The sequence below is a fragment of the Diabrotica virgifera genome, chromosome 4 (assembly GCF_917563875.1).
Source record: "Diabrotica virgifera virgifera chromosome 4, PGI_DIABVI_V3a".
Taxonomy (NCBI): domain Eukaryota; kingdom Metazoa; phylum Arthropoda; class Insecta; order Coleoptera; family Chrysomelidae; genus Diabrotica; species Diabrotica virgifera.
Window position 1 is genome coordinate 91,488,970 of NC_065446.1, and position 72,089 is coordinate 91,561,058.

The 72,089-nt window shown below is 33.4% G+C and overlaps 1 protein-coding gene across 1 annotated transcript; it reads right to left on the minus strand.

Moving 5' to 3' along the window:
* Positions 1-2,624: 2,624 nt before the first annotated feature.
* On the minus strand, positions 2,625-54,557 carry LOC114327236 (uncharacterized). The gene is made up of 7 exons (XM_028275781.2): positions 54,342-54,557; positions 53,213-54,005; positions 45,126-45,378; positions 42,108-42,220; positions 36,179-36,362; positions 26,151-26,428; positions 2,625-2,818 (listed from the first exon to the last, which is right to left on the minus strand). The coding sequence occupies exons 2-7, from the start codon at positions 54,002-54,004 to the stop codon at positions 2,672-2,674; spliced, it is 1,767 nt and encodes a 588-aa protein (XP_028131582.1). The 5' UTR covers position 54,005; positions 54,342-54,557; the 3' UTR covers positions 2,625-2,671.
* Positions 54,558-72,089: the final 17,532 nt, after the last annotated feature.

Below are 72,089 nucleotides of genomic sequence, written 5' to 3' on the forward strand. Positions count from 1 at the left end.
TTTAAGGTTAGGTCGAATGCATACTCGTACAACATGTCTAAAATAAATATATAATTCTCTAAATAAATAACACTACAGACTAAAAAATTAAGCAGCTACAAAAAGGTATACATACTATAAATAATTATAAATAAGTAGTAATCAATATTCAGTAGATATAAACATCAAAACAACACAAAATGCGCTTGCGTCAAGCACTATTCCGATATCGAAATCTCATCTCGACAGGGTAAATGCTGTCGAAGTGATTTCTATTCACTATTACGATTGTAGAGATTCCGATGTAGTTATGGAATACCGATTTGGGCTATTTCTATTCGACTTGGCCCCTTCTATTCGATTTTACTTACTTCTATCATCGAAATGAGTTACAGAATAGGCATGATTGGGTATAATAGTTCTCTCCTAAAAATGTTCACCACCGCACATACATATATATTCACTTGGTTAACGCGTTCGGTGCCCATTTTGAACAACCGCCACTTGGCTGGTACCACATACTTAAATCGTTCATTTAGCAACACAGTATGTACTATTGACGCCACTTATGCGTCATCGGTACCTTTGATAAAACCTTCGTGACGCTACTCGTGCGTCATGGGCACCGAACGTGTTGAAACCGAAATGTATACATCGCGAGTTTCTTAACAGGTTTGTGAATGTTTAGGTAAAATGCTTTGGATAGACTTCATGGAACTCGATAAATAAAGACATGCAAAAATTCTTAATATTGGGTATAAAGTTCTCCTCTCCTAAATATGTTCACCACAGCACATAAATATTCGTGTGCAGTGAAACACTTCACTTGCTTAAAGTGCGTTGAAACCAAAATGTATATACCGTGAGTTTCTTGACAGGTTTGTGAATGTTTAGGTAAAATTAGGCTGGATCCAGCTGTATGGTCGGAGAGATAGAAGCGGATTTTGTGCGTGATAAGTAATATGGAAAAACTATACGGGGATATGTTGAATTAGTTGTGTATATGACTTTCCCCAACTACCGGAAACCAGAGTGGGGGACGAGGGTAGTTATGAGGGGTCAAAGTCGCGGTTTTTATTATTTTTTTTGTAACGCTCATGATCGAGATAGTGCACCAAAATTTGGGTATAAGTGGGTCATGATGTAACTAAGTAAAATCTCTAGGGGCGCAACGCTGCTTGGCCGACAAAGGGGTGGGGGTAGGGGTGAATATAAAAAATATAAAGGGTTTTTTGCGACGTTCGTGATTGAGATAGTGCACCATAGACCACGACATAACTAAGTAAAATCCCCAGAGCCGAAAACCAGAGTGGGGGCCGAGGGTAGTTATAAGGGGTCAAATTCACGGTTATTATTTTTTTTGTGACGCTCATGATCGAGATAGTGCACCAAAATTTGGGAATAAGTGGGTCATGATGTAACTAAGTAAAATCTCTAGGGGCGGAACGCTGCTTGGCCGACAAAGGGGTGGGGGTAGGGGTGAATATAAAAAATATAAAGGGTTTTTTGCGACGTTCGTGATTGAGATAGTGCACCATAGACCATGACATAACTAAGTAAAATCCCCAGAGCCGAAAACCAGAGTGGGGGCCGAGGGTAGTTATAAGGGGTCAAATTCACGGTTTTTATTATTTTTTTTGTGACGCTCATGATCGAGATAATGCACTAAAATTTGGGAATAAGTAGGTCATGGCGTAACTAAGTAAAAAGGAGTTTTTGCGACGTTCGTGATTGAGATAGTGCACCAAAATTTGGGAATAAGTAGACCATGCCATAACTAAGTGAAATCCCCAGAGCCGGAAACCAAAGTGGGGGACGAGGATAGTTATAAGGGGTCAAAGTCGCCGATTTTATTATTTTTTTGTGACGCTCATGATCGAGATAGTACACTAAAATTTGGGAATAAGTAGGTCATGACATAACTAAGTAAAATCTTCAGGGGTGGAACGTTGCGTGGCCGACAAAGGGGTGGGGGTAGGGGTGAATATAAAAAATATAAGGGGTTTTTTTGCGACGTTCGTGATTGAGATTAGATCATGAGCGTCACAAAAAAAATAATAAAAACCGCGATTTTTACCCCTTATAACTACCCTCGTCCCCCACTCTGGTTTCCGCCTCTGGGGATTTTACTTAGTTATGTCGTAGTCTACTTATTCCCAAATTTTGGTGCACTGTCTCAATCACGAACGTTGCAAAAAATCCCTTATATTTTTTATATTCACCCCTGCCCCACCCCTTTGTCTACCACGCAGCGTGCCACCCCTAGAGATTTTACTTAGTTACGAAATGGCCTACTTATTCCCAAATTTTGGTGCACTATCTCGATCATGAGCGTCACAAAAAAATAATAAAAACCGCGACTTTGACTCCTTATAACTACCCTCGTCCCCCACTCTGGTTTCCGGCCGTTGGGGAAAGTTATGTATAAAACTAGTTCAACATATCCCCGAATAGTTTTTCCATATTACTTATCACGCACAAAATCCGCCCCCAGCTCTTAGACTAGTATTGCTTGTGGTATCGTGAGGTTGAGAGTCACAGGATCTATACCTGAGACAGTGAGACGACTCCATAAAGAAACTAAAAGCTTGACCCAGCCAAAAACCGAGGCGGTTCAGCCCGAGAGACAATTAAGTGTCACAATATTTTTAAACGGTAACATTTTTATATTGATATAAGATTTTATAGGAATTTACAACCAATACAGTTTGGGATCATCTCTTCTCACTTGTAATTTGACAACATGTCTATAAATTTTCAGTGCTGGACCTAACCTTAAGTTGAGAGTTGTTAATACGTCAATTCTTCTTAACAGTAGGAGTGATCTACCGTCAATTTCCTGAAAATAAACAAAACATGTAAGAACGTCTGTTTTAACATTTAAATATAACAATATGTAAATATCAAGATAAATCAATCGTTTATCAACACCCTCCGATCCAGTTCTATAATCCCTTAACACATTGCGTGCCATGTCGCTCATATATGAGAGACACAGATATTTTGCTAGGGGCCACGTCGCTCATTTTTGATACACACATATGACTAACTTTCATGGCCGTGGATACCAATGGCCCCTGAGAGTAGTATCCCGATTAAAGCGTGGCACGCAATGTTAATAATTTTAAATACGGAATATACCATGTCTAACCAATCATTCAATGAACTGTTCAAAGATAACAGAATAGAGCAGATGGAAATAGAAATAGAAGTAGAAGAGGATATGGTTTTAAAGATATTAAAAGAGGAAATTAAAATGGCATTAAAAACAGCAAAAATGGTAAAGCTGTAGGTCCAGACCTAATCCCAGTATGAGTCTTTTTTTGGCTTTAAGGTAAAACCGGTAAAACCAGTAAAACCCACACAGCCAGATACAAATTTTGTAAAAGAGAGTACAAGGATTTAACACAAGGATTACACTCTTCTCGCCCAGGGGCCGATCAGGGCATTTTATAAACGATGAAGGATAGGCCTCGGATAGATAAGGTATATATACATTAAGGAAAGACATAAGGTAGCAGCAAAAGGTATTGTTAAATTTGTATTTTTGTTATTCTGACGAAATATAACAAACAATCGAAAATCTCTTTTCTGTTTAAAGCAAGAAGATACATTATGTTATAAGGGCTTTCAATGTTCAATTGTAGAAGTTTTCTGAACAGCTCATTGGATTGAGCCCTATATTTTTGGCAATCAAAAAAGACGTGGTCCAGGACACCAATTTTATTACAAACTTCACAAAGATCACTCTCAAGTATTTTGATTTTATGTAAGTGTGCTGGATAACATGCGTGACCAAACTTCATTCTACTAATAGTGGTTATGCTCTTGCGATTGTAATCGTACTGATTGTCCCAAGGCTTTTTCCTCATTTTGGTTTATAGTCTGGTGTAACGTGTTGGATTTGTAAAGGTGTATTCTTGCCACAAGTAGGACCATTTTCTCATCATTTTATGTTTTGATATGTTTATTTGTTCATCCGTAGTTAATTCGCAATTTATCTGTTCCCCCATTTCTATGCTTTCTTTGGCAATTTTATCTGCAACTTCATTGTTTGTTATTCCTACGTGTGCCTTAACCCAGAAGAATTTTATAAATTTATTTTTATCATGTAATTTTTTAATAATTGTTTGGATGTTAAAGATTTTTCTACGGCCGTGCTAAAAGAGCCACTTTCACGCACGCATTTCGTTTCCGAAAGTTGCACTTTCCCGCACGGCGTGCCTGAAAGTAAATTTTCCCGCACGGCGTGCGGGAAAGTAAAATACCTTGTAATATGGCATTATAATATATTATAATACATGCAATAAATTAATATTTAGATATTATTTACTAATTAATTTCAAATTTATCTTATTGTGTTCATGTTTTAATGAAATTAGCTCGACTATTTCATTCATAGGAGATTCTGACCAATAGAAAGCTACAGAAATCTGAATTAAATCGATAATTTTTGATAATCTCCCGTCGTTAAGTATATTACGTCAGATGCCCTTCGTTGCTACGAAAAAATACATTCAGTGACATTAATGACAATTAATGTTTTAAAAATTATAAAAGTGATGACTTTCAATCGTCAAATATTTATAAAAACTGTGTGTTTAATGGTACTTACATAAATAAATTACAATAAAATTTTGGTTTTGAACAGTTTTATTCATGAAATAATCGCAACAAATTGCACTCGACCTCTGAAATTAATATAGAATTTTTGCTCTCGTGACACTTTGACATAATTTGACTCGCCTTCGGCTCGTGAAATTAAAACTGTCAAAGTGTCACTCGGGAAAAATTCAATAATTTCAGAGCTCTTATGCAATTATTACTGATAATTCGATGAAATAAAATTATTTTGACATAATATTTAAAAGTCATATCAGTAGACAATTACAATGGTTTTGAATCGTCGTCATGGAAACCATATCGTCGTCGTGGTAACCCATTATATTGAAAGTTCGGTTTTGACAACCTTGTCAAAGAATTAATTTGTGTATTTTCACTTCTAAATAAAAATTGATATATTTTGGGGCTTTTTTCCAAACGTACGGCCCTAGAAAAAATATTGTTCCTAACTCATGCGGAAAGTGTCTTCCCCGCACTCGACTGCTTGCCCGAACTCCGCTATCGCGTCGTTCGGGCCAACGGTAGTCTCGTGCGTGAAAGTATCACTTTCCGCACTAGTTAGGAAAATAACTATTGTTGTGTTTGAGTTGGATTTTAAATTTTTTAGAACTGAAAGTGAATCGGAGAAGATAATGGCATTCTGTTCCTCTTCCTGTTGAACACATTCTAGTGCTTTTTGAATTGCTATTGCCTCAGCTGTGAAGATAGATGTGTTTTTATGTAGCTTATAGTGATTTTGTATACCTACGTTTAGGTATTACGAAGGCACAACCTGTGCCGTCAATGTTTTTTGATCCATCAGTGTATATTGTGACATAGTTTGGATGTTGGTCTAAAATTTTGAAGTATGAGTCTTAAAATGCATAAATGATGAAACCTTAGACATTCTAGTAGACTTATTTAATACAGTGTACAAAACAGGACACATACCCAAACAGTGGTTACTCTCCACCTTTTGTGCTATCCCTAAAAACACAAACGCTAAAGATTGCAGTGAATACAGAATATCATTAATAAGTCACATTCTCAAATTGTTTTTGACAATAATACATGGTCGTATAAATAAAAAACTGGAAGAAGGAATAGATGATAGTCAGTTTGGGTTCAGAAACGGACTAAGAACCAGAGAGGCGGTATTTGCTTTTAATGTGTTAGCTCAAAGATGCATGTATATGAATGTAGATGTGCATGTTTGTTACATTGATTTTGAAAAAGCATTTCACAAAACAATATAAGATATGGAGGTAACACCGTGATTATGGCAAGCTCCGCTGAACAACTCCAATTACTGCTAAACAAAACAAACAGTTTCTGTGAAAAATATGGACTAAAAATGGATATAAAAAAGACCAAATGCATGATTATAACAATGAAAACAAATATACAAACAAACATACATTTGGGAAATGTACCGATCGAAAGGGTTGATAAATACAAATAGGTATCTAGGAACCTGGATTTCAGACAATAATGATCAAACAACAGAAATAAGGGCTAGGATAGAAATAGCAAGAAAAGCATTTTTGTAAAAATGAAAACAATTCTCTGCAACAAAGATCTTAGATTAGAACTGAGAGTAACAGCTTTGAGATGCTACGTGTTTTCAATACTGAAATATGGACTTGAAAGCTGGACATTGAAGCAAGAACACATAAATAAGCTACAGTCCTTTGAAATGTGGTGTTACAGGAGGATGCTGAGAATAGCATGGACACAGAAAAAAAACTAACACGGAAGTATTGCGAGAAATAGACAAAGAATACGAAATAATAAACACAATAAAAATAAGAAAGTTACAATATCTGGGACACGTAGTGAGGGGATATTCGCGGTGTGCAAGTACTTGGAAAGGGAAACGAGAAACGATCCTGCGCGAGTCGCGGAGAAATATTGCAACTATCTTAAATAATTCATATTGTCAATTGAAATTGTCAAATTGACGTATATTTCATACCTTCTGTCAATGAAGCAGAAAAGTTATATATTGCTCCACAATATTGATATGATATGCAATTATTATATAAAGGTAAATTTAATTAATTGTATTTTGCTTGCAGTACTGCATTTTAATAACTAATTTTATTTACTACATACAATTGTTGATGTTTTCATAACATAACCTGAATCTTATTTTTTCTTATTATTTTTTTGGACTATGGCCTTGACAATTATCCAGTAACCAGGACTAATATAATTGGCCAATATAATTAAAAGTGCGAATAATAGTACAGAGCGTAGAAATAGGGGTCGCTTTGCCGAACTTGCACGGTCCCAATAGATATGAACTGCTAAGACTGAGATAAGATGAGGAAGGAATATAGGAAGAAGGAGAGTGTCACTGTTGAAGAATTTAAGGGTCTAGTTTAAATGCAGTTCTATAGAACTGTTCAGAGCAGCGGTAGGTAGAGTGAAGATAGTGAGGATGATATCCAACCTCCGATTGGGAGGGATTTAAAGAAGAAGAACCAATAAGTATAGAATGTTGTTCTGAAGCTATTTTCTTGTGGCATTTTTACAATTTTAACTATTTAGAATGGGAAATAAGCCACAATATTATTAAAAAATGATTTTTATTAACGTTTCGACGCCCAAATCGGGTGCCGTTGTCAAAATACAAAATACTATTAATATAAACAAAAATGTTGTTGCTTAGTAAAAAAATTCTTCTAATAATTTATTTAATTTGACTCATTTATATCGGCAATTCAGATACATATGATACATTTTAAAGTAGAAGACTTTAAAATGATATTGCCAATATTTATGAGTTGCGTTCCTGGGACGACTTTACTGAAAGATAGTTCATTCGATTACATGAAATCAACCCCAACTCAAGAATATCCGTCACAAAAAAAAAAAAAAAAAAATCATAACATGTGATCTGTCTTTAAAACAACCACATGCAACGGTGACATTAAAATTCTCGCGTTAGAGATCTCATAGTAAATCACGAGGGAAAACCAGGAAAAACCTCGTGATACTATCCCGACATTAATATCCTCGAAACGTTAATAAAAATCATTTTTTAATAATATTGTGGCTTATTTCCCATTCTAAATAGTTAAAAAAGTATAGAATGTTATTGATCTTGAGAATGCGTGCGACACAGTTCCTAAACAAGAGAGAGAAATGAGAAAGAAATGGATTGCTGAGAAGGATGTAAGGTTCGTGAAGGATATGTATGAAGAAGCGTACACCAAAGTAAGACTGACAGAAAGTTTTCCAGTGACGGTTGGTTTACATCAAGTTTCTTACTGTGTCCCTATAGTATGATATAGTTAGACCCAAACCCAGACATCCAAAGTGAAAGTTATCCTCCAACACCAAATTGTTCTATATGGTCCACATAATGTTCAGAAAAAAGTCACACCATTTTGAGCGTCGGGTTTGGGGGGAGAGGGGGGAGAAATCTGTAAATTCGTAGTTTTTTACGTTTTTCGTCAATATTTCTAAAACTATGCGGTTTAGCATGAACAACCCTCTATACAAAATTGTTCTACATTAAATTTGAAATAAAAAAGGCCCTATGCATAACCCTTCTAAAATGAACGGTTCCAAAGTTACGGAGGTATTCTTGTTCTCATGATCATTTTTCAGTGCGTCACAGTTTTTCGATTTCTCTCTAATGCATTAAGTTAGATGAAACGGAAAAAGCGGTAGCTCCGTGATTAAACACAAAAATAATGCAGCATTGCAATGGTTATATACATAAGATGTCTATTCCTAACCTACGTTTGATTCGTTGATATTTAGAATGCGCGTTTTTTCTAGCCAATCAAATACTCGTATTACGAACATTTGACGAAAACTTCGTCCATTTTGGCCATTTTTTAGAAGTGTCAAAGAGTCAAGTGACGGTTATTATTCAGGTCAGTATTTTGTGTACCTGTCATTTTGAAATTCGAATTCGACTTCCCTTGTGTTTCACAACGTTTTTGTGCATTATTTTGTGTTTTGGTTTAGAATTTAGTTCGTTAAAAGTTAGTCATTGGCGTGAGGAGACTAGAGACATTCGAGATGTACCGAAGAGTGCTAAAAATCTCATGAGTAGATAGAATAGCCAACGTGGAGGTAATGAGACACTACGCATAGGGAACGAGAAGAACTAACAAATAAGAAGAAAACTGAGATATATGGGACATGTGGTGAGAGATGTATATCTAATACTCCAGGTCATTATGCAAAAAAAAGATCCATAGTAAGGAGACGTAACTCATGGCTGAAGAACCTTAGGAACTGGTTTGGATGTAATATCAATGAATTATTTAGAGCCGCGGTTTCAGAAATAAAGATCTCTCTGATAATTGCCAACTTTTGAAGCGGAGACAGCACCTAGAGAAGAAGATAATAACACAGTTTATGGATAGTTTTGTGTCATTTTTTAATGTTTCCATATTTATAAATTTAATTAACAATATTGTTTACTTTTTAATTTTATTCCCCTTTATAAAAATACCTACACGTTAACATATTGTGTAAAAATCAAATCTACTAAATTACTAATTAGTTTAATTCCAGAAGCTTTTCACCTATGGCGAAGTACGATTCTGGCATCTGCCAGATTCGTCAATAATTACATGAAATAAGTCTCGACACACCCAATACAGTATGTGACGTCATAATTAATTACGCACTGAAAAATGATCATGAGAAAAAGAATAGTATAGTATAATTGGTCCAAAAAAGGCCTAACCCAGACATCCAAAGTAAAAGTTTTCCTTCAACACCAAATTGTTCTATATGGTCCACATATTGTTTAGTAAAAAGTTACACCATTTTGAGCGTCCGGTTTGGGGGGGGGGGGGGGAGAAGTCAGTAAATTAGTAGTTTTTTTACGTTTTTCGTCAATATTTCTAAAACTATGCTTTAGCGTAAAGAATGTTCTATAGAAAAAGGTTCTACATAAAATTTAAAACAAAAAAGATTCTATACATAATTGTTATAAAATCAACGGTTCCAAAGTTACGGAGGGTGAAAAGTGGAGGTTTTCGATACTTTTTATATTCACCGATTTCTCCCCCCTCTCCCCCCCAAACCCGACGCTCAAAATGGTGTGACTTTTTTCTGAACATTATGTGGACCATATAGAACAATTTGGTGTTGGAGGATAACTTTCACTTTGGATGTCTGGGTTTTTGGTATAGTTATACCATACATTGCCCAAAAAATATAAAAAGTATCGAAAACCTCGACTTTTCACCCTCCGTAACTCTGGAACCGTTGATGTTATAACAATTATGTATACAAGATTTTTTGTTTTAAATTTCATGTAGAATATTTTTGTATATAACATTGTTTACGCTAAAGCATAGTTTTAGAAATATTGACGAAAAACGTAAAAAAACTACTAATTTACCGACTTCTCCCCCATCTGCCCCCCAAACCGGACGCTCAAAATGGTGTAACTTTTTACTGAACAATATGTGGACCATACAGAACAATTTGGTGTTGGAGGAAAACTTTTACTCTTAATGTTTGGGTTAGGCCTTTTTTGGACCAGTTATACTACCTCCGTAACTTTGGAACCGTGCATTTTAGAAAGATTATGCATAGGGCCTTTTTTATTTCAAATTTAATGTAGAACAATTTTGTATAGAGGGTTGTTCATGCTAAACCGCATAGTTTTAGAAATATTGACGAAAAACTTAAACTACGAATTTACCGATTTCTCCCCCCTCTCCCCCCAAACCCGACGCTCAGTTGGGCATCCCTGTAGTAATCCTTTTGTTGTTTTGAAGTTAGCAGCTACCTTGATTCCGATTTTTATATTTACTTCATTTCCACTGTACATGTTTTTGATTGCTTGTGTTAGGTTAGGTGGTATCCCTATTTTAGTCATTGCTTTGTACAGTTCTTTCCTTGGCACGGTGTCGTATGCCTTCCTAAGGTCTATAAACGCCATGTGTACATCTTTGTTCTTAGCTCTTTTTTTCTGTATTGTCTGTTGTATTGTATGGATATGATCTAGACATGATTTCCCTGCTGTAAAACCTGCTTGTTCTTCTCCGATTTTACCTTCTATTCATCTTACTGCACAAAATTCCTAGGTTTTGGGCTTTTTAGTGCTTCGTTTCTTTCCCTAGTTTGTAGACCGTCTACCCGTTCGATTTTAAATGAGAGATGCATTGAAAACATCACTCAAGCACTATGTGCTTAGTCCATGTGGTGAGACCGCTCCCGTCTGGAAAAATTTCTGATTCGGTTTCTTTGTGGATTCCTATTTAAAAATGTCCCCTTTAAACAAATCTAAAGGGTGACGGGCGGAATTTTTGGGCAGAAATTGTTTAAACAATTTTTTTAAACAAATACAAAAGATCACGTTTTGTTGCTCCGGAACATATATTTTTAAGTTTTAAGGGGCATTCTAAACAAGAAAGGTATCTTGTAAATTTTTTCAAAAATTGATAGTTTTCGGGTTATAGGAGATTTAAAATCTGAAAAATGCGAAAATACGCATTTTCGAGGCCTAAAAACTCATTTAAATTAGTATTTTTGAGGTTGTCAAGTACTTAAATTGAAGTACATATAAACATTCAGCTTCAAGATTCTGAAGAGTGATTGCATCTACCTTAATTTAAACCGTTGTTTTTAATTGTTAAATATGCATGTTCATCCGATTTTTTTGCCGGTGCGGCGCGCTCAATTTCAAAAATCTTCAATTTTCCTCCGAAAGATATTTTTTCTAGATTCTTTGGGATATTCTAAATAAAATAAGTTTCTTGACATTTGTCTCAAAAATTAACAGTTTTAAAGTTATCATCGATTTAAAATTTTAAAAATTTAAAATTTGATTATAAAATACAAAAATAATCTACCATTTATTGTCTCAAAAAACCTGTAGTATCATCCACTGGATCACCGAAAAATAATGACAACCTTTTTGTATACTATCAAAACTGTCGCGGTCTAAATTCGAAAACAACTATATTTTTTCAAAATGTCCTAATATCACAATATCACATTATTGCAATCACAGAATCTTGGCTTCGGGATGGAGTACGCAGTAGTGAACTATTTCCTGAAGACACCTACACAGTTTATCGTAAAGATCGAAGTTTTGGCAAGTTTGGAGGAGGAGTGATTTTTGCTGTAAATAATAACGTGTGTCATTCAGAACAACATAGTGTAGTGTTTCCTATAGAAAAAATTGATGTTTTATGTGTTAAAGTTTTCAAAACCAATATCAAACCAATCTTCTTTATAACAGTTTATATTCCACCTAACGTGACATTTAGTGAGTATTCTGATTTTTTTGACTATATTGAAACTTTCCATGAAACTCATGAGGTCGTTTTGATTGGAGATTTTAATTTAACAGATCTTGCGGCATATTATGTTAATAATAGTCAAATAACTCCTTTAATTAATAGATTTGTTCAACTATTAAACTATACAGATTCTGTACAATGTAACAAAATAAAAAATATACATGGAAAGATATTAGATTTGATTGTAACACCGTCAGTTTTTAGTTGCGAAGTTACACCTGAAGTCAATGCCTTAGTTCCTATTGATTATCATCATCCTGCTTTAACTTGTTATTTTCCGTATGAAGTCAAAGAAGATGAATATTTTGTTCCGAATCAGAAACGTCTTAATTTTAGAAAATATAACGTAAATAAATTTAACAAACTTTTAACCGAAACGGACTGGAGTCATTTAAAACATTTTTCAGATGTAGATTCTGCTGTAGATTCGTTTAGTTTGTCTCTCCAAGAAATTATAGATAAATGTGTTCCACTTAGTTCAACTAGATCTCAAAAATATCCAGCATGGTTTACATCTGAAATAATCGCCAAAGTTAAACGTAAACATCATTATCTGAGAATGTATAGACGAAGTAAATATTGTTTTTACCTCCAACGAGCTAAAGATCTCAGGAGAACTATTAAATTAGAAATACAACTAGAATATAAAAAATTTATTGAAAGATCCCAAAATTCTTTTAAGTCAGATGCGAGACAATTTTGGAACTTTGTTAATGCCAAAAATAATAAATCACGGATACCTGGTCTGATGAAATACGGTAGTGATAAGTTTACCACGAGTCAAGATATAGTAAACGCATTTGCAAACTTCTTTAAGAGTGTTTATATTTCTGATAGTAATAGCTCTCCTTCTGTTACATCTTATTTTAATTATAATCCAAGTTCTTACTTTAATATCGGTAAAATTACCAGTAACGATATTATAGAAGGTGCAAAGAAATTAAAAAATAAATTTTCCTGCGGTCCTGATAATTTTCCTGTTTCGATACTTAAATGTCACGTCGAGTCATTCATAGAACCACTTGTTGTAATTTTTAACCTCATTCTTAAGACAACAGCATTTCCAGCTGCGTGGAAAAATACAAGAGTTTGTCCTATTTTTAAATCAGGTTCAAACTCTGATATATCTAACTATCGACCTATCGCTCTTATATCAGCATTCTCTAAATTGTTCGAAATTATCTTGACAGATTACTTGTATGCTCATGTGCGTTGTTTGATTACCAGCAGTCAACATGGTTTTGTGAAAGCTCGGAGTACGGCAACAAATCTTTGTATATTTACAGAATATGTTTCGTCAGCTTTAGATTCAAGACAACAGGTGGACGTCATATACACTGATTTCAGTAAAGCATTTGACCGAGTCTCACACAATAAATTGCTAACAAAATTAGATCAGTTTGGAATTTCCAATAACTTTCAAATATTACTGAAATCATATTTAACTGATAGGAGTTTGTTCGTAGAATATCAAGGCTTTCGATCTTTTCGTTTTGTTGCCACGTCTGGAGTACCTCAGGGGTCAAATCTGGGTCCCTTATTATTTCTCCTTTTTGTTAATGATATCTGCTCCATCGTAGACTCTGAAACACTGTTGTACGCGGACGATATGAAAATATTTCGCAAAATTAACCATATTTCCGACTGCGTTAAACTTCAACAGGATATCTCTGCCATTAATGAATGGTGTTTCGATAATCAACTATCCTTAAATATAAAGAAATGTAAAGTAATGTCCTATACCCGAAAGATCAATAACATACATTTCGATTATAAGGTCAACAACATTTTACTGTCTTTTACCTCAGAGTTTAAAGATCTTGGTGTTATATTTGACAGTAAATTAACATTCTCAACTCATATTAATACCGTGGTCTCTAAAGCAACCAAATCTTTAGGATATATTATTAGAAGCTGCAGAGATGTAACGTCTGTGGAAGCTTTGCGTAGTTTATATTTTGGACTAGTTAGTAGTAAACTTAATTACTGCAGCGTGGTATGGAATCCTAATCATGCAGAACTTGTCTCTAATCTTGAATCTGTTCAAAAAAGATTCTTAAGATATTGTTACCTCAAAAAATATAACAGATATCCGGTTAGAGGCTATAGCTATAATTTACTCCTTTCTGAGTTTGGATTCCATTCACTGCGTAAGCAGCGTGAAATAAACGGCCTAATATTCATCTTCAAAATTGTCAATTGCCTAATTAATAGCGATGTTTTGCTTAGTCTTGTAGACTTTAATGTACCACGAGCTGTGTCACGTTCAGGTGTAACTTTTCATATTTCGGTGCCTAATTCGCAACATAATTTCTATTGTCCGATAAAAAGTATGTGCAGAAGTGTCAATAACTTAAGATCTGTGGACATTTTTTTTCTTAGTTTTAACATCTTTAAACGCGAAATACGCAATAGCTTATCGAATTGATGCCATGTTATTTTTCTTTATTAAGGTCTTTGTTTATTATTGTGTATGTGTATTAACAACAGAAACATTTTTGGTTATTCTTTATTCTATTTTATATTTTGTCATCAAGTGTTCAGTCAATGTATGTAGTTTTCTTATGTACACCTTTATGGGTTTATACCTGGTGGATGTATATTTCAATAAATAAATAAATAAATAAATAAATAAATAAAATCCGAAAATGCGTTTTTTTGGCATTTTTCGGATTTTAAATCGCTTATAACTTTAAAACTATTAACTTTTCAGAAAAATGTCAAAAAACTTATTTTATTTAGAATATCCGAAAAAATCTAGTAAAAATATTTTTCGTAGGAAAATAGGAGATTTTTGAAATAGAGCGCGCCGTACCGGCAAAAAATCGGATAAACACGCATATTTAACAATTGAAAAACAACAGTATAAATTAAGGTTAGACGCGATCACTCTTCAGAATCTTGAAGCTGAATGTTTAATCTTCAATTTAATTATCTGGAAACCTCAAAAATACTAATCTAAATATGAGTTTTTAAGCCTCGAAAATGCGTGTTTTCGCATTTTTCAGATTTTAAATCGCCCATAACTCAAAAACTATAAATTTTTGAGAAAAATTACAAGACACCTTTCTTGCTTAAAATGACCCAAAAAACCTAAAAATATATGTTCTAGGGCAAAAAAATGTGATCTTTTGTATTTGTTTAAAAAAATTGTTTACAAAATTTCTGCCCAAAAATTCCGCCCGGCACCCTTCAAATTTGTTTAAAGAGGACATTTTTGAATAGGAATCCATAAAGAAACCGAATCAGAAATTTTTTTCAGACGGGAGCGGTCTCACCACATGGACTATATACTTTTGTTTAAAACAATAAAAAAAATTCAAAGGCGGTAAGCAGAATTGCTATTTTATTTTTTAATCAAAAGTTATTCGAGTTCAAAAATTGCAATTGTTCGATTTTTTAAAAGTTCAACCACGTTTATCTCTAAAACTATGCATCCTACGAAAAAACTTATAAGAACATTTTTTGCTTAGAGTGACCCAAAAAATACAAAAAAATGTTTTGTTTTGCGAAAAATCGCTGTTATGTGATTCCTCAAGTTCTTTGTTTATAACAATCTTATCGATATCCGGATCGACTGTTACCCAAAAAATTCGTGTTCTACGGGTCAAAATACATAAAAAAAACTTGGGTAAGTCCATCTGAATTAAGGAGGCCGTTGTACCCCCTGGCAACAGGACTATACAGTCTGGTTGATTTAGCTGGAAGCGAATGAGCTGGGTACTCTGTGATCGAAAAATCAGAGAGGGGCTGAAAGGAAAGATATAGAAAAGTGTGGTGAGGCCTGCGTTGGTGTGAAGTGTGGCTGTGAAGTGTGGCTGTGAAGTGTGGCTTGGAAAGAGGGTTCATAAAAAGAAAATGGGGCTAGCTGAAATTAAAATGTGACGGTGGATGCTGGGTAAGACTAGAAGGGACAAGATCGGAAACGACTTGATTAGGGAAAGAGCCGGGGTTTTTACTTGATAAAAAATTCTTCTAATAATTTAATTTTATCTGACTCATTCATATTGACAACTCAGACATACACTCGGGTGCAAAAAAATCGATCCAATTCAAAATTTGGTCATTTTTGATGTCTCGAATTTCCTGAACCTCTTGTCCGATTTAAGTAATTTTTTACCATGTTATAGCCTTATTCATACAATATCGCTGTAATAATATTGTTGCTAGACAGGTAAACTGTCGTTGTATACCGGGTGTACGAATCACACTGTGTTTTTTTTTTCTCAAAATTCGCATCATCCTGTGGACTATTCTAGCATTTATAAAATACTGAAATTAAAAGCCAACTATAGCCGCAGGTTTTCTTAACATTCTCTTTTTAAGTGCGACAAACTTTAAGGCGTAATTTTACATGAGAAAATAATGCCAGTTTGCTTTATTCGCGGTGTGCAAGTACTTGGAAGGGAATTGAGAAACGATCGTGCGCGAATAGCGAAGAAATATTGCAACTTTCTTAAATAATTCATATTGTCAATTGAAATTGTCAGATTGACGTACATTTCATATCTACTGTCATTGAAAAAGAAAAATTATATGTTGCTCCACAATATTGATATGATATGCAATTGTTATATAAAGGTAAATTTAATTAATTGTATTTTGCTTGCAGTACTGCATTTTAATAACTAATTTTATTTACTACATACAAATATTGTTTACGTTTTAATAACATAACCTGAATCTTATTTTTTCTTATTATTTTTTTGGACTATGGCCTTGACAATTATCCAGTAACCAGGACTAATATAATTGGCCAATATAATTAAAAGTGCGAATAAAGTTGCAGAGCGTAGAAATAGGTGTCGCTTTGCCGAACTTGCACGGTCCCAATAATCATATGTCCGCAAACGCTTCGTTTCCGTTACAAACTGGCAATTTATTTATTGCTTTAAAACCAATTGAGATATGCAAATCAAATTTGGTGGGTTTTAAGACGTAGTTATTGCACAATTTTATATTCACCATTGGCGTGCATACGGGTAATATGATCGGTTATAATACCCGTTTGCGCGCCATTGGTGAATATTAAATTCTTAATTGTATGTCAGAAAATGTGCAATAACTACGTCTTAAAACCCACCAAATTTCATTTGCATATCTCAACTGGTTTTAAAGCCATAAATAAATCGTCACTTTGTAAAAAAATTGAACATCCCGTATCCCTGAAACGAAGCGTTTGCGGACAGATCATTATAAAACAAACTGTAATTATTTTCTCATGTAAAATTACCCCTTAAAGTTTGTCTCAATTATTTACAAACACCCTGTACTGATGACGAACATGGCCAGTTGTTAAAGTACCTATCTTTTTTTATTATCCAACATAACATAAGCGAATGAATCTAAAAACAGAATGTTAAGAAAACCTGAGGCTATAGTTGGGTTGTAATTTCACTATTTTATAAATGCTAGAATAGTCCACAAGGTGATGAGAACTTTGAGAAAAAAACACAGTTTGATTCGTACACCCGGTATACAATGACAGTTTACATGTCTAGCAACAATATTATTACAGCGATATTGTTAATGAATAAGGCTATAACATGGTAAAAAAATCACTGAACTCGGACAACACGTTTAGGAAATTCGAGACATCAAAAATGACCAAATTTTTATGTGGATCTATTTTTTTGCACCCGAGTGTATACTATACACTTTAAAGTAGGTGACTTTTAAATAATATTTTCAATATTTTTGAGTTGAGTCGGAGAAAATTAAATTATTAGAGGAATTTTTTTACCAAATAATAAAAACAAAATCTTTTTAATTTATTAATGTTTTGTATTTTGAGAACAATTTCCGAAGTGGAATTTGAAACGACATAATAAGATTATTTTGAAATAAAATTGTGGCTTATTCCCAATAAAACTAGAGAATTTCAATTTCAGTAATTTAATAAATTCAAAAGTTATTATAAATACAGTTCGAAAAACACTTTAAAAGCTGAAGAACAATTAACAACATTAATTTATAAAATTGAGAATTTCGTGGGTGGATCGTGTGACTAATGTTGAGGTTCTACGTAGAATAGGCAAGGAATGCGAGATTATTAACACAATCAAAGAGCGCAAACTAGAATATCTTGGCCATGTTATGAGGAATGAACAGAGATATGGCTTGTTGCAACTCATTCTTCAAAGCAAGGTATTTGGAAAGAGAGGACCAGGGAGAAGAAGAATATCTTGGCTTCAAAACCTGAGAAAGTGGTTTAATACATCGACAACCGGACTATTCAGAATAGCAACAAGCAAAGTTAGGATAGCCATGCTGATCGCCAACATCCGGAAAGGATAGGCACCTTAAGAAGAAGAATTTACAAAATTATAAAACACAATAAAATACCAGAAGAATGGAGAACGAGCGAACTAATTCTATTATTCAAAAAAGGAGATAAAACAGCCAAAAACTACATATAGGTATAATAGGTATAGAGGTATAAACTTGTTAAATACTATCCTAAAACTTGCAACAATGATAGGATAAGTTTAGCAGATTAATAACAGGGTTTTCGTACTGGAAGATCGTGTACAAATGCAATATTCGTCATAAAGCAAATTACTGAGAAATCACTAGAGTATCATAGATCAGCATTTCTGTATCTAATTGACTTGAAGAAAGCATTTGACAGAGTAAATGATAGACATAATAATAGAGTAAAATGACACAAAGACTAAAAGATGTAATCCATCTTCTGTATAATAGCAAAGTTCCCTTAACTATCAAAAACTATTGAAAACATCTACCAAAACAACAAAATGGAAGTCAGAATAGATGGACAACTTGCAGAATCTATAGACACAGGCAGCTGAGTTAGACAGCGGGACTCATTGAGCCCTTGCTCTTCAATTTAATCATGTATCAAATTATCAAAAGTGTGTGGGAAACAAATGTTACGCAGACGACGCAATACTGATAGCCCAAGATGAATTCTGGGCTATGACTGGCTGGACTGATAGTCTGCAAAGACTGGTCCACAGATTTAACATAAGCGCAAAAAGATTTAATATGACAATATCAGAAAACTAAAACAACAGTAATCAGCAAAGAACCAATCAGAGGTGAAATAGAAATTGATGGAATCAGTATTGAACAAGTAATGGAAATAAAATACCTTTGAATTAATCTGCCCAGCTATGAAAACCTGGACAAAGAAGTGAGAGATTAAGTACAAAAAACAAATAGACTGGCAGGATGCCTTAGTAACACTTTATGGTGAGACCGACATATTAACACTGAGATGAAGTAAAGAATTTATAAAGACCAATAATGGCATAGGTAACCAAGCTATTATAGAGGAGCTAAAACTCCTATTTAATCTATGTCTACACAAGGCAGAAATACCTCACGACTTGAACGAGAGTATTGCAATACTGCTATTCAAAAAAGGAGACAAAAGAGACTTAAAAAACTACAGAGCTATCTCACTACTCTCACAAATCTATAAACTCTTTATTAGAATTATAACCAATAGACCAGTGGCTAGAGTGGTCGGCAAATTGCGGCTCCGGAGCCGCATGTGGCTCTTTGGCTTCTTAAGTGCGGCTCTGGTACAAATATCCACGGAAAGATAATATTTTTATTAGCAAAAAACTTGGTAGGAAAAAATTACATCTTATTTTGACAAATTAGCATTTGCAATATTATTTACATATAGCATTTGCAAGAAAATAGGAGTTTCTATGGAGATTCGAAACAAAAATATTACCAAAAAACGAAAAAACACGTTTTAATTTTTTGGGGGGTTATGAATAGGGCTAGGGGTCTAAAAATTGAATAATTTTTGATGAAAAACAACATTGTACTTTTATTTTTGGAATGTTGCTGGGGCAATTTTTCACTATCGTAACCGGCTAAACCCTATACTTTTATTTAGTGTACCTACTACTTATTTAGTTTAATAAAAGTTCACTGAACAAGCAGATTCGGCTCCCATTTTTTTTTCAATTGTTATAATATTCATATTTGGCTCTTTGGCTAATAAGTTTGCCGACCACTGCAATAGACTAACACAGCGGTTCTCAACCACCGTGTCGCGACACACTGGTGTGCCGGAAGAACCTATCAGGTGTGTCGCGAGATTTACGAATACGATATTTTTATTTATATTTTTTTACTTGTTATAATATACTAATCATGCATTCAACCATTTTTTTAACTATTAGGTATATACCACGTTATATCAATCAATAAAGTGCCAATCTGTAAACGTTTTCTAATATATTCATCTGTACTTACCTACCACTAGCAAAAATTTGTACATATAAGGGTGTCGCGAATCTGTAAGGAGTACGTTAGTGAGTCGCTGAGTAAAAAAGGTTGAGAACCGCTGGACTAACAAATAAAATGGACAGTTATCAGCCAATTGACCAAGCAGGTTTCAGAAAAGGGTTTAGTACCATAGATCATCTCCTCACTATGAAAATATTGATAGAGAAGGCAAACGAATACAACCTAGATTTATGTTTAGCCTTTGTAGACTATGAAAAAGCGTTCGATAGTGTCGAGATAAGGGCGATAGAAAAAGCTCTAAATAACAGCAGAATATACTCCAGGTACAGGCAACTCTTACATAACATCTATAAAACAGCAACTATGACAGTCGAATGGAAAAATAAAACAAACAAAACTAATCCCATAGAAATACGTAGAGGCGTAAGACAAGGAGATGTAATATCCCCAAAACTCTTCACCTTAGCTCTGGAAGACGTCTTTAAAGAACTGGAATGGGAAGACATGAGTATCAACACAAACGAGAATAATCTCATCACCTCAGATATTGCGATGATGTTGTCTTTATTACAACCAACCATGAAGAACTAGCCACAATGCTGACTCAACTAGCACATGCATCGGAGAAGATAGGATTAAAAATGAACATGAGTAAAACCAAAATTATGACAACTACAAACGACAGAATAAATGTAAATATGAATAATGTCAGTATTGAGGTTGTTGACGAATATATATACCTGGCTCAAATCATCAAAGCTAATAAAGAGAACCAAACAATTGAATTACAGAGAAGAATCCGATTGGCGTGGCCAGCATTTGGAAAGTTAAGATGGATACTAAAAAGCACAAAGATGTTCTGACGTATGGCTCAGAAACATGGACATTAACAAAGGCCAACATAAACAAAATTGAAATAACTCGGAGAAAAATGGAAAGATCCATGTTGGGAATAAAACTACAAGACAGAAAATTAAACAAATGGATAAGAGAGAAAACAAAAGTAAAAAATGTAACTTAACATATAACAGGGTTAAAAGGGAGATTTGCGGGCCAAAATGCGAGACAGGAAGATAAAAGATGGAATGCTGAAATACAAAACTGGAGACCGTGGACAGGAAGAAGAGGAAGAGGAAGACCTCAGATGCGATGGAAGGACGATATTGTAAAAGCTGCAGGTACTAACTGGAAAAGCGCAGCCAAGGACAGACGGAAGTGGAAAGATTTGGGAAAGGCCTATGTCCAAAGTTGGATAGAAATGGGCTAAAAGAAGAAGAAAAAGAAGAATAATGACATATACAACAGAAATGAGACCAGACACAGCCACAACACAAATACTACTGGTAGGATGAATAAAAAACAAATACACTGGCATGACGTCTTAGTAACACTATATGGCGAGATCGACATATTAACACTGATGAAGTAAAGAATTTATAAAGACCAATAATGACATACATTATTATGCATCAGAAATAAGACCAGACACAGCCACAACACAAAGTCTACTGGAAACGGCAGAGATGAGAGTACTGAGAAGAATTACAGGAAATACGCTGGGAGATCGAAAGGTGAGTGAAGACAGAAGAAAATGTAAAGTACAGTTAGACCGGGCACCGGGCAGTATCGTCGCCCCCGCTAGCAAAATTATTCCCATTCGTTTTTTTTTGCACGATCTTACTCAAAAAGAGGTCCTTATAAGATGTCCACAGGGTATCGGGCGGTGCCGTGGTCGAAAAATTGTTTAAACAATTTTTTTTAAACAAATTCACAAAAATAATTTTTCCAACTACCTCTACCGAAAGTATACTTTTCCGGACCTGATTGTAGGGAGCAAAGTTGTACTTTTCCTCCCTAGGGAGGAAAATATTTTTCCTCCCTAGGGAGGAAAAGTAAAAGTGACGTCATGGTATTTCATTCATGAAATATAACTTATTGACATCTATTTTGACATCATATATGTACAACATCTATTTTCTATTACGTACGTTCCTATACTCTTTGGAAAGAAATACAACTTCAGATGAAAGTATAAATAACTTAAATGAAAACATAATTAGAGCCATTGAAGAAAGTCAACGAAAAAACTGCCCAAAAAAGAAGAGAGATGAAAAAATAAGCCCAGAAACTAGAGAACTAATCAAAACGCGAAGTAAAATGAGAGGAAGCGAAAATACTGAAAAAAGTGCGTTAAGAGACATCAACAAGAAAGTGTCAAAGGAAATCAGAAAAGATCTAAGGAAGTATAAAACTCAAAGCATCCAGAAAACCATAGAAGAAAATAAAAGTTTGAAAGTTTTACGAAGGAAATTGACCAACGGAAAATGCGAAATACATAAATTAAAAAATAAAAACAGCGAAATAACATCAAACAGAGAAGATTTACTAAATATCGTAGAAGAATTTTATTTGGAACTATATAGGAGCCAAAGGCTGAATCAAAATAATCTGAGGGAAGCGGTCTCAAAGAAAATGATAAACCAAGGCTCCGAAATACTACCAGAGATAACCACTAGCGAAATCCATCAAGCACTGAGAAAAATGAAAAATGGAAAAGCACCAGGTGAAGATGGAGTCGTAATAGAGGCCATTAAAAACGGAGGCCACATTCTTATAGGTAAAATAAAAAATCTCTTCAACTTATGCCTTCATCAAAAGTCGATACCTGAAAAATGGAAAAACGCAGTAACAATACTTTTGCATAAGAAGGGAGATAAGACGGACTTAGAACATTATAGACCCATTAGCCTGCTAAACCACTTATACAAACTCTTTACAAAAGTAGTGACATCAAGAGTAGAAAAGAAGCTAGATTTTTACCAGCCAAAAGAACAAGCTGGATTTCGATCAAACTTTGGGACAAACGACCATCTGCAGGCAGTCAAGTTACTAATTGAGAAGTCAATAGAATATAATAAACCCCTTGTCCTAGCATTCGTGGATTTTCATAAAGCCTTTGACACGATAGAGCTGGATAGCATTTTAGAAGCTCTAAATGAATGCCGCATTGACTACCGTTACAGTACACTCAGCTATAATATTTATAAAGAGGCAACAATGAGTGTTAAGTTACATGATAAAACCAAACAAATAAGCATAGAACGCGGCGTAAGACAAGGCGACACACTCTCGCCAAAACTATTCATAACTGTTCTGGAATATGCCTTTAAGATGCTCAACTGGGACAATAAAGGGATCAAAATAGATGGAGAAAAGTTAAATCATCTTCGTTTTGCAGATGACATAGTACTTATAACTGATGACCTAGGAGAAGTAAAGAAAATGCTAAATGAGTTAGACGCTATCTGCTGGAAAATAGGCCTGAAAATGAACTTTTCTAACACTAAATTTATGACTAATCTGATTCCTAGCGGACAGCTGATTATACGCGAACAAGAAGTAGAACTAGTGGAAAAGTACATTTACTTGGGTCATGAAATTAGAATTGGCAGAGATAACCAAACATGCGAAATAAAAAGAAGATTAACTCTTGCTTGGGCAGCCTACGGAGCTCTGAGAGACATATTTAGGAGCAGTATACCGATCGGTTTAAAAAGACAAGTGTTTGACCAATGTGTGCTACCGGTAATGACATATGGAGCAGAGACACTGACTCTAACCAAGGCAACAGCGTCGAAAATGCGGGTTGCTCAAAGGCGCATGGAAAGATCCATGCTGGGCGTAACTCTACGGGATAAAATAAGAAATGAAGATCTCAGACAAACAACCGGTATCGCAGATGTTGTAGAACGTATCACCAGGCTCAAATGGAACTGGGCAGGACACGTCGCCAGGCTGAAAGATTCCAGATGGGCACGAAGGCTGATGGAGTGGAGACCAAGAGAAGATAAACGAAGTATAGGAAGGCCGCCTACACGATGGACAGATGATATCAGGCGGATTAGTAAAAACTGGCAAAAATCAGCACAAAACCGTGAAGTGTGGAAACAATTGGGGGAGACCTATGTCCAGCAGTGGACGTAAATTGGTTGGATGATGATGATGATGACGTTCCTATACATTTTAACGTTTATTTATAAAACACTCTGTATTTTGCAGAATGGTAAAAAACAGTAAATTGCTATTTTGATTTAACGTTTACATTATTAATTTGACTTATATTTGACAGTTGACAGTTATATTGTATGTACTTGTTAGTTTTAGTTCTAATAAATTTTGTTAATTAGTTACATAAATAAATTAAGTAAAAATGAAAAAATGACTTGTTATTTGAGGAAGGTGGAAAAACCATATGTATAACATGGGAGTAAAGTGCCTTTTCCTCCCTTGAATGATTACTGCCCTCCGCTACGCGTCGGGCAGTAAACTTCATTCTCGGGAGGAAAAGTAGCACTTTCCTCCCTTGTTATACAAATAGCTATTTTCATTTCGAACAATATTTTTTTAGATACTTCTGAGCAAAAAAGCTCTCTTCTTATTTTTCTATAAAATTGATTGTTGTCGAATTATATGCGATTAAAAATGCGAAAATAGCCATTTTCAAGTCTTAATATAACAACTCGATTAAAAATCATTATTATGAAATTCAAAAAGTGACCAAATCAAGTTTCAAAGCCCCTCTTCAAGGTCCTGAAGAGATTTTTGTCATTATTTTATTACAAAGCTGCTATTTTTAATTATTAACAATTAGCGCTATAGTCCAACTGTATTATCGCCCCCATTAGCGAAACTATTTCGATTAGATTTTTTTGCACAAACTTACTCAAAAAGAGGTCCTTATCACACATCCACAGGTTGCCGGGCGGTGTCGTGGTCGAAAAACTGTTTAAACAATTTTTTTTAAACAAATTCACAAAAATAATTTTTTCATTGCGAACGATTTTTTTTAGATGATTTGGATTATTTTGAGCAAAAAAGGTCTCCTGTGATTTTTCTCTAAAATTGATTGTTGTCGAGTTATATGACCATTTTCGTATTTTCCAAATTTTAAATCACGTATAACTCAACAACAATCAATTTTAGAGAAAAATCACAAGAGACCTATTTTGCTCAGAATGTCCCAAATTGTCTTAAAAAAAAATTGTTCGAAGTGAAAAAATTATTTGTGTGAATGTTAAAAAAATTGTTTAAACAATTTTTCGACCACGGCACCGCCCGGCACCCTGTGGATGTGTTATAAGAATAAGTTTTTGAATAAGTTTGTGCAAAAAAATCGAATCGGAATAATTTCACTAACGGGGGCGACGATACATCCTGGATTATAGCGCTAATTGTTATTAATTAAAAATAACAGCTTTGTAATAAAATAATGACAAAAATCTCTTCAGGGCCTTAAAGAAGGGGTTTGAGACTTGATTTGGTTACTTTTTGAATTTTATAATAATAATTTTTAATAGAGTTATTATTAAGCCATGAAAATGGCCATTTTCGCATTTTTCAAATTTTTAATCGCATGTAACTCAACAACAATCAATTTTAGAGAAAAATGACAAAAGCCCTTTTTTGCTTAAAATGGCCCAAATTATATAAAAAAAATTGTTCGAAATGAGAAAATTATTTTCGTGAATTTGTTTAAAAAATGTTTTTTGACCACGGCACCGCCCGGCACCCTGTGAATATTTTATAAGGACCTCTTTTTGAGTAAGTTTGTGCAAAAAAATCGAATCAGAATAATTTCGCTAGCGGGGGGGCGACGATACTGCCCGGTCTAAGTGTATAAACGAATGGTCACTAAATAAAAAAAATAGAATAACCAAATAAGTCCAAATGGGGAAGACCCGTGTGATCAAAAAAGCAAGAGATAAATCACCAAACGGCAGAAGTATCGGACGACCGCGCAAAAGATGGAGTGACAACCTTCCATAGAGGTATCAATCTGCCAATGAACAAGCAGAATTGTTTATAAAGAGGAAGAAGTATAAAACTATATAAATAGAGAAAAAATTGGACTACGGAAAAGAAAAAGCTAACAAATGTTTCGAATAGTAATAAGAACGGTATGAGTTTCAAAGGAAAGATACAAAAAAATGATAAAACAAAACATAAAATTTTATTTGCAATGTTGCAATTTAGTGATAGAAAAATTACCTGTTCCTTAAATATAATAGCTTCTTCTGGGAAATACTGGCGAAAATATTCGTAAACTTCATCGGCGGTCCAATGAGTTGCGTCAGGAATAGACGGATCAATGCCGCTGTTTTCATCTTCGTCCTTATTGCTTCGGCCAGAATCGGACTGAGCATCGCCATCTGGAGATTCTGGTCTTAATGTGGTCTGCGGGCTCAAATGGGGTGGTGTTGGAGAAATTGATGGAGAATTATATTGTGATGGTGATGAGTTTCCAGAATTTGATGATGTATTATATTCTAAAAAAATAAAATAAAAATTAAATTACAGAACTAATATTTACCTACTTCTTCTATCGAAGGTGGGAAATCATCATGGCTATGCAGATCCTGTTGACTGCACTACTGCATTCAAGCCATTCCCAGAAGTTCTTAAGCCAGGATATTCTTCGTCTTTCCACATTTGGTTTTACTCAAAGTCGGAGAGATATAGGCGGAGTTTGCTCGTGGTAAGTAATATGGACAAACTACACCCGGGTGCAAAAAAATCGATCCACTTAAAAATTTGGTCATTTTTGATGCTCGAATTTCCTAAACCTGTTGTCCGATTTTAGTGATTTTTTTACCATCTTATAGCATTATAGAGTGATGAGCGCGCTAATAACCGGCAAAATAGCACAAAAGATGGAAAACGTATTAAGTTGTGAGATAAAACGAAATGATACTAGTCAAGCTGGGAAATTTAGCGACATTCACTTATAAAGACTATAGCGTGATAAGATGGTAAAAAATGCCCCCGCACCGATCAGCGCCGCTACTTATGTTTTCGATAAAGGATATAAAATTATGCCCTCATGCAAATTTTTAGCTTCCCAGAGGCCCTAGAACCTCTTAAATCGAGAAAAGAAGAATTTTTAGATTTTATTTTTTTGTGAGCGCAATTTTAACTTAAAAAATCTAAAAAAAATTCAAGAAGATGTATATTTTAAATACAAAACAGCCTGATTTTTTTCAGATTTTTGTAATAAAAAATGAGCCAAGCAAAAATTTTTGAAATTTTCAAAAAAATTTTAGGTTATGTAAATATGATTTGGCCAACTTTTAAATAGTAATTTTTTGTGTATTTTTTGTAGTTCTTTTGAATGGCAGAGGCAGAATTTTTAATATCTGAGCGGAAAGAACGAAAAAATTGAAAAAAACCATTTTTGGCTGTCTCGAGATGCATCTCGGGACAGCCAATTTTAGGATTTAGGATCCTGACTACAACAACTGAAAAAAACACTAAAAGTGTGAATTTTGTCATAAAATTTGGTATGTGGGCTTATAATAATATTTGGAACAGCTTTTCCAAATAATTTTTTTCGATATCTCTAACGCGAAGCAAATCGAATCGCATATCGAAAATTCACCCTGTTTGTGGATTTGCAGTAGACCGCGTTTAAAATTTAAATTTCAGTTGACTATTTTAAAAATTGTGAACCGTCAACCTGTATGACTGACTGTGCCAAATTTCAAATCTGTATATATTTTGATAGCCGAAATATAGGGGTGTCTTCATCTTAAATGCGACACACTGTATATTATCAATTTGATAATTTATTGCAACTGATATAGTCGTATTCCTTATACCTAGATTCAAAATATACATTCAAAATACTGACTAATTTACTAATTTTATCATAAACAATTCAAATTGATTGCATTGAAGTATTGAACCAATTAATGTGTAATAATATTACCAATTAATATACAGAGTGAGGTTTATGTACGGAAACCCTCAATTATCTCGGAAACTATAGTCCCTATACCTAAAGGTCATAATTTCGGAGTTATTACTACATTTATTAAAAAAAATTAACAAATTATAAAAATCAATTTTTTCGGCCCGTTAGACATTATTTTACGTTCTTTGGACCATTGGGAACAAAAAAGTTCTTTTGTAATTTTTCTTTTAAGTTAATCGTTTTCGAGTTATAAACAATTTCAAACTGAAAAAAATCGAATAATGACGATTTTCAAGGTTCAAAAACACAAATCAAAAATATTATTTTTAAAACTGCCCAGTACATAAATTCAAGTTCAAGTCTTATTTTATTAGTTACCAATAAGTAATTTAAGTTTGTTTCATTCTAAAATATTGTTTTTTAGTTGTTAATGCAGTCCGATCGCCCGTCCTCTCATATGCGCTTCACTAACAATTATTAAAAAGCAATGTTTTAGAATAAAAAGGGCCAAAAAATTTTATAGCGAGCCCCTAGAAGAGGGCTTAGCTTGAATTTGGGTACTTAGCAGTTTCAAAAATAATAGTTTTTATTTGTGTTTTTGAACCTTGAAAATCGTCATTATTCGATTTTTTTCAGTTTTAAATTGTTTAGAGCTCGAAAACCATTACCTTAGAAAAATTACAAAAGACCTTTTTTTCCCAATGATCCAAAGAATGTAAAATAATATAATGTCTACACGGGCCGAAAAAATTGATTTTTATAATTTGTTTAAATTTTTTTTTTAAACACATGTAGCAATAACTCCGAAACTATGGCATTTATGCATAGGGAATATAACGTGAAAAATAATCAGTATTTCTTAAGGACTTCAAAACGCAAAAAAATAAGAAAGTTCATTAGATTTCCAGAAAAACGAAAGATCTGACAACAATGTAATTAACACTATAATATCGGCTGCATTAGAAAACCCCTACCCACCAAAACCTATAAAAATCGTGCAAGATGTTTCCGCGATAATCGAAGGTTTCTATACATAAAACTCACTTTGTATATTATAATTATTATAATAATATTATAATAATATCGTCGGCTTACTGCCAAAACCCACTAACTCCATTTTTAAAATTTTGAGAGATCTACTTTTTAAACTTTAATTTGAAATTGAAGATCGACTGAATTTAAAAAAATTATTTAAGAACTGAAAAATATGACAAAAATATTTTTCAGTTCTTAAATATTTTTTTTAAATTCAGTCGATCTTCAATTTCAAATTAAAGTTTAAAAAGTAGATCTCTCAAAATTTTAAAAATGGAGTTAGTGGGTTTTGGCAGTAAGCCGACGATATTTAGTAATACGCATTAATTGGTTCAATACTTTAATGCAATCAATTTGAACTTTTTATGATAAAATTAGTGAATTAGTCAGTATTTTGAATGTATATTTTGAATCTAGATATAAAAATTACGACTATATTATTTGCAATAAATTATCAAATTGATAATATACAGTGTGTCGCATTTAAGATGAAGACACCCCTATATTTCGGCAATCAAAATATATACAGATTTGAAATTTGCCACAGTCATACAGGTTGATGGTTCAAAATTTTTAAAATAGTCAACTGAAATTTAAATTTTAAACGCGGTCTACTGCGAATCCACAAACAGGGTGAATTTTCGATATGCGATTCGATTTGCTTCGCGTTAGAGATATCGAAAAAAGTTATTTGGAAAAGCTGTTCCAAATATTATAAGCCCACATACCAAATTTTATGACAAAATTCACACTTTTAGTGTTTTTTCAGTTGTTGTAGTCAGGATCCTAAATCCTAAACTTGGCTGTCCCGAAATGCATCTCGAGACAGCCAAAAACGGTTTTTTCAATTTTTTCGTTCTTTCCGCTCAGATATTAAAAATTCTGCCTCTGCCATTCAAAGGAACTACAAAAAATACACACAACAATACTATTTAAAAGTTGGCCAAATCATATTTACATAACCTAAAAAATTTTTGAAAATTTCAAAAATTTTTGCTTGGCTCATTTTTTATTACAAAAATCTGAAAAAAAAACAGGCTGTTTTGTATTTAAAATATACATCTTCTTGAATTTTTTCAGATTTTTAAGTTAAAATTGCGCTCACAAAAAAATAAAATCTAAAAATTCTTCTTTTCTCGATTTAAGAGGTTCTAGGACCTCTGGGAAGCTAAAAATTTGCATGAGGGCATAATTTTATATCCTTTATCGAAAACATAAGTAGCGGAGCTGATCGGTGCGGGGGCATTTTTGACCATCTTATCCCGCTATAGCCTTTACATTATATTGATTGTTTCCCATCTTTAGACGTATCGGACGAGTTTGGCAACTGTCAATGTCACAGTGACAGTTTTAGTTGACATAGTCCTCTGATACGTGTAGAGGTGGGAAACAATCAAAATAATGTAAATTTATAAGTTAATATCGCTAAATTTCTCAGCTCGACTAGTTTCGTTTCTTTTTATCTCACAACTTAATACGTTTTCCATCTTCTGTGCTATTTTGCCGGTTATTAGCGCGCTCATCACTGTATATTCATTAACATTATCACTGTAATAATATTGTTGTTAGACAGGTAAACTGTCATTGTATACTGGGTGTACGAATCAAACTGTGTTTTTTCTCAAAGTTCGCATCGCCCTGTGGACTATTCTAACATTTATAAAATACTGAAATTAAAACCCAACTATAGCCCCATTAACATTCTGTTTTTATGTTCATTCGCTTATGTTGGATAATCAAAAAGTTAGGTCCTTTAACAACTGGCCATGTTCGTCATCAGTACAGGGTGTTTCTAAATAAGTGCGACAAACTTTAAGGGGTAATTTAACATGAGAAAATAAGGACAGTTTGCTTTATATTCATATGTCCGCAAACGCTTCGTTTCCGAGATACGGGATGTTCAATTGTTACAAACTGACGATTTATTTATTGCTTTAAAACCAGTTGAGATATGCAAATCAAATTTGGTGGGTTTTAAGACGTAGTTATTGCACATTTTTTGACATGCAATTAAGAATTTATTATTCACCATTGGCGTGCATACGGGTAATATGATCGGTCATAATACCCGTTTGCGCGCCAATGGTGAATATTAAATTCTTAATTGTATGTCAAAAAATGTGCAATAACTACGTCTTAAAACCCACCAAATTTGATTTGCATATCTCAAATGGTTTTAAAACAATAAATAAATCGTCAGTTTGTAAAAAATTTGAACATCCCGTATCTCGGAAACGAAGCATTTGCGGACATATGATTATAAAGCAAACTGTCCTTATTTTCTCATGTAAAATTACCCCTTAAAGTTTGTCGCACTGATTTAGAAATACCCTGAACTGATGACGAACATGGCCAGTTGTTAAAGTACCTGACAGGTACTTTACTCAGGTCTTCTTAACAGAATGTTAAGAAGACCTGAGGCTGTAGTTGAGTTTTAATTTCAGTATTTTATAAATGCTAGAATAGTCCACAGGGTGATGCGAACTTTGAGAAAAAAAACACAGTTTGATTCGTACACCCAGTATACAACGACGGTTTACCTGTCTAGCAACAATATTATTACAGCGATATTGTTAATGAATAAGGCTATAACATGGTAAAAAATGACAAATCGGAAAACGGGTTTAGGAAATTCGTGACATCAAATTGACCAAATTTTTAAGTGGATCGATTTTTTTGCACGTCGGTGTATATGGGGATATGTTGAATCGGTTGTGTACATGACTTTCCCCTACGGGCGGAAACCAGAGTGGGGGAAATAAGTAGGTCATGACGTAACTAAGCAAAATCTCCAGGAACGGACAGCTCCGTAGGGGACAAAGGGGTGGCGGGCGGGGGGTGAATATAAAAATTATAAGGGGTTTTTTGTGACGCTCATGTTCGAGATAGTGCACCAAAATTTGGGAATAAGTAGATCATGTCGTAAATAAGCAAAATTTTCAGGGACGGAACGCTGAGTGCTGGACAAAGGGGTTGGGGCAGGAATGAATATAATAATTATATGGGGTTTTTTGTAACGCTCATGATCGAGATAGTGCACAAACATTTGGGAATAAGTAGATCATGACGTTACTAAGCAAAATCTTCAGGGGCGGAACGCTGCATGGGGGACAAAAGGGTGGTGGGCAGGGGTGAATATACAAATTATAAGGGGTATTTTGTGACGTTCGCCCTTATAATTTTTATATTCACTCCTGCCTACCACTCCTTTGTCCCCCACGCAGTGTTCCGTCCCTGGAGATTTTGCTTAGTTACGTCATGATCTACTTTCCCAAATTTTTGTGCACTATCTAGATCACGAACGTCACAAAAACCCTTATAATTGTTTTATATACCCCGTCCCACCCCCCTTTGTCCCCACGCAGCGTTCCGCCCCTAGAGATTTTGATTAGTTACGTCACGACCTACTTATTCCCAAATTTTGGTGCACTAACTCGATCATGAGCGTCACAAAAAAAAATAGGAAAAACCGCGACTTTGACCCCTTATAACAACCCTCGTCGCCCACTCTGGTTTCCGCCCGTAGGGGAAAGTCATGTACACAACTAGAGATTTTGATTAGTTACGTCATGACCTACTTATTCCCAAATTTTGGTGCACTAACTCTATCATGAGCGTCACAAAAAAAAATAAGAAAAACCGCGACTTTGACCCCTTATAACAACCCTCGTCCCCCACTCTGGTTTACACCCGTAGGGGAAAGTCATATACACAACTAATTCAACATATCCCCGTATAGTTTTTAAGAGCATGAGAAAACCAAAACCAAATACATTGAAAAACGTGAAGGATAAGAATGGAACCATACTTACAAAAGAAAATGAGATTATGGAGAGGTGGAAAGAATACTTTGAAGAACTCCTGGAAGTGGAACAAGTAGAAGGAGATAAGATAGAACAAAACATAAATCAACACACTCCACAAGAGCAACAGGAACAGGTGGGAAATATAACACAAAAAGAATTAACAAATGCAATCAACAAAATCAAGATAGGAAAAGCTCCGGGACATGACGATATAACTGCAGAAATGGTCAAATACATAAATGAAGAAAGACAACAAGAATAGACTGGCAGATAGGCATTATAACACCATTGTATAAAAAAAGAAGATAGCAAAGAATGCTTAAACTATAGAGGAATAACACTTGGAAGCACAGTAGGAAAACTTTATGCTAGTATACTAGAAAACAGGCTAAGAGAAAAACTAGAAAATACCTTTGAGGAGAGCCAGAGTGGTTTCAGAAAAGAAAGAGGGACGAACGATCAGATTTTCATAATAAGACAAATAATAGAAAAAGCTCTTAAAACAGAAAAAGAAATACATGTATGTTTCATAGATATGCAAAAAGCTTTCGACAGAATTAAAAGAGAAGATATTTGGAAAATACTAGAGAAGAGAAAAATTGAACAAGATCTAATAGGATGCATCCAGAGTTTATACGAAAAAACGAAAAGCTATGTAAGGACAAGAAATGAAAAATCAAAAGTATTCGACAGCAACATTGGATTAAAACAGGGTTGTGTCCTGAGCCCACTACTCTTTAACCTAGTACTTTTTTTTTATACTTTAGATGACGTATTGAAAGAATGCAAACACAAATAGAGAAAATATAATGTAGGATATTGAAAGTTGAGAATGATACAAATAACAGAACTATGCTACGCAGACGACCTGGTGATCATTGGGGAGTCAGAAAAATAATTACAAGAAAATATAAACATATTGTATGAACAGCTAAAAATCAGAAACATGAAAATAAACAAATAAAAATCAAAACAATGATAATTGGAAGACAAAAAGGAAAACATGAAAATAGAAGTAGATGGCAAACAACTTGAACAGGTAGACAGATATAAGTATGTGGGGGTAATGATAAACAGGGATGGAAAATTAGAAGATGAGATAAATGAAAGAATTGCAAAGACTGATAAGCTGTACAATATTATTAAGAGTAACTTTTTAAAAAAGAAAGAAATACCTAAGAATATAAAAACGGAAATAGTAAAAAATATTGTGAAACCCACTCTAACCTATGCCTGTGAATCTTGGAAAACAAAAAGGCAAAAGAATACACTAATAAGCACAGAAATGAGATTTTTGAGAACAATAGAGGGGAAAACAAGGAAAGATAAGATTAGAAATCAAACCTTTAGAGAAAATCTGAAAATACACCCAGTTACAACAACAATCGAACAAGGACAACTAGATGGCTCGGACATGTACTGAGAAGAGGAGAAGAGAAAATAGTAAGACAAATATATGAAGCGAGAGATATGGGAAGAAAGAAGAGAGGAAGACCAAGAAAGACGTGGACAGAAGAAGTGAGGGAAGCGGCCGACAAAAGAGGAATAAAATGGGAGGAAACAAAAGCATTGGCCATGGATAGAAGGAAATGTGGAAGAGAACGACGGAGAACCTAACTCCGTAATAACTCACACCGAAAGGTAGACGAGTTCTGGATTAAGTAAGTAAGTACGTCATGACCTATTTATTCCCAAATTTTGGTGCACTATCTCGATCATGAGCGTCACAAAAAAAATAATAAAAACCGCGACTTTGACCCCTTATAACAACCCTCGTCGCCAACTCTGGTTTCCGCCCGTAGGGGAAACAACTTTCTCCTGTAAAGTTTAAATTTAAGTATGTGTTTGAGTAAGTCATTTAGAAGAAATTTGTACAATAACAGGCGATTCTGAAGAGCATAAGACCTTGCCAGGCGAGGGGAAAGATTAGGGGTTTTTCCTAAAATTATTTTTTTTACATCAAACAAAGTTTTTTTAGGTTTTTTGAATCATTCCAAACAGAAAAGGTCTTTAGTGACTTTTGTCTTAGGTTAATAGTTTTTGTTATATGTATAAACGATTAAAAATTTTGAAAATTGCGAAATCGGCCATTTTTAACCCTAAATCTGACATTTAACTAAAAATTTCAATGTTGGCAAGGTAGGTAGATATTCTTTAGACATTGATTGATGAAATCCCGAAGGGTTTTTTGCAATACAATATCGAAAACCCCTTTGTTTTTTAATTGCTAATCAAGCGGTCGCGACACTGTAGTATAAATGAGGACGTTTGAGTTTGCATAAATTCACTATCTCGAGAATGGGCAAATTTGAAGAGAAATCCTCAGACAGGTCGATTTTTATTTTTAAATTTGGACTTTTTGGCATATATATAATACTAGTGACGTCATCCATCTGGGCGTGATGACGTAATCGATGATTTTTTTAAATGAGAGTAGGGGTTGTGTGATAGCTCATTTGAAAGGTTATTTAATTATCTATTCAGTAATATAAATTTTAACATAATTATTTATACAGGGTGTACAAAAATTTTTTTTCTTCTTTTTGTCTAAATTAATTTAATAAAAAAAATTTTTTTGTTCACCCTGTATAAATAATTATGTCAATGTTACTGAATAGAAAATTAAATAACCTTTCAAATGAGCTATCACACAACCCCTACTCTCATTTAAAAAATCATCGATTACGTCATCACACCCAGATGGATGACGTCACTAGTATTATATGTATGCCAAAAAGTCCTAATTTAAGAATAAAAATCGACCTGTCTGAGGATTTCTCTTCAGATTTGCCCTTTCTCCTAAAAAACCTAAAAAAAACTTTGTTCGATGCAAAAAAATAATTTTAGGAAAAACCCCCAATCTTTCCCCTCGCCTGGCAAGGTCTTATGCTCTTCAGAATCGCCTGGCATGGTACACATTTCTTCTAAATGACTTACTCAAACACATACTTAAATTTAAACCTTACAGGAGAAAGTTTATTTTTCCCCTAAACTATGCACTTTTCGATTCACCTGGTAGATACACGTGCAGGGCTGATGCCTGCCAGGTCATGGTTTTTAGGCTTGGTGTGATATGAATTATCACTATACAAATTTCTAGCCTTACAGGAAGACCGTTAGTCGGAGGGTTCACTAGCTGTTAGACTATCTATTCAGGTCTTCTACTTTATACTTTCCTCATTCTTCCATAAGTTCAAGAATTTCTACTGAATCTTTACCAAAAGATGTTAAATTAGAAACTATTACTGTAACCTCCAGCTAGAAAGAGCCAATACCACACATGTTTGGTAATAATTATATTAGTAGTTTGGGTTCAACCAGGATGAAAATGAGACGCTGCACTGGAACTTATTAACAAGCCCGCTCTTAAATGGTTTTTTATCGTTATTTTGTTGTCCTATCATATTTTATCAAACGTTAAATGTTATTAAGTGTTAAATTTTTCTAAAAAATAAAAAAAATGTAATATAATTCCGTTTACCAACCTGAAGCACTTTTTCGACTGAAAGAATTAACATTTGACTGAATCTGATTGATCTTCAATTCGTCTGGCATTTGGCAATTTATGCATGACCATTTTTGTCCCTTTGATATTTTTTCTATTATTCTCGGTTGATGGCAACCAGCATGATATCCATCGGCGCAAACTGAACAAACTGTTAAACTTCCCTAAAAAAATAAAAATTTATTGTAGAATGCACGCGTAAAATCGATAGTGATTAGTGCGCTAAAACAGGGTTGACGCGATCCAAGTTGCATCCAAGTGTACTTAGTCCAAGTCAACTTGGACGCTGCGCGCGCTACTTGGAAGCTACTTTGATCGTGTAAATTACTTGGACGTCAAATAAAATAACCATTTCAAAGATGGCGAAAGTGATTATGGAGGGTATTCAAGTGGTTGCTGACTGCTGATATGTTAATACATGAGCTTGAGATCCAGAAAAAAGAAATAAAAAAGAAAAAAAGGAAAATTTGAACTCTTAATTGGATACGTGAGGCGTTTGGAGCTTCGTCTAATTTTCTAAGTGAAGTAGTAAAAATGAAGATTAAGATACATTTAAAAACCATTTAATAATAACTACCGAATAATTTGAACAACTATTGCAAATGGTCAATCCAAAAATTTAAAAAGTTGATACAAATATGAGAGAAAAAAAAATTGTATGAACATGTGCATAAATCATTAAATTATCATGTAGTGTAACTCATGTAATGTAACGTCAAGTAACGGATATTTGTACCGGGTGTCCCAATAAGAATGGCTCTCGGTCATATCTCAGGAACCGTTTATAGTAGAGCTTTGAAATAAAAAATTTTATAACAAAAGTTGCCTCAGGAAAAGCCTGGAAATTATTTTCATAATTGTGGGACCACCGCTAGAGGGCGTAATTGAATATTAAAAATTAAAAAATCTAAATTTTACGAAATTTTCCTAATGAAGGGGCACTGGAAATCCGATCGTCGGATTCTTCATAAAATTCTACGCATATTTGATTTGACAAGTTTAGGTCTACCTCTGGAAATAAGAGGTGGGGGTGAGTGGGAACCTTGTTATGAAAAACTGGCTGTGAGTCCGGTTCTGCTTAATCAAATTTTGCAAACTTGATCTTGTTGAAGACAGATTTTTTTCGTCAATGTAAAAGTTATGATTTCGAGCCAACTTACTGAGTAATATGCCAGCTAGAAGGCGTTATTTAATTTTTTTTTCAGAAATCTAGTGTTCCTTGGAAAATATTAAATACAAACATGCATTTTAATACCATTTTACAAAATTAGACAAAATTGGCAACAGAATAGCGAAAACCGCATGTTAATACCTTTTTTCTATCTCGAGATATCTTACAAAACGTGTAAATTTAAAAACATAACTGTTACTGTCACCGGTAAACGAAATAATTCATTAAAAGTAGTGTGCTATGGAAACAACAAAGAAACATTTTCCAGCTGTCAACGTATATTAGGTCTTTTCAACGCTTCTCATTTGTTTCGAGCCTCTTCATATCTCGTATATTAATATTATACACGGATTATACGGCATATGACAGAGGCTCGAAACAAATGAGAAGCGTTGAAAAGCCCTATTACAAAGAAATAAAAACAACTATTTAGTGATGACATAAACGTTCAAATTTTTGCCCATCATTTTCGTTGCAAACATTTACTCTTTCAAGAGTAGATTGAACAGCAGTCTCAATTTCTGTCTCGATATGCTTTGAATGGCGTTTAGTATTCTCTGGATAATGTATTCTAGAGTAGTGTATGATGGGCAACAATTTGAATATTTAGGTCGTCACTAAGTAGTTCTTTTTGTTCTGTGTTATATTTAATTTTAATAGTATTGTTTCTCTTTATATTGTTGTTTAAATTAATTATATTTTTATACGTTGACATCTGGAAAATGTTATTTTGTTTTTTTCCACAGCACACTACTTTTCATTAACTTAGTTTACCGGTGATAGTAACAGTTATGTATAAAATTTACACGTTTCTCGAGATATCTTGGGATAGACAAAAGGTATCGACATGCGGTTTTCGCTATTCTATTTCTAATTTAATCTAATTTTATAAAGTATGATTAAAAATGCATACTTGTATTTAATATTTTCCAAAGAAAACTAGATTTCTGAAAAAAATTAAATAACGCCTCCCAGCTGGCTTATTACTTATTAGGATGGTTCAAAATTATCACGCTTACATTGAAGAAAAAGATCTGTCTTCAATAAGACTCAGTTTTCAAAATTTGATTTAGCAGAACCGGACTTACAGCCATTTTTTCATAACAAGTTTCCCACCCACCCCCACCTCTTATTTGCAAAGGTAGAGTTAAACTCGTTAAATCAAATATGCGCAGAATTTGATGAAGAATACAATAATCGGATTTGCAGTGCCCCTTCATTAGGAAAATTTTGAAAAATTTAGATTTTTTTATTTTTGATATTCAATTACGCCCTCTAGCGGTGGACCCACAATTATGAAAATAATTTCCAGGCTTTTCCTGAGGCAACTTTTGTTATAAATTTTTTTATTTCAAAGCTCTACTATAAACCGTTCCTGAGATATGGCCGAGAGCCATTCTTATTGGGACACCCGGTACATACATAACAATACACAAAGAACCTATAAATAGACCAGGGCATTTAGCACTAAAAACACCTGAATAAATAGGTTTTACAGCACCTAGACACTTGCAGTTTTTTGCATTATGTTCAGGATGACGTCAGGAAAAAAGTCTACTATTCAAAAATGGGCGGAAATGCATAATTGCACTGTAAAGTGCATAAACTGCATCCAAAATTGCATAAATATAAAAATAAAGTCAAAATCAGTACACTAAGGAACAAAATTTATTATTTGGGGGCTTTTGGGGTCACTGAATACGATTACGCCATCAGAACTGACCCCCGGATCACCTGGTGCCCAAAGTCACGGCAAGAGACGTCATCTTCTGGAGTTTATTCATTAAATCGATGCAAACGGATTACTCACTGGTAGATTTATTGGTATCTTTTTGTTTTTCAACACATCACTGAGTCTTCCTACTGCTGTCCAAGTCATTCGGATTCTTCTAGTTATCTCTGCCGTTTGATTCTGTTTGCCTGTGGGCTTTGATGTCATTAAATCCATGACGGGCACATCTAATTGTTTGAATTTTAGTTTACCATATATGTGAAGAGCTTATCAATAACATTTAAAAGGATAGGAAATAAGTATATCACAACAACATTCAAAAACAACCAATACATTGAGATATATCTATCCAAAATCAAACTTAACAGGTTGACTGCCATGAGAATCAGGACGTGATGCACAGGCAATATAACCGTGAGAATCAACAATAATTGATTCTCGCTTGTATGTGTATACAGTGATGAGCGCGCTAATAACCGGCAAAATAGCTCAAAAGATGGAAAACATAATACATTGCAAAATAAAAAGAGATGAAACTAGTGGAGATGGAAATGATCGTTATAATCGTCTAAAATAACATTAAATTACATAGTTTCCCACCTTTAGACGTATCAGAGGAGTATGACAACTGTCACTGTGACAGTAGAATTTTATAAAATACTCCTATCACAGACGTTTAAAGTCTATGCAATTTAATGTTATTTTAATATACATATTTAACGATCATTTCCACCTCCACTAGTTTCATTTCATTTTGTTTCGCAATTAACATGTTTTCCATCTTTTGCGCTATTTGGCCGGTTATTAGCGCGCTCATCACTATATACAGGATAAAATAATCACAGCTGGAAGGAACTTTTTTTCACTATTGTGGCAGCCAGTGCGTTAACACATAAAAGGGATCAAAGAACTGCATCCAAAAAATTACCTAAGACTGCAACAATTTCTATGTGGAGGAAACTGCAAGACCAATAGGTCTCAGGAATAAAAGAGCATGAAATACATCCAAAATATGAGCACAAGGCACAGAGTACAGTGGAAAGATGTATCAGTAGTCATGAAAGAAACAGACATGAATAGGAGAAAAATCAAAGGAGCTCTCATCTTACTTAAGGCCATGTGATATTTTTTTCACTAACTATGTATCCAGTGATTGTAATAGTTTATATGTACAACAAAAACTAATACTCAATCGAGAAAAGAGGAAAAAGTGATTTTTTAATAATATATTGTTACTATGGAACGCGTACAATTTTGAACATCTTTAACAACAAAATACTTGGATCACAGAATATATTATCCTGAAGTATTCACTGCTCGGATCTTCCACAAATAGTACACAATAAATAACTTTTTATTAAGTTCACGTCTTAAATCAATTATTTATCAAATACACTATGTATTAACATTATTTAATCAACAACTCAAAATATTCCCGATGCCATGTCAAATATTTAAGATTGTCACTGATTGTCACTGTCTGACTGACAATATGCTGACAATATTCTATTGCACTGAGTGCGTTGTAAGACAAAGATAGATTTGGAAATTATTAGCACGGACATTGTGTTCATTTTTTTCGAATCCTGAAAAAACCAATAAATATTTTTGAAAAATTTAAACGCATAATGAAAGACTAAATTATTACCGAAGGCCGAAAGTCCCTTAGAATAAATAAAAAGTTTATTTTGAATGAGATATTTGAAATTAAAATCACACTAAATGTTCTCTTAGTTGTCAACTTATTAAAATAAAAAAAAATTTATATATATATAGAAGTTCTCAGGGACTTTCGGCCCTCTGTAAGAACGTAATCTTTCATTCTGCGTAGTGATGTGCCGTGGGTATTTACCCGATGGGTAAATATATAAATTCCGGGTATTTATCGGGTAAATACCCAAAAATATATTTGCCCACCCAAATTTGGGTTTTTTTCTTTTTTTTTTCAACCTTAACTTTGTTTTTAAGATTTTAAAAGCTTGCAAGCAGGCAACCCGCATTTCGTCACACGGTTTGCGTTGGCTGTAGGCCTGCCAGAGTAGACAAAGCATACAAAAAGAATAAAATCAAATCTAACCTCATTTTTTTCAAATATAAATTTTCAAAATAAAATCAAACCTAACCCAAGGATGGGCTATGGGGAAAAGAATTTGTGTGGATTTCTGCAGCATCAGTATCGCCATTGGTATGGTGGAAAGGGATCTGTAAAGGTAGTCGTCTTTCGGAAGTTGCTGTTCGCATATTATCAGCTCCAGTTAGCTCTGCAGCAACTGAAAGATCGTTCAGTACGTTCAGTTGGATCAACAATAAAAAACGTAATCGTTTGACAAACACTAGGGCTGGGAAAATTACATATTTGGCTCACAACTGGAAATTACTACACGAAAACGAAAAAGCGAAACATGAAATTGATGAATTGACAAAAGGCAAGCTGAAGAGTCACCAAATCCAAATAATGACTATACTGACCTTAGCGATGATACTAGCCATGATGAGGGTGAAAATGAGAGTGAGATTAGTGAGATGGATATCCCGTATAGAGATGATAGCTCAACAGCTAGTGAGAATGAGAATCTCAGTGATTTAGATCTTAGTATGTAATATGTGTTAATGTTTCAATTACTTGAAATTTTTCTTATTTACAACTAATTTTTTAATAAAAAAAACCCATATAAATACCCAAATCGGGTAAAAAGCCGGTAAAAACCCTGGGTATTTACCCAAAATATATTTACCGGGTATTTACCCATCACTAATTCTGCGTTTAAATTTTTAAAAAATACTTATTAGTTTTCTCAGGGTTCGAAAAAAATGAATCCCCATTTGAATAGCATTGCAGCCGAAAATACGTACCCATCCCCTTAATGAAGAAAAATGTGTAGCAAACACATCAGCAGAATTTAAAAGAATGCAACTTAAATTAAAGTAAATTGTTCCTAATACATATTATGCAAGAGAATCAGATACTTAATATTAAATACTAATGAATTAAGACAATTTACTTACAGAATTTGAGGTCTCAAAACAAACCACACAAGTTTTGCAATGTGGACACTGCCAGGTGTTGTCCGGATACATTTTTAACATCATATCTTCCCCATTTAAACAACTAAAATGAGCTAAAACATAATATATAATCAATTACATCACACAGTATATACATTACAGCAAAGTCATTAAACTGTTGATTGCAGGATGCATTAACATGTTTGCAGGACTATTGTTCTTATCACAAATTAAATTTGAATCCCTCTAAATCTAATGTACAGTTCACCACATATAGCTGAAAGTGTGAAAATAACTACGATCATGATACGCATTCGTCAAACGACGGACCTCGCACTCGCACTGACGGTCCAGACCGTTTGTATGTGCGTTCTCACTTCATTGTTAGCGCAGGCAGTGGGAATTTCACACTTCCAGCTATATTTGGTGAACTTTACTATCTTTTTGCAAAACTTTTCATAAAATTGATTTTTCTTATGTTACTCATCACTCATATACAAAAAGTATGTAGTTATAAAGATTTTGGTGTTATATTTCAGTGTGATTTATCTTTTGGTGAGCATGTAGAATATATATCTGCTAAAGCACTGAAACAGCTTGGATTTGTTAAAAGACATTCATCTGATTTTAACAACTTTTTTTTAACATGAGTTAGGTACCGTCCAGTGACGGTTCTCTAAGTATTATTGTGATAGGTCGTCTGGCCATATTCTCTTTAGTCTTCTTTCAGCAAGTGGTTGGGTGAATAAATTATTTATCAATTCGTTGGTGTGATCAGTGGTGCGATTTTTATATTTTATTGAACGATTTTTTATTAAGTCCTTGATTAGTGGGATGTCCAGATCATTGTGAAGTGTCTGGTTGGATACGTACCATGGAACTTTACTTATCATACACAGTATTTTGGACTGAAATGTTTGGAGTATTTGAAGGTTTACTGCAGCCCCATAGTTCCATTCCGTATGACCAAACTGGTATAAGTATAGCTTTGTACAGAAGCAGTTTATTTTTTGTGGTTTTTAACATGGACGTTAAAAACCACAATGCTACACAAAATAAAAGCATTCGCACAGTTCCAATGTGTGTTTCGCACAGTTCCAATGAAGATGTTCTTCAAATGTTGAATTCAGAACGTCTGCTCATAAGCATCATAAAGAGGAGAAAAACAGAATACTTCAACCATATAATTAAAGGACCTAAATACCATCTGCTTCGCCTTATAATACAAGGAAAAGTGGAGGGAAAGAGATGGATTGATCGAAAGAAACTTTCATGGCTGCGTAATATTAGACAATGGTGTGGCTGCACAGTAGAAGAATTATTTCGCGCAGCAGCCGATAGAGAGAGATTTCAGGAAATTGTAAACATGATGACGGTCAACGTCTGAATACAGACACGGCACCTAAAGAAGAAGAAGAAGTTTATTTTCAAGAGATAACTGAGACCTCTTGTTAAATAGCCAGTTCATATTTTTTAGTTTAAGGTCTAATTGTTTACGTTTAGTTTTAATGTGCGTTTTCCATATGAGTTTTTCATCCAGATGCAATTCCAAGTATTTGACAACTGGTTTGATGGGAATCGGAGTATTATTTATAGAAACTTGACATGTAGATTTTCTGGTTGTAAAAGTAATTTGTACTGATTTGCTGGCATTAACATTTATTTCCCATCGCTTGAGCCAGTTTTGTAATTGGTCTAAATGATTTTGTACTTTTTGTGATGCTACATTAGGGTCGACATCCACTGCTAAAATTCCCGTATCATCAGCAAAAGTAGCTAAGAAGGTATCATTTCTGGTTGGAACGTCGGCTATAAATACCAGATACAGAAATTGGCCAAGAACGCTACCCTGTGGTACGCCAGATTGGATGATGTGGTAATTTGACAAGTTGTCTTCAATTTTGACTTGGAAATATCCGTCAGTAAGATACGATTTTAGAATAAAGTATAGTTGGTCTTTTAGGTGTAATTTCAGTTTATAGAAAAGACCTTGATGCCATACCCTATCAAATGCCTGTGTTGAATATCGAGAAACACTCCGCGCAAAACTTTTTCTCTTCAAGATTTTAATAACTTGTAGACATTGAAGTTGCTGTTTTATTCTCTGGTTAGGTCACATCTAGAGTACTGTTGTGTTGTTTGGTCACCTTACACTTTGGTTGATACTGAAATACTTGAGAGAGTTCAGCGTAGGTTCCTCATGTATTGTTTTTTCAAACTTTTCATTCCTTATTCTTACACAGGTACGCTTTTGTTAACTGATTACTGTTCTTTGTCTTCTCGTAGAGAGATTTTAGATTTTCGGTTTGTATTTAAACTTTTTAAAAACTTAATGGATTGTCCTGAACTCCTTCAAGATTTAACGATTTATGTTCCACCTAGATTTCTTAGAGCTCATTCCACTTTTGCTTTACAAGCACACCGAACCCTTTATGGATCTGGTATTGGCTTGGTCAGATTGCTTATGCTGGCCACTCACTTACGGATATCGAAGAGGCCATGGCATGCAGGCCAGGATTGAAGGCCGTTATTTGAGTAGTTAAGTTAATGAACTGCAGTTGAGACGCCACACACATGCAGTTTTGTGATCGAGCGTGCCAACGCCTTTACGAAAACTGCGTGTATGTGGTGATTTTGGCTTCAATTAACCGCCTGTCAGTCGCTCGGCCTCTTCGATATCCGTAAGTGAGTGGCCAGCTTTAGGAACACTAGCAGCTTACTAGCTAGGTGTAATGTAGATATTTTCAATTCTTCCTTAGGCATGATTGTTTATGTAATTTACATTTTTTGTATCTCTTTATTGTAATTGGTATTTTAATGTATTGTTTTTTTTTGTAAATGATTGTAACCGTTAATAAATAAATAAACTATAGTTTATTCCAATAAGCTGTGCACCAAATATAAATAAACCCAAAAATTTTATGATCTTGACAAATTTCGAAAAATGACGCAAGGAGCTCGACTACCCTTGAATCTATAACTCTGAGATAAATATAAAGAGTATCTTATATATCTTACCTTTGTTACTACATTCTCTACAAGCCACCAAACGATCACCCTTTCTGTTTTGAATGTGACAAACTGAACAAACACCATGTTGGTCTCTGCCATTACTAGAAGTCCTTGACTCCGGACGGTTTTCTCTACTATCCTCATTATAAGTTAACTTTGCTATTTGCTTTTCTATCGTTGCTTTATTCAAAGAGCCTACAGGACGCCCTCTTTTTTTGGGAACATTATTATCGGATGGATCAAACACTTTTTTTGCTCTCTAAAAATATATTAAACATAAATACATTATTGATGTAGATGATCATAAATAACACTATTACATCAATTGTCATAGACGACAGAAGGTTTAAATAATTGGTCCCTAATAAGACACGACTCCAAGTGCCACACCTTGGGCAATTGCATTGGCTTGTCAGATAAATTGGGTAAGAGTAACTAGATATAGGGAGATCACCAAGTGATTGCCACTATATGCAATCTATTTACTGGCAAAAGCTGGTAAGGAAGATAAAAAAGCGGCAAGCAGGAATCAACAAATGGTTTACAGCAGAATAAATGACAAAATACAATGTGGATACTCATCATGGAGGTTACATACCAATATTAAAAATAAATAACAGCTTTAAAAATGTAAAACTACATGGAATGTAAAAAGCTGTTCTAGAAGACCAAGACTCAACATTATTGAAATGGAAGATTGCAATGCTAAGCTGCATGGTAGAGTGGGGGAATATATTGGAAACTATGCCCTTGGAACCAGAAAAAAACAGCGAGATCTAGTAGTTCAGTTCTGCCACACAGTGGTTCCAAATGCTGAAAACATGGTCATGGTAAAAAAAGGTCCCTATCTAGGGATTTTTATGTTTACTGTTGTTTTCTCACACTATCGTAGAGTCATAATATTGTAGGTATAAGGATTATACTGAAAGTGAGCCAAGTGAGTGAAAAATAATGTATATGTTACAGTAAGTATGATTAATTGGAAATTATTTTATTAATTACCGGTTACTAGTAATACAAACCAAATAGCTAAGTAAAAGTAATAAATATGCCAAAATTATTCACATCGACCGGTAATTATTAATAAATCCCGGATTAGAACAGTAAATGTGATAAATTGCAATACCGTTAAGTGCGTAGAAGCTTGCGGAGTGTAGGGAGGTTTATTAGTCACTGTGACATACCCAAGTTAAATACGGCGCATAGCGCATACACAGAGTTAGTCAATCTGTAGTCAGAATCGGCCACTGTGTAATAGACTATTTAATGTATTAAATACATAAGGCTAAAGTAGGATTAAAAACATCCTTACCTCCTGCTACTTTATCAATAGCAGATCATTCTGATGACGCTGATGGTGGAGCAAAGCACCCTGGTGATATGAAACTCAATAGTTCAACCGAGGATTCCCAGTTGGCGAATATTGAAGATACTGGTAACACTAACAGTCCAATAGAACATAATGCGTGTGAGATAATTGCTGTCAATGAGGAAGACAATGCCAGTATTGGCGTTAAAGAAAAGGAGGGAGACGAAGAAGATGGCACTGCAATTGACAAAACTTCAAAAAAAAATTCAGAAGACTCGGCATCTTGCTAAACAGTCACTTGTAAAATAATCTGACATAATGTTAAAGCATTCTAATAATAGATTCCCTGTTGAAAAAGTAGGTCAAAGTGTTAGAGTGCGAATTCCAGAAGTTGATAGAGCTAAAGCCTATAGCCGAAACATTATTGCCATTATTATTTCTGTTATAGATGAAAAGCTATACAAACTAGGCAATAAGCATAGTATTTTGAACCAACTTAATGCAAGAAACGAATTTACCACCTGCAAGGGAACACTTATTTCTGTCAATTAAGCGCCTGATACTGAAATAAGTCTCAGTGAATGCGTTGTAAAGATTCGAATTTAGGCAGTCAAGGAATACGCCACTGCAATTATAGTGGGCAATACAATTAAAAATGTTGCAAACGCAAAAAATTAAGCGTTTTTTGTAATACTAAGTTCCACAACAGCCTTTCCTATAAAAACAAGTAATTATAGTCTAGTAACTTAAAGCCTAATGCGTGTGTATGAGTTTGTTTTTACTTATAAGGTGTCTAATTGAGTTTTTTTATTGGTAAATTCTGTTTAAGTGTTTAAATTTAGTATCAAATTTCATAAATAAACAAATAGTGAAGCCCAAAATGCGTTTTTATTACATTAACCAGAATTGTTAGGAAAGTATTAATAATAACCGGTAAATCTAATTATAAAGGCATTATTAATCACATTAACCAGCTGCTACGGTTATTATTAATATTTACCGGTAATTATTAATACAGACCGGATTTATCACAACAACCGTAACATATACAGTGAGCACTTAAGGTTGGAATATATTCATTTTCTCGAGAATGGACGATTTTGGAAAAAAATCCCAAAACAGGTCAATTTTTATTTTTAAATTACGACTTTTTGGCATATATATCATACTAGTGACGTCACCCATCTGGGCGTGATGACGTAATCGATGATTTTTTAAATGAGAATGGGGGTCGTGAGATAGCTCATTTGAAAGGTAATTCAATTCTCTATTCAGTAATATAAACATTAACATAATTATTTATACAGGGTGTCAAAAAAATTTTTTTTTGGATTAGATTTATTGACAAAAAGAAGAATGTATGTAATTTATTTAATTCAAAATGAATTTTACTGCTCTCAGAAAACAGAAAAAAATGTTTATTTGAAAAATGATTATGGCTTTTCGCTTAAATTAAATGTTTAAACTGTCACGAGGCTGGTGGGTGGCTGCTTTAATATTGAATTTAAGCAAAACACAATATTTATTTGCCAAATAAACATTTTTTCCTGTTTTCTGATAGCAATAAAATGAATTTTGAATTAAATAAATTACACACATTCTTCTTTTTATGTCAATAAATTTAATTCAAAAAAAATTTTTTGGACACCCTGTATAAATAATTATGTTAATGTTTATATTACTGAATATAGAATTGAATTACCTTTCAAATAAGCTATCACACGATCACTATTTTCATCTAAAAAAATTATCCATGACGTCATCACGCCCATATGGATGACGTCATTAGTATAATATATATGGTAAAAAGTGGTAATTTAAAAATAAAAATTGACCTGTTTCAGGATTTTTTTCCAAAATCATTCATTCTCGAGAAAATGAATTTATTCCAACCTTTACGTGCTCACTGTATATTGAAATTGAAAATGCTGTAAAACGTTTTGTGAATATCGCTGTAAAGCAGATTCTTTGCTTTAAAGATGTAAAGCAGATTAAGTGTATTAATGTAAGATATAAGTTGACTTAAGATTTGATAACAATAAATGCATAACATTTTTTTGTTAATGAATAAAAATATTAGTACTTGAACTAATCAAAATTTTGTAAAGATACATTCAAAAAGTACAGAGTTCTGCATAGTTCTGTGACTAAGGTTTATTAATCTCAATATGTACAGTAAGAAAATACAGAATCACATTGGTTTAGATGCCTTCCACTGCCTTTGCATTGCTGGCAGTTGTTTGAAACAAAAGTGTGAAATGATGCATATTAGACGATTCTGGCAGATGTTGAGTTGTTCTTGGCAGTTGTACATAAGTAATAGTTTCTGAATATTGTACTTCAAAAAAAAGTTGTATTCGTAATCAGCAATTTCAAAAGTCCCTTATAATATGAAATCAGCAACACCAAAAACCCTTGAGTACGAAAGTAATTCCGAAGTGTATGAACAATATAAGCTTTTAAAGGTTCATGACCACATTTTCAGAATTTGGAACCACAGTGTGCCAATGCGAAGATTTAGTGGTAATGAGTACTCTTTTCCAGCTCCCTCCATATAGACTATATTTTTGTTTTTGAACACACTGTAACTGTAATCGAAGGAAGGTGATATTTTGGCATATAAATTGGTAACACTTATTTGACAGTTGCAGTGTTGACACTTCAGATTTGTTTACTTTATTATTTTTAATTTTGAAGTTTAATACATATCTCTTATTGTATATTTTTACATATTAAATAAAATCTGTTCTTTTTAGAACAAAATTGTGTTAATTCCAACATGTCACATACGAAGTTAAATAGTCGTTGTAAAGAGATGGTAGCTTTTTGATTCATTATTTTGAGCAGGAACGTGATAATAATAGCCCCATTCTACTGTTGACATTAACGAATAAAACATTAATTCAAATATTTTTCAACTTAATAAATAAATTGAACGATTTATTTTAAAATAACCCTGATAAAAACAACAAAAAAATACAAGGAAATACAGTAAAAAAATAGTTTTACTCAAACAATAACATAACCTTAAAACATGAACACTGAGAGTAAATATCTTAATATTTTGATATTCTTACCTCACAAATTCACGAAAATCAAATAATACAATCACCTAAAATAAATGTTCATAACCAAAAGTCCTTATTTACTCTTCAAACGATTTAAAAAACCAAAATTTCCAACTGCTTATGGGACATGGGACAAACAAACAAACACGCAGGAATTACTAAATTAGAAATGTTTGGAAAGGAAATCGATCTCTATCTATAGCTATTGATCAGAAAACCGAAACTTAAATAAAGCTGAAGAAAAAAGATTGATTACTTAACATTTGAAAATTTAGTTGTAACAAAAAACAAAACATTTCAAAATAAATAAGTAATGAAAAAAGTGTTGTTTTTGTTTATTCCACAAGCGGCTCAAATTGTTTTTAACACAATATTATTATTTTTTAATTCTTGTTTTCTATTTCTATTTTTTTTATTTATTTACATTGAATATTAATTTGTTTTGTTGTATAATCCACTTCTGCAATGATTATGTGATATACCCTATTCCACGAACATACGCCTGTTTTGGATTACTTCGATAACGAATATTTTACTGTGCAAAATAAGAAGAACGAAAGTAAATTGCAAATTACATTGTTGTTTATTGGAATAATTATTAGCGCCATTTACTTTCCTACTTGTTATGTTGCACAGTAAAATATTCGTTGTCGAAGTAATCCAAAACAGGCCTATGTTCGTGGAATGGCCCATATATTTGATTTAAAATAAATTCAGGATTTTTTTATACTTTGGCAACAATGTCAACTTAGATCTCTGACATAGATAATGATGTGCAACAGTATCTACAGTCCGTCCAATAAGATTACCGTTGCATGTCATCCACGTCATAGCCCGTGAGGTCACATGATACCAACACGAAATATTTAGGCGGTAGGTCCGTTCCTTCTTAAAATCATTTAGCCGAGTACACGGGAGTTACAGCCACTAAACATATTTTATTATATGCGCGTAGAACTAATATTGGAAGATTTCTATTAATGTGCATTTAAAGGAACTAACTTGTTTCATTTAATTTGTATAAGTGAAATATAAAGCGTTTTTATAAAGCACACTTGTTCGGATTACACTCTAACTGCTATTGAACAAAGGTGACGTTTTGGCATAAATTGGTAACATTTATTTGACAGTTGCGGTGATGACACTTCATATTTGTTTTTATTCTTTGCTGTAAGTACAGTGGAGTCCCGATATAACGAACCCCGATATAACGAATTTTTTTAAATCCCCTTCAAACGTCCATAATATTCGATGTAAAAAATACCCCTATATAATGAATTATCTCGATTTTAACCCTCGATATAACGAATTTTTATGATTTGCAGAGATAAATTAAAACCTCTGTATAATGAATATCGAGTGTAGCAAATCCCTATATAATACACACAACCCCTGTATTACGCATTTCTCTGTTCCAAACCTCGGTTTAGCGTAGGTGAGTAGATATAGGTAGTAGCGACTCACAGACAAGTTGAGACATGAAAACAATTGGTCCTGTTTCCTGCCCCCTACCCTACAACTATCAGTCAGTCAGTGCAGCATTGACACTGGTGTTTGTTTACACTGTGATCAATACCTGTACTATTCAGATTTAAGAACCCTTTTTTAACGAATATTGGGTGCATTTAACCTCGATATAGCGAACCCCGTTATTGAAAAATTCCCGATATAACCAATTTTCTTTCGGACCCTTCAGATTCGTTATATCGAGGTTCTACTATATTTGTTTTATTTTATTTACTGTTTTTATTATTTACTGTAACGTAAGATTATAACTTAATTCTTGTTTTCTATTTCTAAAGTTTTTATTTATTTACATTGATTATTAATTTGTTTTGTTGTACATATAATCCACTTTAGTAAAAATCATGTGATATATTTGATTTAAAATGAATTAAATATTTTTTTGTAATTGGGCAACAATGTCAACTTATTTCTGACATAGATAATGACATGCAACGTTAAGTATATTGGATGGACTGTATATTGTACGGACTGTAGTTACATTTTATGTAGATATCAACAGTTTAAGTATTACTATATCACCAAGACAAAAATACATTTAAACTGCAACAAAAGACGATATATTTACAGTAGAACGTCGATAATCCAGACGTCAAAAATCCGGACCGTCAACAATCCGGATGTGTATGTAGCAAAAATATCTGATTATTTTAAAACGAATTAAGGAATTAGCTGCGAAAAAAGGAACCACTACCGCAGTTCAAAAACCTAGTTTTTTTTTAAGTTAAATAGTGTCTGATGTTTTTACTGTACACATTGTGCTATTATATAAATTACAATACAGTGTTTGAACATAAAAAAGTGTTTTGATTAATTTCACCTCTAGAACCTTTACTGTATAAGAGGACATATAAAATTTTAAAATGCTTTTTGTACTTAAATGTGTATATTGGCCTTTTTTAAGGTAATTTTGATAATCCGGATAATTTGATAATCCGGATGGGGTCCGGTCCCAATTAATCCGGATTATTGACGTTCTACTGTAGTTACAAAACAGATTTATACCAGTGCAATTGAACTAATAGTCATTAATATTCAGCTTCACAGGGAGGTATTCTTCGAGGTGTAAAATTCCATCAACAAGGGATCTACCTGTTTTATGATATGATCCCTTGTTTATTTATGAATGAGGGAACGAATGGGAGCAGAAGGAACTTGTGAGGAAAGAAATTATAGAGGCTCAGCTAAAAAGATTAATTTTCCAAATCGGGACATAATGTGAAAAACGGTATTAGAAATGTTATCAAAAAAGATAGATAAAATCAATTAATGGATTTTAAAAATGGACAAAATAACCTCAAATGTAAATTTTAATTTTGAAAGTCAAGTTATGGAATTATTTAACTACATTTTGAATTATAAAAAATAAGTAGAAACTAATATATTTTTTAAAAATAATTTCATTTAAGTCCATTCTCATAGATTTATTAATTGTTAAATTGGGTCACATATAAACTATTATTGTCACATTAAAATATTACTTAATATCTGTGATAATTCATACATGTTTAAGATAATTATGTAAAGGGATATACTTTACTTTATATTTGGACATTTTTTTCTAATTTATGAACAACTAGCCACTAACTAAAAATTTAAATAAGAAAATTTACACTTAATGCATTTATATTCGGAATTCGGAACTATTCGGGAACGTAAAATGACATCTCGGCTGATGCCAAGTTTACAAATTTTTCTTAAAAAAGTTTTTGATAATTTAAATGTAAATTTAATGTAAATATTAAAAGGGATTATCATATATTTTCAATAATAGTTCATTTAATTTACAATCAAAATTGTTAAGATCATTTTAATACGAAATTTAATATACTTTCGTAATTTTTATCAAATAAACAAGAAATACATAATAATATTATGTTGCTTATAAAAGAAATGGAAAGAAGGATAAATTTCGTATTATATTTAGTTCAGAGAAAACTGTTACGTTAAAACGGTGTTTACTTAAATATTCTATTTTATATAATTCGGAGTCAATATTAAACAACGGCATAAGTAGAGCGTAATTATTATTGTCCGGAAAAACTGTAAACTTGGCAACGTAACAGATAGAATGTTTAGGAGTTCCCTAATCATCGGGGAAAAATAATTGTAGGTACTTAAATGCACATGAATGCACATTTTATGAATAAAGCACTGACAGATGACACAAATATTTATGAAAGTACACTAACCTTTCGTCTACCTCCAATTCTTTGTGATGCATCTGACTTTTTTTCGTCAGCAGAATTTGTTGATGAATCCATATTTTCGTAGCTATCAGTCTTCATTTCACTTGTATAATGGGGATGTTTCTTCTTTTTTACTTGCATGCAGAATTGATCGGGATTGTTTCGATTATTTGATTGCGACTGTCCACCGTTCACGTCATTCCTTTGAATCACATTCACCTTTTTCCAACCTATTTCCTTCTCTTTCTCATTATCTTCAGCTTTGGAAGGTCCCATAAGATAATTGCCAGTTTCTAACTTAATCAAACCACCCGCTTCCACTTCTTTTTCTAATAATATGCTGATATACTTTTTTGTATATCTGACGCTGTCTTTCGCCAATATGTTGTTAATTATTTCGGTGCTTGGAATTCCCATCTCTAAATAATCAGGCTCCTCAACAATAAGTTCTCCAAAAGCGTTAGTTAATAATTCATTAAATTGCCGATTTATTTTATATCGTACATCATTTGCGTTGCCTTGCGTAGATGTTGGTTTTTTCGGAAGTAAAACTTTCTGTCGCATATGCGCGTGCTTTTTTGCAGCATTGCGATAGCTAATGTTGTTCTTGTATTCAACTTTAAGCACGTAATTATTAGCAACACACAAATCCAAATCTTGTCTCGCTTCTACAGAATTAATTGCGTACCGGCGAAATAAATAATTACATATTCGTTGAACATCAGGACGTGCTTTTCGACGCCGCAACTGGTCAATCGCTTCCAAAATTCGTTCCCTATTTCTTACTGATGACATCCTAATAAATAAACATTTGTTTTAATACAATTAAAAATCTAAAATCTAAATTATCGATACTGACATTCGCGACTACACAACCTCACAAACAAAAAGATATATAAAAGCATGTACGTGTATATATACCGTGCGCTTTAAGAAAAAAAATTAATCTTATCATAGAATATAAGTTTTTCATGGATGCGATAATTTATAGTTAATATTTTAATCTACAGATAATCATAAAACAGAAAAATGAATTGTATTAAATAGTTAGGTTTGAAGTATTGAAACAAACTCGTATAAAGACACACGCTCTTTTGCGCGCACAGCGGTGGCATGCAAAAACTGAAACTACCTGATCACGTTGTATTTTTCCCTGATATTGGGTCTATTTGGCCTGGAAGCTCTTCACTGGAAAGCTAATTCGACTCACAAGTATTCACTCTAATATTCTAAGCACTTTATAACTATGTCCGTCACAGGTATTTATTAAAAAACTGAAAGATAACCGGACCGCATCTACACACGCAACTTGCAAGAAGAATATCGCAGCGGCCGACAAAACATCGTTGCCAAATGTTCGTCGACCTTCAATAAAAACTGATAACCCTATAATACACAACGTTGTGATTATATCCAGATTTAATGATGTATTGAGCATGTGGCAACGAGGCGACACGGGATACAGGTTCAAGTTGCGACAGGGTTGTTGAGCATTTGACTGGATTGCGCGCGCACTTAGCCAAACTATAAAGAAGGAAAAGATTTATTTACATTAAAATTTAATTGATTGTTTAAAGTTAAGTTGAACAACTTGTTTTCTGCTAATAGCAGTAACAATATTGTTATCTAATCAAGTTTTCTAATCAGACAAGCCTCACAAGAAATGCGACAAAGCTTTAATTATTCCCTTTTCTCATAGTTCCTCTTTCTTTTATTGTGACGCACCCAAGTAAGTAGTGTGTAATAACACCTGTCGCATTTAGCGAGCATTAAAATCGTTGGATATGCAAAGGTATGACGCTGTGTAGGTAGGCATTATAACTGTGCTGAATAAATGTCTTAAATGATTCAGAAGTTGTTTTTTTACAGTCTTGTCTGCGTCTTATTAAATGGCGCTCTCATAAGAAACAATCTAAAGATCAAAAACGGTAAATTATCAAAATATATTTTATACAAACGTAGGAGGAAACTAAATTTAATGAATAATATTGACAGAAACCGAACATAATATATCTGCCATATTTGTTAAATGCACTTAAACAAAAGATTACAGGTCGATGAGTGCTTTCGACAATGCTGTATTAAAGTTAAACGCACCAAAAAAGCAGTTGCAAAAAACGTTTGAAATAATGTATACATATATCGTCAATCCGCAAAAAATAGGTAGTTTTCTAGTTTTTAATCCACGACTACATTTGCGAGGACTACTTTCTAAACGTGGTAACTACCTACTCCACGTTTTATGCCGCCGTTACACATGCAGCACCGAAATTAAATAAAATGTGAAAAAGGAAGCGTTACATAACTTATTGAGAACTTCAAATAAAAAACATTTCTGAAAATGAAAAGTTGTGATTAACACCACTTCTTGTTTATTATCTACGTAATAAATAGCCTCATAAAAATATAATGAAACTTGCGTCTTGCGTGCGTAAATTTTATAAGAAATTGCGCAGAGTTACCCAAATTGCGCAGTGATGTATTGAAAATTAAATATAAAGAACTATTAGCATCAAATGATGCAAAGTAGAATGACCCGATCTAGTTAGAAAATATCAATAATGCAGTGTAAGTAAAGACAGGAAATAAGGAGTTGATACTCAGAAAATACAATAAAAAAATATAGGCAACCATGATTGCCGACATTTGATCATTCTTCAAATCCCCTGAAACCATAGGCGTGGACATAACGGGTAAGTCTAGGGGACAGTTAGGTGCCTTTTTAATTCTGATCGGTCCAGCTTAAGTTTTTTTAATGTATTTTTGGCAGCTGATTACGAATTTCGAGATTGGATTTCTACGAGTATCAGAGTGGTTAAAAAATTGTTACAAAACAATGTTTTTCAAATAAAATTTGTTCCTAAAAAAAAAAAGAAAATGGCGTTTCCTAAACTTTTATCCAATAATTAGAACTAATCATCATTAAAAAAGAAACAGTATGTAATGATTAGGTACATAGACAAGGCGAAAACGTCGGGTTCGTTGGAAGAAATATTCCCATGAATTTTTTTTGCATAATCACATTCGTGAGACGAACGTGTTGCGAACAGCAAGATGGTTCCTCCCAACGTGGAAGTCATAAAAATCTTTCTAATGAATTTTTATATTCATATATAACTTAATGTCCAATACAGTACTTAAAACTTTAAATAATGAAGCCTATAGAACCTTAAATAATGTAATCTAGTAGATTCTTCCTCCTTCCTGGTCTGGACAGTTTTCGTCTTTGCTCCTGTATTTTAAAGCTGATGATGGCTCGTGAAGAGCCGAAACGCGTCCTTTTATGACCTTTTATTAATATACATTTTTTGTGGTACCTATTTGAGTTTTCCTTACCTCGATACCACATTTGAGAATGGATACTTCTCTTCATGTTCATAAACGTATATATTAACATAGACTGAGCCTACCTTGCGCGCTTCCTGACGACAAGACCTCATGGACTGGTTTGCGGCATCTCTTTCTAACACATTGTATCGAGAAACTAGATGACATTAAGTGTGACTATAGGTACGGAAGGGGAGGACAACTGTCGCAGCTTTACTATGCGTAAGAGTGAAACAGCACTAATATATAACTCTATGCTAGCAACTAAACGTTTTAAAAATTTTTTGACAGTGGCTTATTCTGTTAGTTTAATCAAATAAGTTTGATTCTTGTGGAATTAAAATACGACAAAATATAGACTAAAAAAGCAATACATTAGATGGAGATTTTTGTTGGTAATCAAATTATGTAAATCAAAGCATTACCTACTAGATAGGTAGGTACATTTTCTAAATAGGTATTTACCTAATTTGTAACTTTTTATTACAATACTGAAACATTGGGTTTGTTCTAGCAAATAGTCAAACTAGTCAGAAACCGTCAGCAAACAGTTGGTCAGTAAGAGAACATAATACAGTTACCAGTGCTATCCCCTCTACTCGCGCTAGTCCACTATTCGCTGATGGTTTCAAACCGTTTGAAACTGATGCTAGATCAAACCTATTTACAATATGGTACGTACCTGTTGCTTTTAAAAACTATTAAAAGTCACTACAATTATAAACTTGCTTTTTGTAACTGTCCTCACAACAATAAAAACTAATATACACAACATTTTGTTTATCCAGAATCTCCATTTGAACAATTATTGACAGATGATTTTAACACCCAATCAGATCCCTCATAACGTTTCATACCATACTGTCGGTGTGCGCATGCGCCCAGCAAAATAAAAATTTAACCTCGTGCCTAAAGAAGTATAACTTCAATAATTTAGACATAATATACGCTCCTAAGTTTCTTTTAGTTAGAGAGAGGGTAATAAAAGATATTTCCACAGAATTTTCAGTAGAGTATGTTAAAAACAGAATCAAAATGTACGATTTACACTGTAAATTTGAAGTCCTTCAAGTCACAAGATTAAATCGGAGGCAAGTAGATGAAAACGGTGCCCAATATATTCCAACAAAAACATATACAGTTAGTTTTAAGTTGCAAGTGCTACCAAAATATGTAACAATCAACAAGGTACTAAAGGAAGTCGAGCCATATAAACAAAAGGTGCTACTATGCTTTAATTCTCTCCGATACGGACATACAGGTGGTCAATGTAAGAGCAAGGCTAGGTGCGATAAATGTCAAGAATCCCACAACTCAAAAGTATGTAAAAAGACCGATCTCACTCCAAAATGTTTTAATTGTTCGGGGGATCATTTTACTACAAATTTAAGCGCGTGTTAAAAATTTCAGCGTCAAAAACTTATTAAAGACGCTATGTCTTCCAATAATATTAGTTATCAAGACGCAACAAACAGTTCCCCAGAAACTCCTATGCAAAAGTAACATCCATTAATACGGAACAAACTACAAACCTCTCCTGTCTCAAAACTTTCCCTCCATTAAATCCCAATAATTATACACCCATCCAGCCCCCATCAAATTCAAGTAACAAAATGTCAACAAATAATATATTTTACAATAATAATTCAAATAGTACTAATTCTCGAACACATAAAAGACTAAGACCAAATAGTCCAAATCCAACATTAATTTTGCATAATGAAATTATATCTTTCCCTAGATCTTAATTACCTACTGGAGGAATATTAGACAGTATTAACTATAAGAGAAATATTAATAATAAACCAGCTGCATCTCCTTCAGACTTGAACATGATAAATTCAATATTAAAATTAGTTATGGAAATTGTCACAAAAGTTTTAGTAACAAAAAGTATAAATATAGATAAGGAAGAACTCGAAAACTTAGTCAAATTAACACGTCTAACATAACACGTTAACATGGAAACACGTCATCACATTCTCAGACCTCAACCATGCAATAAATATTCTTCAATGGAACTGCCGTTCGGCAGTTTCTAATAAAACTAACTATATATACATATTTACTAGATAGGGGCAACTATTTCGTTGCACTTCTACCGGAAACATGGTTTAAAGCAGACAAATATATTTTATTCAATTTATATTTTAAAGGCTTCAACAATATTCGCTGTGACTGGGACGACGGCTACGGCGGCTCTGCCATTTTATTAAAATCAGACCTAATATATCAAGAAGTCTCAATTCCAACTACAATCAACTTTGAGCACACTTGTATCTCAGTTAATTTTCCATATATACATAAAAAAATTACTTGATTTCAGTATACTTTAAACCGATAACTAGAATATCATTACAACAGTGGATTAACTTTCTGGAACAAATTCCAAAATCATTCATAATTGGGGACGACTTTAACGCACATAGCTTGGCTTGGAAGGATGGATATGACGATATCTATGGCAATACTCTTTTGGAAGCTATCGAACAATGCAACCTAGTAATTTTGAACGACGGATCACCTACATTAGCAAACAATAAGAAGTCAGCTGTAGAATTGACCCTCGGTACACAGAATCTGACACAACTAATTACGTGGTCTACTTTAGAAGAGCCTTATGGCTATAACCACTTACCAATACACATACAATTTGGAAGGAATATTCCGCTTGAGCAAATTAAACAGACAAAGCATAATTATATGGGGACTCAAGGCTGCTAATTGGGATGTATACACCGTTACACTGGAAGCAACAGAACTAAATCATCACTAATGGGCATTATCGACTATATTAACAAAGCTGCCAACAAAGCAATTCCCTTACGAAAATCAAACACACAAAATAGAAATCATTGCTCGAAGGATTGGTGGAACGAAACCTGTAACATAGCTGCTAAAGACAGAAAACAAGCTTTCTTGATCTACACACAGGCTCCAAATCTTAAAGTGTGTGATACACTCACAAACTTTAAGTATGCGGGTTTAAAGATCGCGGACTTATATACTCGGCTCGCCGTCGGTGATACACGGCAGACTTACTCATATAACTCATTGCGATGTCGTCGAGAGACGATGCTTTGTGCTATTTAGGAATTTTATCGTAGTATATACTTCGTATCGTATCCTATCGTATTATCTATATATTTTTAATACTAATAAAAAAAGATGAAATCGAAAAGTGTGGGTAACAAACAAAATATCATAGATAAGATCGTAATATTTTCATCAGGAGGATAAAACAGCCTATAAATAATTAGGTTTACTCAAAAACAAATATTTAATCAAAAAAGCTTAAAATAGTGTTTTACGGTTTGCTCAAAACTTATAAAATGTAATTTGTCTCCTTTCAACAATAAACGATTGAATTATTTCTAGGCAATTTGCTTAATTAGTGACACTTTAATCTGACAGAATATAAAAGACTTGATGCAGTAGCTAACAAACATTTAAAGAAACCAAGAAAAAAGCTGGATTAATTATTGCCAAACTCTAAATCAAAATACACCAATTAAATAAGTGTGGAACAAAGTAAACCGATATAAAAACCGAAAACAAGCAAATAAACCCCCAATAAACCGCAAAGAAGACTGAATAAGCGAATTCCACACAAAAAATCTCGCCTCCATGGGTTGAATACAACATTACTCAACAAATAGCTACCATAAATAGAAACACTTCTTTTCTACAATCACTATAACAATTATGGGAACTTGATCATTGCATTAACATTAAATATTCCGTCCAAATATTCCATCCATATTCCGACGGAGAAAAGGTAATTAAAAATAGTTTACTAATATTCGCTCAAAATGTCGGTGATTCAAACATAAAGCATATGGTGGACCAAATCGCTTTGTCCAGAAACACCGTCATGCGCCGAATTGATGATATGGGCCAGGATGTTGAAACACAAATTATCGGCGGACTACGAGACTGCAAATATTTTTCACTGGCTTTGGATGAAAGCTGTGACATCACAGGTAATGCGCAGTTGAGCATATTTGTACGCTTCGTGACAGATAGTTTCGATGTTGTGGAGGAGCTATTAGATTTGCGCCAACTGGTCTCCACAACAGGACAGGATGTCTTGGATCAAGTGAAAAATGTTATTGAAGGTAGCAAAGTGGAGTGGTCGAAATTGGAGTCGGTTTGTACAGATGGAGCGTCTTCCATGGTTGGTCGAATCAAAGGATTAACTGGTGGCACGACTAACTTTTCATAAACAGATAGTGGCACACTGTTAAGAAAGTTTGAACACTCCTGCATTAAATCAACAAATAATAAATTTCCCAGGGCGGATAACATTTTATACAATATGTTGTATAAAATGCCCTTAGACAATAAGAAATCCCTGTTGGAATTGTTCAATTCGATTTGGATAAATAGGATTCCTTTTCCACCAATGTGGAAAGAATACATCGTAGTACCTATCAAAAAACCTAGAAAACAGAATGGAAATGCAGATTCATATAGACCCATAGCTTTTATCATCGTGTATATTTAAAACCATGGAACGAATGATAAGGAAGAGGCTTGAATATTGGTTAGAAAATGAAAAAATACTATCTGACTCACAATATGCCTTTAGAAAGGAGGAGAAAGGATAGATCTTCCTTAGAACCCCTAACGATACTAGTAAATGACATCTATCTAGGATTCACACACAAATACAGCACTTTGGCCACATTTTTGGATATAACTTCAGCATATGATAATGTTCAAATAAATATACTAGAAGAGAAGCTCATCAATATTGGTCTACCAACCTCCTTTGCCAACTTCATAAAATCAACTTGCTCTAATCGACCAGTTTCGTTAAAGATAAATCAAGAAATTTCGGAATCAAGAATATGTAGATCTGGATTACCACAAGGTAGTATCCTGAGCCCAGTCCTCTACAGCCTGTACACAATGGACATAGAGAATGTTATATCACAAAAGTCCAAAATTATTCAATACGCTGATGATGTTGTTATTTACACCAGTAACAAATCAGAGGACAAATGTATAGAAAATATCAACACTGAATTCATACAAATGCAAAAATACCTAGACGACATGGGACTTTCCATATCCGAGTCTAAATCCAATATATGTATTTTCTCTAGAAACAGAAACAACAATCAAAGATAATTAAAAATAGGAAAATATAAACTCTGTATTAGTAAGTCTGTAAAATATCTTGGTCTGCATCTAGATAGAAAAATATTATGGAAGGACTCTATCCACCAAATTTTCAAAAAAACAAGTAATTCTATAAATATTTTAAGAGCGTTTTGTAGAGCAAAGTGGGGAGCAGACCCAAATACGGCTTTATTATTCTACAAAACAATGGTACGATCAATAATGGATTATCGAAGTCAACTCTATGGAACAGCAGCAGATACACATCTGAATAAAATCGAGATACAACAAAATAAATGTTTAAGAGTTTGCCTGGGATATCTTAAGTCAACGCCCATAAATATCATACAAGCTGAAGCCGTGGAACCTCCTCTTAAACTAAGAAGACAACTATTGAGCATAAAATTCATGATAAAAACCATTTCCAAAAAAACTTCTTACCTCAATAGTATACAGTCACTAACAGTTCAAGTTATGACCCATAGATACTGGCACTTCAAGAAAACCCCCCTCATAGTAGAAACTTTCTCAAAAATAACTGACATTACAGATATACTTTTTTCCAACCGACTCCCCCCGGCTTTAATTTACTCTCCTGAACAAATTTTTTCACGTGAAATCAGTACCTGCTATTTTGAAAGTCAAGAAGTAGCAAGTATCAATCAAACAAAGTTCAACGAAACAAAAAACAAATACTGGCCAAACTATGATTCTATATTCACTGATGGATCAAAGTCAAAAGAATATACCAGTTGTGCCTTTTACCACTTTGAGGAAAATACTGACAAAAGATTTATTTTACCAAAGGAAGCTTCCATATACACTGCAGAATTAACAGCAATATAATAGTGCAAGGTATGAAATACATACTCGCGGCTCTAACCACGACAAATTCATAATATGTAAGGACAGCAAAAGTGCAGTAGATAAACTTAAAAATGTAAAAATAAATAGATCAGTTAATCATATTGAAGCAAAAATCCTGTATTTACATAATGAGATACATATAAAAATAAAGTAGTCATATATCTATGGGTAAAGGGACACGCGGGTATAACAGGTAATGAAATGGTGGAGGCCTTAGCAAAAACAGCCTCAACATCAGGAGAAGAACTAAATCTTAAACTACCCTCATCCGATTTATTCTTAAATCAAAGAAACAAAATAAATGAGATGTGGCAAAACCTATACAATGCATCAACAAGCGGAACAGACTTTCGTAAACACCAGCAAAGAATCCGCAGAAAAGAATGGTTTCACAAAATACCAAACAGAAACTTTGTCGCCACAATAAATCGAATACGTGCTAACCATGCACTAACACCTTATTATAAGTACAAAATGAAAATTACAGACGATCCACTTTGTAGTTGTGGTAAAATGGGTACCTACATTGGTACATGTTTTACTTAAATATCCAATAAATAATGTAAACATTAATAAACTATATAAAAACTTAATTCACTACAAGATAAACCTTCTAATAGACCTAAATTGCATTAATTTTTCAGGAAATAATGATATTAGGTGTGGATCCCGCGTATGAAAAAAAAGTTGAATAATAGCAAGCTGAAAATTTGTTAATAGCTTAAGGGTGTCTAGTCGGACAAACTTTGATATATGGGAACATTGGAACAGGGGAAGTTTTAATTGTGGAACACGTTAAAAATTTGGAACGGTCAGACCACGAAAACGGTACATTTATTTTGTCCGACAGAACAGACTTAAACTCTCCGAACAGAGATTCATGCAAAAATAAGACTGCTATTTTTATCACCAAATGGGCGTTTTAATGAGTGGAACATGTAGAATATGTCAAGTGACAGGAATTATGACAGGTGACAAATAACAGTCTGATTTTTGCATGAGAGTTTAATCTCTGTTAGGATAGTTTAAGTCTGTTCTGTCGGACAAAATAAATGTGCCGTTTTCGTGGTCTGACCGTTCCAAATTTTTAACCTGTTCAACAATTAAAACTGCCCCTGTTCCAGTGTTCCCATATATCAAAGCTTATCCGACTAGACACCCTTAAGCTATTAACAAATTTTCAGCTTGCTATTAATCAACTTTTTTTTCATACGCGGGATCCAGACCTATATCCTTTATGTACTTTATCAACACATCATAAACTGTAAACTAAAATTATAAAATTACTAACCAATTTTGTAAGCAATTCTGCGAAAGAAACTAAATGTAAAGCATTATATGAAAAAAACGTGATTACAAAAAAAATAATAAAAAAATAGATAAATAAATAAAAAAAATAAATAAAAAACAACACACACAAAGAGGGTTTAAACCTCCAAGGTGTTGAACCGGGTTGAAGACCTAACGCTGTGAAAAAAATAGCTATTTTTTCACAGCGCTAGAATACAATGAAACACTTTACACAAATTAATAATCTATAACAGTCTGGCTAATTGGTTTTCACCAAAGCCATAAATTCCACGAAAAAAAAATGGTATTGTAGAAGGAAAACGATGAATTTAAACTTTGGTGGATGAGGGGTTAAATATACTTCTTATTTTTCCTTAAAATACATTAGTCATCATTTTTTTTTTGTACCATATCTAGCTTAGTTTGAATGTAACCGACATTTAACAGTGCTCGTTTTTTAAAGGTCTTTTGCATAGAAGTTATTCTAAGCATTATACCCCTAAAATCGACCATTTCTCTGTTATTTTAAATTGAATACACCGATTTGATCATGCACCAAAAACAATATGTTTTTTGGCCTACCATATCTCTGTTTGTAGCATAACTAGAAGATGCATGAAGAAATTAATCTCTTTGATTTTTCATAAACTACAAAAATGTTTTATATAATTTTTTTCGTTAGATCTATAATTAAGGTATTCGCAAAAAAAAAGCGTCAAAAAAGTGTCATTTTTCACTGAAAATGGCAAATTTTCAACCACGAATTACTCAAAAATAAGTATTGAGTTTTCAAAAAAAATTATAGAATAATTTTTGCTTAGAATTAGATTCTCTAGCCACTTCCGTGATTATTTTGAACCAAAAATTTTCCACCCCGGGAAGTGGTGAGAGCCCCCTCCAAGATAAAAGAACTATATACTTACAGTGAAATTATCAGTAGTAATTGCACAAGAGCTCTAAAATTCTATATAGATTTTAGAGATCGAGTACAATTTGTTGCGATTATTTCATGAATAAAACTGTTCAAAACCAAAATTTTATTGTAATTTATTTATGTAAGTACAAATTAATACTGTTAAACACATTGTTGATAACATTAATTGTCATTAACGTCAATGAATGTATTTTTTCGTAGCAACGAAGGGCATCTGACGTAATATACTTGACGACGAGAAATTATCAAAAATTATCGGGTATAATATCACAAGAGAGTGAGAATAAATTGAAAATAATGCGACAGTTTTTCGAAAATTTGTTGTCTGGCAATAGACACGAGAGCCCGCAGGGCTCAAGTCCAATGACAACAAATTTGAGTAAAAATAAAGCATTATTTTCTTATTTATTCTTACTGTCGTGTGATATTCGTAAGATTATTTTTTTAATACGTATATTATGGATATTTTCTTAAAGGTTACAGTTGTCAAAACTAGGAAACTGGTTGCCATTAAACAGAAACAATCTACTTAAAAAAATTCTATCGGTAATTTTCTACAGAATTCTCAGTATAATTTTAATCTGATTAGACAGAATTAAACACGTGATCTGATTGGACAGATTGGACTGACTGGACAGAATTAAACACGTGAAATATCTTACTATACGATTGGAAGTTAAAATCATCAAAAAAATATACGATTTAATTTAGATTTCTGTAGCTTTCTATTGGTCAGAATCTCCTATGAATGAAATAATCAAGCAAATTGATTTAGTAGGATGGAATTCAGAGCCAAATACCCTCACTGATTGAACTACAGTACGGTATCTTCGCTTCCAATGTTGTAAATTGCTTTCTTCTTTTCTTCTGACTTCATTTACTCCTATTTCTTCTGACAAGAGGCTTCTGGAATATATGCTGCTACTTGTAAAGAGATAGGCTTTTTGATTCTTCTGTTTTTTCTACTTTGATTCAGGGAATTGTTGCCTCCCTCAGAATCCCTGGTCTTTTTGGAGGTGTGATTTGTCAAATAATGTACCCTCTTGGGATACAGATCGATATTTTAAAAAATTGCCATTAGGGGGTTTTTGGCAGTCAAAATTTGGGCTTGATTTGCGTGTGGTGAGTTTGTTTCCAGGCGCCCATTCTGGGCCAGCCTACTGTGGATCAGTCACTGCATGTGTGACTGTTTGGTCTTCTAATAGTTTTGTACAATTGTAGTACAGTATTGCCCAAAATAAACAGTACTGAAACTGAAACACAGATGTATCTTTGTGCGCGCTGTCATATTCAAATTAACTAGTATAGATACCTGTCGAGTAATCTTTAAATAATTACTTATTAAGGCCTAATTGTTAAAAATGGTGTTAAATGCAGAGGAGAAAGTGTTTCTCGTGGAGCATTAATTTCGCTCATACGGAATCAGCCGACGTAATAGTGCAAGTCGGCTATACGTGTGTGATCAATTCACACAACAGTTTAATAAACGTTGTCCAAGTAATGCTGTAATTTTGAAGGTTGTTGAAAATTACAGCATTAGAACGTTTATTAAACCGTTGCCTTGTGTGAATTGATCACACACGTGTTGCAGACTTGCACTATTACGTCGGCCGATTCCGTATGAGCGAAAATAATGCTCCACGAGAAACACTTTCTCCTCTGTATTTAACACCATTTTTAACAATTTGGCCTTAATAAGTAATTATTTAAAGATTACTTGACAGGTCTATACTAGTTAATTTGAATATGATAGCGCGCACAAAAATATATCTGTGTTTCAGTTTCAGTACTGTTTATTTTGGGCAATACTGTATGATCAAATACATTAGACTATAATACATACAACTCTTGACATTTCCCATTCATTTTGTGGAAGCAAACAAAATAGCGCCATCTAGTGGTATGGGTTATAACCACAAACTATGCATTTAAAAGAAAGGTATTTTTATAGGATTAGTTGTGAGCTATTTTCTTTAATTTTATATTCTTACTTTTTAATTTACATAATTTTTCCTTTTTACTATCGGTAATTTTATTTACATACGATTAAAATTAGGTCAAAATATTTATCTATAAAAGTTTTGTGACAATTTGTAGTTACATACATTTTCGAGAGTTTATTTTAAGTAACATTCTAATTTTAAATTATATTTAACATTTTCAACACTCTCTTGTATATAATTTTGAAAATACATTTTAAATATATCATTATATTTATCTGAAGCTCTCTTTATAAGTTACACCTAAATTTCACATCAGGTGTATCCTTAGCCCTAATAATAGAAAATAAATTTTCTATACAGTCTGGGGTTAGCCTTCTCGTAAAAAGAAATTGCAGCTAAACACCCTCTCATCTGGGTGAATGGAGGCAAAGTAATACACTTTTTAGTTAATTTTGTTGCCGTCCTAGGTACCTATTTGCTGATAATCCATTTTACCGAACCTATTTTATAAGCCATTTTGTGTAAAAATACAAACACAATTTACCAAGATTAGCTAATTAATTATCCAAAAATTAACAAAATTAAATTTGTATGTTTACGTTGAGAAAACGTAGTTCAACTCAAGCCGGCGCGGCGCAGAGGCGCTAGTGGCAACGTGCTTCCAGATTTCTGTGGGAGTTGGATGTATTATAGCAAATACTATTGACTGTAATACATACAACTCTTGACATTTCCCATTAAATTTGAGGAAGCAAACAATATAGAGCCATCTAGTGGTGTGCGGTGATAACCAGAGCAATCTAACCTTACATTTATAAAATTGCTTTATTATTGTTTTTGTATAAGTGTTTGAACTATTTTTGTTTTAATTTAATTTAGCAAAATTAGCTCTTTATTCAAAAATTTATAAAATTAAATTTGAATGTTTACGTCAAATTTTACATTTTCAAAACGTAGTTTCACTTCAAGCAGACAGTGGCGGTAGCGCGTTAGTAGCAACGTGCTTCCAGATTTCTGTGGGAGTTGGATGTATTACAGTCAATAGTATTTGATTATAGTATAGTCTAATGTATTTGGTACGATTCATTAAAACACTTGTGAAGTCTTCTCTATTTTGGGCTTTTCTTATTCAACTTTGAAAGTCTAATCCTGTACATTCTTTGATGTTGCGCAGCCAGGTTATTTGTCGTCTACCCGGGTCGCGTCTGCCTGAAGGAAGTTATAGGTACCTGCCATGTCTAAATATGTGTCTAAGATGTTTTACGTTTCTTGACAATTTCTATAAGTTCACGTTCTCTATTCATATGCCTTAAAACTTCTTTATTTCTAACGTGGTCGGTCCATGGAATTTTCAGCATAACACAAAATACCCACCCCACATCTCAAAGCTCTCTAAACGTCGTAACGAGCTGACTGTTAACGTCCAAGCTTCCATGCCGTGTAATAGTACACTATATACAGGGTGTTTGGTAAAGAATGGGCCATAGCTTAACTTCAGGTTCCTGAGGTTAAAATAGGCCGATTTAAGCTAACTTACCTCAGTACAAAATTTATAATAACCGAGATACAGGGTGTCAAAGTTAAACTTTTTTTTATTATTGAATATTTCCTGACAGGTATGAGATAACAACATGAAATTTGGTATGTGGGGGTTTTTTGGGTCGAGAAAACTAAATTCCCTACCAAAAATTATGTATTGTCCAGAGGGCGCCACATACGCCTTTCAGCACTAATTTATTACGTTCAATTTTTTTTATCCCTCGCTCTGTATAATTTTGACATTAAAATTTTTATTCTCCTATTAGTTTTACTTAAAAAAGGTGTACTTCTTTCATCTCCCTAAACTCAACCGTTTTCGAGATAAACGCATTTTAAATCTGCGATACACCATCATTTTTAGCATATCATTGTAGTTACACCCGAAAAATAACTTAAAACCATAAAATTATCCAAAAATGTATCGCAAATATCTTCAAATGGAATTTGCGATGCAATGATATAAATTTGAGAACTGGCACAATTATTATGGTTTTAAGTTATTTTTCGGGTGGAACTACAATGATATTATGCTAAAAATCATGGCGTATCGCAGATTTAAAATGCGTTTATCTCGAAAACGGTTGAGTTTAGGGAGATGAAAGAAGTAAACCTTTTTTAAGTAAAACTAATAGGAGAATAAAAATTTTAATGTCAAAATTATACAGAGTGAGGGATAAAAAAAATTGAACGTAATAAACGAGTGCTGAAAGGCGTATGTGACGCCCTCTGGGCAATACATCATTTTTGGTAGGGAATTTAGTTTTCTAGACCCAAAAAACCCCCACATACCAAATTTCATGTTGTTATCTGATGCCTGTCAGGAAATATTCAATAATAAAAAAAAAGTTTAACTTTGACACCCTGTATCTCGGTTATTATAAACTTTGTACTAAGGTAAGTTAGCTTAAATCGGCCTATTTTAACCTCAGGAACCTGAGGTTAACCTATGGCCCATTCTTTACCAAACACCCTGTATAGGGTGAGGCAGATAAAGGGCCTATTAGAAATATCTCAAGAACTAAAGGTAAGAGAATCATTAAAATTGGTATACAGGGGTTTTGAGGTATGAACTATTTAATGAAAATATTTTGGTCTCTTTGCTACTTCCGGTTATACCGGAAGTTGATTGTAACTTCGTTTTTTTAAATGGGATACCCTGTATATTTTTGGATTCAGCTCGACGTCTTCTTTCTTAAAATATGAGGTTTTGTAATATTATACAGGGTAGTTTAAAAAATAATTACGGTTTTTTATAAATTTTATAACAAACTTCACACCCTGTAGAATTGTACTGATTTGATATCAAAAACTCCATTTATGTTCAAGTGATATTTAATATAGTCTATTATTATTAAAAAAATATTAATATAGCTAAATGTTTAATTTTAGTATACAGGGTTGATCGAAACTCGGAATGAGTATTTTCTGAGTTTTCTTAAATAGAACACCCTGTATTTTAGTATGGTAATGAAATGATATTTTATAGTACTTTCTTATTTCTTAACCATTCCCTATACCTAACTGCTTTGGTTTGTAAGTTATTCGTAGTTCTTTAAGCCAAACATTAATTGCAACAAAAATTACGTGAAATTTTATTAGGTTTGCCGTGAAAATATTCAATCATAAATAATTTTTTGAAAATAAATACATGTTTATCTAGAATGTTCCTTAATTTATTAATATTGGATGAGATACCAAGATGGCTACGTTGTTCAGATTGTTGGTGCATAAAATATTAATAAAAACAAACCATATTCTACCTAGTTGGCTATGGCTTTGACACTACACTTGATTAAACATTCTATTATTTTTATAGTTCCAGTTGGTTTGTTACCATTACTAATATAAATCTTTGTAATGGGGAACTGATCAGCAAAGTTTTTGTTCTAGGAGGGTATACCAAAAATGTACTACTAGCAATAAGAATTTATCATCTGCAACTCCCTGATAGACGACAACCAAGAAGAGAAACTTTTCAAAGTTTACTAGAATAGTTTCGACGTACTAGACACTTAGATTACGAGAACGTTCATACTAATATGCAGACTCTCAGTGACACTAACATTTAATTCATTTTAATCATTTACAATAGTTTTTGTTCGATCAGATTTCTTATAATGTAAATGTCTAGTTCATTGAAACCGCTCTAGTAAATTTTGAAAAGTTTTCTTTTTGGTTGTCACCAATCATGGAATTGCTGATAATAAATTATTCTTATTGCTAGTGGCACATTTTTTGTTGTTATACTCTCCTAGAACAAAAAAAACATCTGAATCAGATGATTAATAGACTATATTAAAAATCACTTAAATATAAATGAAGTTTTTGATATCAAATCAGTACAATTCTACAGGGTGTGAAGTTTGCTACAAAATTTATAAAAAACCGTAACTAGCTTTTAAACTACCCTGTATAATATTACAAAACCTCATATTTTAAGAAAGAAGACATCAAGCAGAATTCGAAAATGTAAAAATATACAGGGTGTTCCATTTAAAAAAACGAAGTTACAATCAACTTCCGGTATAACCGGAAGTAGCAAAGAGACTAAAATATTTTCATTAACTAGTTCATACCTCAAAACCCCTGTATTCCAATTTTCATGATTCTCTTACCTTTAGTTCTCGAGATATTTCTAATAGGCCCTTTATCTGCCTCACCCTGTATACTAAATTTAAATTCAAGATGCAGTAGAAATAAACAAACCATGACACGTTAAATGCTACTAGGAGCACTCCCGAATCATAATTTACAATGTATAAGCTTTGGAAATCATGATTTGGGATTTACAATTTATATACATTGTAAATAATTTTGATTCGGGAGTGCTGCTAGTAGCATTTAACGTATCTTTGTTTGTTTATTTCTACTGCATTTTGAATTTAAATTTACAAAAATTACGTGAAATTTTATTAGGTTTGCCGTGAAAATATTCAATCATAAATAATTTTTTGAAAATAAATACATGTTTATCTAGAATGTTCCTTAATTTATTAATATTGGATGAGATACCAAGATGGCTACGTTGTTCAGATTGTTGGTGCATAAAATATTAATAAAAACAAACCATATTCTACCTAGTTGGCTATGGCTTTGACACTACACTTGATTAAACATTCTATTATTTTTATAGTTCCAGTTGGTTTGTTACCATTACTAATATAAATCTTTGTAATGGGGAACTGATCAGCAAAGTTTTTGTTCTAGGAGGGTATACCAAAAATGTACTACTAGCAATAAGAATTTATCATCTGCAACTCCCTGATAGACGACAACCAAGAAGAGAAACTTTTCAAAGTTTACTAGAATAGTTTCGACGTACTAGACACTTAGATTACGAGAACGTTCATACTAATATGCAGACTCTCAGTGACACTAACATTTAATTCATTTTAATCATTTACAATAGTTTTTGTTCGATCAGATTTCTTATAATGTAAATGTCTAGTTCATTGAAACCGCTCTAGTAAATTTTGAAAAGTTTTCTTTTTGGTTGTCACCAATCATGGAATTGCTGATAATAAATTATTCTTATTGCTAGTAGCACATTTTTTGTTGTTATACTCTCCTAGAACAAAATAAACATCTGAATCAGATGATTAATAGACTATATTAAAAATCACTTAAATATAAATGAAGTTTTTGATATCAAATCAGTACAATTCTACAGGGTGTGAAGTTTGCTACAAAATTTATAAAAAACCGTAACTAGCTTTTAAACTACCCTGTATAATATTACAAAACCTCATATTTTAAGAAAGAAGACATCAAGCAGAATTCGAAAATGTAAAAATATACAGGGTGTTCCATTTAAAAATACGAAGTTACAATCAACTTCCGGTATAACCGGAAG

Coding starts and splice junctions, on each gene's coding strand:
- LOC114327236 (XM_028275781.2), bottom strand. CDS start 54,004: ATGTCATCAGTAAGAAATAGGGAACGAATTTTGGAAGCGATTGACCAG. Junction 36,363..42,107: donor GTTTTGAGACCTCAAATTCT/GTAAGTAAATTG, acceptor TTATTTTTTTAG/GGAAGTTTAACAGTTTGTTC. Junction 26,429..36,178: donor CAGTCGAAAAAGTGCTTCAG/GTTGGTAAACGG, acceptor TTATTTTTTTAG/AATATAATACATCATCAAAT.